At 32.9% G+C, this 70764-nt stretch overlaps 9 protein-coding genes across 11 annotated transcripts in view; 5 read left to right on the top strand and 4 right to left on the bottom strand.

Annotated features, from left to right (window-relative positions):
• LOC130804009 (receptor-like protein kinase 5) overlaps window positions 1-648 on the top strand; it is a 5759-nt gene extending 5111 nt beyond the window's left edge. Inside the window, exon 3 of one of the 3 annotated variants that reach the window (XR_009039980.1) lies at window positions 305-648. The gene's annotated coding sequence lies outside the window, so the exon portion shown is untranslated. Of the gene's footprint in view, window positions 241-304 lie in introns of those variants that run through there. The other 2 variants (XR_009039979.1, XM_057668292.1) reach the window with 2 other exon arrangements.
• Window positions 649-6863: 6215 nt separating this feature from the next.
• On the top strand, window positions 6864-11136 carry LOC130803475 (receptor-like protein kinase HSL1). The gene is made up of 2 exons (XM_057667584.1): window positions 6864-9725; window positions 10161-11136. The coding sequence occupies exons 1-2, from the start codon at window positions 7103-7105 to the stop codon at window positions 10598-10600; spliced, it is 3063 nt and encodes a 1020-aa protein (XP_057523567.1). The 5' UTR covers window positions 6864-7102; the 3' UTR covers window positions 10601-11136.
• A 7739-nt stretch (window positions 11137-18875) lies between these two features.
• LOC130803784 (leucine-rich repeat receptor-like serine/threonine-protein kinase BAM2) lies at window positions 18876-21406 on the top strand. The gene is made up of 4 exons (XM_057667986.1): window positions 18876-19073; window positions 19481-19629; window positions 19680-20236; window positions 20483-21406. The coding sequence occupies exons 1-4, from the start codon at window positions 18876-18878 to the stop codon at window positions 20599-20601; spliced, it is 1023 nt and encodes a 340-aa protein (XP_057523969.1). The 3' UTR covers window positions 20602-21406.
• Window positions 21407-30308: 8902 nt separating this feature from the next.
• LOC130803783 (uncharacterized) lies at window positions 30309-31822 on the bottom strand. The gene is made up of 3 exons (XM_057667985.1): window positions 31417-31822; window positions 30585-31300; window positions 30309-30515 (listed from the first exon to the last, which is right to left on the bottom strand). The coding sequence occupies exons 1-3, from the start codon at window positions 31820-31822 to the stop codon at window positions 30309-30311; spliced, it is 1329 nt and encodes a 442-aa protein (XP_057523968.1).
• A 2264-nt stretch (window positions 31823-34086) lies between these two features.
• Window positions 34087-44132, top strand: LOC130803933 (endoribonuclease YBEY, chloroplastic). Its single transcript, XM_057668165.1, has 12 exons — window positions 34087-34551; window positions 37060-37311; window positions 37396-37491; window positions 38082-38259; window positions 38388-38456; window positions 38537-38637; window positions 39490-39582; window positions 40850-40921; window positions 41145-41264; window positions 41437-41487; window positions 42650-42838; window positions 43618-44132. Exons 1-12 carry the CDS (start codon window positions 34198-34200, stop codon window positions 43783-43785), a joined length of 1743 nt encoding a protein of 580 aa, XP_057524148.1. The 5' UTR covers window positions 34087-34197; the 3' UTR covers window positions 43786-44132.
• A 3158-nt stretch (window positions 44133-47290) lies between these two features.
• On the bottom strand, window positions 47291-50991 carry LOC130804365 (early nodulin-93-like). The gene is made up of 4 exons (XM_057668779.1): window positions 50680-50991; window positions 50487-50548; window positions 48362-48437; window positions 47291-47697 (listed from the first exon to the last, which is right to left on the bottom strand). The coding sequence occupies exons 1-4, from the start codon at window positions 50789-50791 to the stop codon at window positions 47615-47617; spliced, it is 333 nt and encodes a 110-aa protein (XP_057524762.1). The 5' UTR covers window positions 50792-50991; the 3' UTR covers window positions 47291-47614.
• Window positions 50992-52968: 1977 nt separating this feature from the next.
• LOC130804139 (profilin-3) lies at window positions 52969-56003 on the bottom strand. Its single transcript, XM_057668475.1, has 4 exons — window positions 55694-56003; window positions 54889-55026; window positions 53988-54130; window positions 52969-53272 (listed from the first exon to the last, which is right to left on the bottom strand). The coding sequence occupies exons 1-3, from the start codon at window positions 55814-55816 to the stop codon at window positions 53996-53998; spliced, it is 396 nt and encodes a 131-aa protein (XP_057524458.1). The 5' UTR covers window positions 55817-56003; the 3' UTR covers window positions 52969-53272; window positions 53988-53995.
• A 720-nt stretch (window positions 56004-56723) lies between these two features.
• LOC130804138 (profilin Sal k 4.0101) lies at window positions 56724-59769 on the bottom strand. Its single transcript, XM_057668473.1, has 4 exons — window positions 59301-59769; window positions 58791-58928; window positions 57167-57309; window positions 56724-57023 (listed from the first exon to the last, which is right to left on the bottom strand). The coding sequence occupies exons 1-3, from the start codon at window positions 59427-59429 to the stop codon at window positions 57175-57177; spliced, it is 402 nt and encodes a 133-aa protein (XP_057524456.1). The 5' UTR covers window positions 59430-59769; the 3' UTR covers window positions 56724-57023; window positions 57167-57174.
• A 1953-nt stretch (window positions 59770-61722) lies between these two features.
• Window positions 61723-68253, top strand: LOC130803979 (ATP-dependent 6-phosphofructokinase 6). Its single transcript, XM_057668238.1, has 13 exons — window positions 61723-61936; window positions 63521-63567; window positions 63665-63704; window positions 64164-64226; window positions 64319-64456; window positions 65263-65421; window positions 65532-65585; window positions 66067-66135; window positions 66238-66367; window positions 66575-66831; window positions 67147-67192; window positions 67278-67432; window positions 67558-68253. Exons 1-13 carry the CDS (start codon window positions 61835-61837, stop codon window positions 67729-67731), a joined length of 1434 nt encoding a protein of 477 aa, XP_057524221.1. The 5' UTR covers window positions 61723-61834; the 3' UTR covers window positions 67732-68253.
• Window positions 68254-70764: the final 2511 nt, after the last annotated feature.

The raw sequence follows: 70764 nt of genomic DNA, 5'->3' as shown, positions 1-70764 counted from the left end.
AATGTGAATTGCTAACCACTTTCCTTTTGTCTTTTTATATTATGGATTCACACTTATTCCTTGATCAATCGAAAATAATATATATTTTTTTTAAAGTTATTTTTATTTATAATTTTAGATTGTTCTATTTGTTGTCCTCATTATTTATATCACAAATTTTGGACAAAATTAGCATTGTTCATCTTTATTTAATATTTTAATAATGCTTATTATCCTCACATATCTTTCACTAACTTTATTTTAACATTTTTATATTGCATATGATTCCGAATGTTTCCCATTAACTTTATAAAAATACTTTTAGGGACCGTTTGCTTCGCACAAGGAAATCGAAATGGAATGAGGAAAGGGAATGAAGGAGAAAGGAATGAATTCCCCTAATTTAGCCTAGTCGTTTGGCTGTGTTCAGGAAACGAAATGAACTGTTTGTTGATTCCCTTTGTGACTGTTTGATTCAAGTTAAGGAATCAATTATGAGTTTTAAAATTCTTTTATATTTTTTCCAAAAATAACTAGTTATTATATGATAAACTTGAAAAACTTATTTTTAAAAAAAATATTATTAACCTGTATCATCTTTTCCTGTAATATGAAGAAAAAAAAAATATAACTCTAAAGAATATCTTTCTAGCTCCATTGATTACAAATAATAATAATAATAATAATAATAATAACAACAACAACAACAACAATAACAATAATAATAAAAATATAATAGCAATAATAATATAAATAAAATTAATAACAATTTTTTAAAAAAAAATTTACCAGTCACACAAAAAGTGCGACTGTATCTAGGTCGAGTCGCACGACTTAGGTATTGTAGCACTTTTTGTGCGATTGGTATTTTTTAAAATTTTTTTTTAAATTTCGTATTATGAAATTTTTTTGTTTAATTAATTTATTTTTTAAGTTATTGTTATTTAAATAAATGTTGTAATAAATTATTTAATTTTAATATAATATTATATTATGATAATATTATTATAATAATTAGTTTTGAATTTAAATAATTTATTTGAATGTTTAATTATTTGTTTAATATAATAATAATATATTAATTAAAATTTAGTTGTTAATTAATTTTAAATTTTTTATTAATTTAGTTGATAATAGTGTTATTAAGTCCAATGGCAAATTTGTAATTTTTTAAAGTCCAGGGGCAACTTCGTAATTTAATTAGGGGATGGCAATAAAATGAAAAAGAGTGGCGAATTATAACAATATCCATAAATCAAAGTTCAAATTTTAAGTGATGGGTAATGAAGTGGGGAATCGGAATGAAAAAGTCTTGGGGAGGGTGGGGAATGAGTGTGGAATACTTTTGGGTAAACACAAAAATAAAAAAGGGAAAAGAGAATAATAGAAAGTGGCAAACAAAAAACAACAAAGAGAATTGAGTCTGTCTATTCCCTTTCCTTTTGATTATTACACTCAACCAAACAACCTCTTAATATAGGTGTTGCCGCTTTTTTCCCACTAAATTTTTTAATTTTTATAGTCCTTACTTTTTCTCCATCAAATTTATCATTATTTTTAATTTTTAATTTTTTTTTTTTCTATGTTCTTAATTCTCATTAACAATATTCGTGTGAATTTCTTTCAGAAACGAATAGAGTATTTATTAGTTTTATACTTTTATGACATGAAAGTCATTTAATAGCACTTTGGGCGGAATGATGAAAGGTTGTTATTTTTCTATACCAAGTCTTATGTGTTTATCCAAATACAAGAGTTTTGTGCATGTGACAACAAGAATGATGCAAGATTTCTTCTAGAATGACATAAAGAGGAGGTGTTCCAAGTTCCAATGCCTAAATTAACATGTTACTCATGCTCATCCTCTAAAGTCTAAAGTCAAAGAAGTATACAACTGTCTTGCCATAATTAACACTTTCTTGAAAACCTTGGGCGTTGTTTGGTGAAGTCCTTCAAAGGTTTTATTTATTTTTGCGGAATTTTCTATTAATTAAAATTGACCATAATTCAATTTGCATTGAAACACTCTAAATATAAAAATCAAATTAAATTATCAACATACTTACGTATAAATAAAATTTAAATTGATCTAATTGGAAATATCATATAATGCTACAAGTAAACATATCATTACATTTTAATGTCTCTAAAAATCAAATTAAAATGTCAACATAATTACGTATAGAATTTTAGTATATTTAATGATAATTTTGTAAATATATTTTTCTATTGGAATTTTTATGTATCTAGAACAGTAATTTTTTGTGATATCATTGATAATTTTTTTATTCTAATTTTAAATTCGTATAACAATTAAATATATTTTGTAACAAAAAGATGGAGTTTGAACCTTTACCTTTTTCAACACAATTTTTGCTAACTAATTTTACCAATTTAAAACCACTAATCAATAATGGAGAGGTCTAATTTTAACCAATTGTTTAAAATTAATCGATCATGGGTAGATAGGAGAGCATGAAGAAAAGTGAAAATTGGATATGTAGAATTAGGAAAAGTATTCAAAAGTTTAAAGAACATAAATTGGGTTATAATTAGATTCTGGAGTGGTAGAAAACCATGGCACTCTTGAAAAATACTCCAAATTAACTCTTAACAAACATGAAAATATGGTGATTGGTCACCAATCACGATTAGGCAAAAGATAACGTAGCGTGCGTGCACACATGAAAATTAGGGATTCTAGATTATCTATCTACAACTAACTTGGTATTTCAAGCAATTATTATTTTATAATTGACAAATTCTTAACTAAAATCGTCTCCTTATGAGACGACTTATTATGAGCTGACTCACTTTTAATATATTAAAAAAAATGTAAAAAAATAATTATTTTTTCTATTAAAATAATGGCAGTTATTTGTCAAATCAAACTAAATTTGATTAAAAAAAATTTAGAGAAGTTAATTAAATTTTTTAAATATAAATAATTTGAAGTGCTTATATGAGTTTGTCTCATTATGAGATGGTTTCATACAAGACTTGATGGATATCATAATGGGTGAAGTTCTTAATAACGTTTATGTAAGAATATGAATTTTAAAATAGGTGAAGTCCTTGAGCAAATTTGACATTTATATAAGTGTAATAGGTGAAGTTCTTAATAACATTTACTCTATATAAGAATATGTTTTTAAATAATTGAGCAACATTATAGATTATCGTTATTAAGTATAAATTTGTCCATTTAGATGTAAATAATCGATATAATAATATTTAACAATCTGAAATAGACAATTGAATGTGAAAAATGATGCAAATATATATATATATATATATATATATATATATATATATATATATATATATATATATATATATATATATATATATATATATATATATATATATATATATATATATATATATATATATATATATGTAATAAAGTACTTATAAAAAAACTAATAATAAAACAAAAATAACATTAAATATGATAAGTTACTGAAAAAAATGTAATATGATAACTTCACAAAACAATATATTTGTTATATTTCATCGGAAATATGATATCTTTACAAAACAATAATTTTGTACACAAAATAACAATAATGAATTAAATTTGGATATTCAAATTATTTAAAGGGATTGCATAATAAATTGGTTGTCATAGTATATTTACATGAAATTTAACCATATTAGAAGAATACTTATTTAGAAGTCCGTGCAATGCTGGGAGTTTAGTATAGAGATATATATAAATAAAATTTTCAATAAATAATATAACGCAAGAAAAAAACTCTTTTAAGAAAAGTATGTAAATACTATATATTTAATAAAATAATTACTTTTGATAACATTATAACTTACTTACTAAAATATTAATTTTAATTTAGCTCGTAAATTTGACTAAAAGATATTTTTGATGCTCTTCTAAAATTCAATTTAATAAAATAAACTAAGTATTTATGAATGAATTTTGCTTATTTTAAGTTGATTTAAACTAATTTATTTGGTTTAAATTTTAAACTAAAAATACTTATCTAATGTAGCTTTAAATTTATTTAGAAAAACTCTAAAACATTACTACATATTCTTTTTCAATTATTTTATTAGTATTTATTTATAATTTTTCTATAATTTAATTTAAATAAAAAGAAATATACAAGAGCATGTACGATCGAACACTGTAATCACTACAAAACCACCAATATGAAAAAAGTAGAAGTATCTCTAGAATCAGGAAAGTATGCAAGTGTATATATTGCACTTTAATTGGCAATAATGAGATTCAAAAATGGCATAAAAGCAGGACACAGTTTTGAAAAATATACCAATTCCTAACACAAGTTGAGACATTGAGCACAATTACTCCAATTTCTAAAAAATATATATCGAATTTATAAATCAATACAAATTTAATAGTCCCTCCTATTCACCTTAGGTGTCCATTTACTTTTGAGATACTATTTATTTATCACTCTTAAATTGCATTTTATTATTAATCTATAAGTTAAAACATAGTCATGTGGAATCTTATTTGATTCGTTTTGATGTAAAGATTATTAATATTAACTTTTTATAATTTTTAATTATACATAACTCGATATATTAAGGATTGAAAAAGTGCATTGGATAGAGTGTATAAAGTAAATGGGACACTTAAAATGAATAGGAGGAAGTAATATCTTATATGAATATACTATTTCTTGTATAAAATATTTCAAACATAACCTTCAAAATAATATAGAAAGAGCAGAATACTACACTCTTTATTGAGTAATGTTGATTACATTTGGCTTTTTGTACAAATTTTAAACATAAATCTTCGAACTTTATTAATCTATGAATACATACACTATTAAAAAATTATGACAAGTATATATTAAAATATAAAATTTTATACATCAAAGATCGAAACTAATTTAATAATATTCAACATAAATGTATTTTAATTATTATGTATTCATGGAAAATTATATATCTAAATTTACTTCTCCCTATATAAAGGATTTCAAATATAACCAAAATAAACGTAGAGACTAAAGAGTACCACAGCCCCTAATTCTAGGTTATTATAAATTTATAATACAAAAATCGAATTATATCTTGAGTAGAGTATGTATTTCCTCTGTTTTTTTTACTAACACTTTTTTACGCAGTCTAATGCTTTGGTCGGGTTGCTTATATCAAGAAATATACTCAACTAGAAATTACTTCCACTAAAATTTGATATTGTGATAATATCCAACAAGAAGAATAAAATAAAATCTCATATGACTATATTTTTTTTTGTGTAATAGCCACAATATATAAAACTAGTATAAAAACTCGTGAATTTATTAGAATAAATTATATAAAAATAAAATTTCAAATAATGATGTAATTATATATCATCATGATTAAATTTAACAATATATGATTTTTTTAAAGTAAAAATTTAATATTAATTTTTTTGAAAATTATGTATAAAATACACAACTTTTTCATTCTATTAAAGGTACGTATTAAATTTTAGGTAATGTATAGAGAATTACTACTCCTACAACAAAATTAAACTTCCTTTATCTAATTTAGCTCCAAAATAAAAAAAAAAATTCTAAATTAGGCAAACATTGTCATGTAATTAACTCATCTATCAAAATAATTCAATTTTTCAAGATTTTCTAATTAAGACTTTTTAAGAATGGTCAAGACTTTATAAGGATGACATTTGTCATTTTTCAACATTTTTATTGTAATGTATTTGTCAAGACTTTCTAAAGATGACATTTGTCATTTTTCAATATTTTTATTAGAATGTATGATGATATGATATGATATGATATGATGTCAAGATCCTAACGATGACATTTGTTATTTTTTAACATTTTTATTAGAACACATGATAGGAGTATTATCAAATAATGAATAGTGTAAAAGAATAATTTGGGTGCAACTAAAAAACTGAAGAAGTATATTTTTTCAAGAGAAACCTGAATTTGATCGTAGCTGACTAGCTGCTCTCTTCCCTCGACACATCCTAAAAAAAATCAAAATTTTTTATATGAAATGGTCTCACCATGAAGCACGCCTCATACTTGAATTAGCCAATAACAAAAACTTTTAATTTATGTACTTCTAACACGTCTCACCCTGAGACAATCTAGTACAAAAAGTGTTAAAAAAGTTTTCACACCTAACAAAGAAGTTGCCGTGGGCCTCGAAGGATTTAAAGCAAGGTACAAAAGCGGCCTTTTTCTTTGACCACCAAACGTGGAAAATAGATAAGAAATGTAAACGTTGATAACTACTCCATATAACTAGTCTGTTCTTTTATATTTCCGGTTAATACTGACATTTTCCAATATAATAACATATTATAATCAGTTTAATTTCTTTTGATTTTTAATATAAAAAAATCCTAAAAAGTTAATACTTTAAAAACATACATTTAGATAAATTAAATAATATCTTATTTAACCATACTTTATATCAAACATATAGAATTTTATGCTAAATAAGATTATTTAATAAACAGTAGACTAGAGGCAGTATATCGCTTTTTAACTATAGTCTTGTTGTCCCAATATATTTGTTCATAAGCATTTAATGAAAAAACTAAAATAAAAGAGATAAAAATAAATATCATGAATTAAATAAAAATATAAACTAATTAAAAATAAAAATTAAAGAAAGAATGTAAGTTATGTTAAAATAAAAATATGCTAAATCTAATACAACAGACTAATAATAAACAAGGTAAATTTTTGATTCGAATACATGTCTTTTAGGGTTTGGTTGTAGCTTTGTTAAAAAAAATGGCAACATATTAGCCCACTTAATAGCTACATGGGATACGGAGTTAGCTAATAAAAAGATTTGTACGAATCTTTTTCCTCAAAATCTTTAAACCTTAGTTGAGCTTGATTTATGCTAACTTTCAAGTTCATTTATAAAAGAGAGTCGATATATTGCAAACTTAAAAGGATCGAGTAATGGTTTGCTACAAACTCAACACGTGAGTACACAAAATCTGACTATTCAACAAAGAAAGTTCAAACGTCCAAGTTGACCAAATTTCTTGTCTTATTCTGTTTCTCCCTTCAACTTCTTTTCCCGCCTCTATCTCCTCTATTTCCAACCCTCCAAACAGATACAGACCAAAAAACAAACTACACCAAAAATGACGAAAAATCCTTCCTTTTCCCACCAAATCATCCTCATTTCCTTCTTCCTTCTAACCTCCTTACCCATTACTGTAATTTCACAGTCTGAACAACAAATCTTGCTCAAAATCAAGCAACAATGGAGCAATCAACCACCCATGAATTCATGGACTTCCACCACTTCTTATTGTTCATGGTCTGGAATCATTTGTAATGATTCCGGAACCGTCACTGGACTCGAACTGAATAGCCAAAACATCGCCGGTGAAATCCCACCCTCCATTTGTGATCTAAAAAATCTCACCTTACTTGATCTTGGAAACAATAGTATCCCAGGAAATTTTCCCACATTTTTATACAATTGTACCAGTCTTCAAAGTTTAGACCTTTCTTCAAATTACTTTGTTGGGAAATTGCCAAATGACATAAATAAGCTTTCCCCTGATCTGAAACATCTTGTTCTTAGTGAAAATAACTTCACAGGTGATATCCCAATTTCATTAGCTAATCTTAAAGGGTTGATCACTTTGTATTTGGATTTCAATTTGTTTAATGGAACATTCCCATCTGAGTTGGGTGGGTTGGAAAAGCTTGAGGAATTGGTGTTGTCTAACAACCCTTTTTCCCCCATGAAGATACCAAAAGAATTTGGGATGCTTAAGAGGTTGAAGCTCCTTAGGATGAGACAATGCAATTTGATGGGTGAAATCCCAAATGAGTTTGGTGATTTAATGAGCCTTGAGAATCTGGATTTGGTGCAGAATAACTTGGTGGGTGGAATTCCAGATGGGTTATTCTTGCTTAAGGACTTGACATATTTATACTTGTATAAAAACAAGCTATCTGGGGGGATTCCGAAATCGATTAAGACATTGAATTTGACAGAAATTGATGTCTCACAGAACAATTTGACAGGAATAATTCCTGAAGGTTTTGGAAATCTGTCAAAATTGGAGCTGTTATATCTGTTTGAGAACGAATTTTATGGTTTAGTACCGCCAAGTATTGGCAGGCTTCCTTCGTTGACGTGGGTGAAGCTGTTTAGAAACCGGTTTTCAGGCCCACTTCCTCCCGAAATGGGCCAAAACTCGAAGCTTGAAGGTTTTGAGGTGTCAGGTAATGCATTTACAGGCCAATTACCGGAGAATCTTTGCTCCGGTGGGAAGTTGAAGGGTGTCGTGGCATTCGATAACTTTTTGAATGGCACAATCCCGAGTTCTTTAGGCCACTGCAACACTTTACTGGTAGTTTTGCTCCAGAACAACAGCTTCTCAGGTGATGTTCCTGATGGAATGTGGACTTTACAGCATCTTGAGACCTTAAGACTTACAAGCAACCAATTTTCTGGACAATTTCCGGAGAAATTGGGATCGAATTTGAGTCGTTTGGAGATGAGCAACAACAAATTTTCGGGGAAAATTCCACGAAGTGTAAGCACTTGGAGTAATTTACAGGTACTTGAAGCTAGCAACAACTTGATTACAGGTACTATTCCATTGGAATTAACTAGCCTTTCTGTTCTTAACACACTTTTGCTTGATGAGAATCAACTGACTGGTGAACTTCCCTCGGAAATCATCTCATGGGTAAGCTTAAACAACCTGAATCTCTCTCGTAATCTCCTTTCTGGCTCGATTCCTTCTGTTCTTGGCTCATTGCCTGTCCTCACTTACCTTGATTTGTCTGACAATCAATTTTCCGGCCAAATCCCACCTGAATTAGGCCAATTAAAACCCACTTCACTCAACTTATCTTCTAACACACTCACTGGTAGCATCCCATATGGGCTTGATAACAGTGCAAACAAGGCTAGTTTCTTAAACACATACTTATGCTCCAACACCGGATTTTTAGATCTTCCGAAGTGCTTTGTTCATCGAGGAAATCGAAAAATGTCGTCCAAATATCTTGCTTTGATCATTGTCCTTGCTCTGGTTGCCTTCCTAGCAATTCTATACTTCATAGTGTTTGTGATCAATGAGATTCGGAAAAGAAAGAATAAGCAAGAACTAGCAACATGGAAACTAACTTCTTTCCACAGACATGATTTCACAGAAGAAAAAATTCTTTCCAACTTAACAGACAATAATTTGATCGGGTCTGGAGGATCCGGTAAGGTTTACCGGATCCCCATGAACCAATCAGGGGACTATGTTGCAGTTAAGAAGATATGGAACAACAGTAAAACGAGTACTAATTTAGAGAAAGAGTTCATTGCTGAGGTCCAAACACTGGGTACAATAAGGCATATTAATATAGTGAAGTTACTTTGCTGTATTTCGAGTGAAGACTCGAAACTGCTTGTGTATGAATATATGGAGAATCGAAGCCTAGATAAATGGATCCATTCGAGTAAAAAGCAATCCATTTCCTCTATGAGTGGTTCGGTTCATCGCACAGTTATGGACTGGCCTGCTAGATTGAAGATTGCAATTGATGCTGCTCAAGGATTAAGTTACATGCACAATGATTGTTCACCTCCTATAATTCATAGGGATGTGAAATCGAGCAATATTTTGCTAGATTTCGAGTTAAATGCAAAGATTGCTGATTTTGGGTTAGCTAAGATATTGGCTAAGCCTGGAAGAGAGCCTTACTCAGTATCTTCTGTTGCTGGATCTTTTGGTTACATGGCCCCAGGTAAAACATACACTTAATTTCATTGTATCCTTGTACTTCCGTTACATAGCCCCTGTTAAGGAGCAAATTATTGTTGGTTGGAGTTGTTAGCTAGTTTTGGCTAAATAGTCGGCTTTTCAGTTGGCTGAAAAGTCATTTACCAAACATTTTTTTATTGTTTGACCAACCAAAACACCTAAAGCCAAAAGATAAGTCATTTCCCAAACACTCTCTGAGCCTTTGTTTAATTGTGTTCTATATAAACACTGATTTTCGGAATATCAGTGAGAATATATCATTCTCCTTTATGGGTAAGAGTTGCCGCCTTCTTTCCCTCCTCAGACCCAGATCATAGTTTTCTATGAGTTGGATACACTGGGTATAAAGATAATGATATATCACTCTCATGGAGCATCAACAGATTCTAAAAGTTTATAATTTGATTTTAAAATGCAGAATATTGCTACACACCCAAAGTGAATGAGAAGATTGATATCTACAGCTTCGGAGTTGTTCTACTCGAGCTAGTGACAGGGAAAGAACCCGTCATTGGAGATGAAAACACTAGCCTTGCAGAGTGGGCATGGAAGCATTGCAGCCAAGGGAAACCAATTGAGGATATTCTTGACAAAGAAGTGGAGGAGCCATTCTATTTAGAAGAGATGACTAATGTGTTCAAGACAGGGTTGATGTGCACCAGTACATTACCGTCTTCTAGGCCTTCAATGAAGGTTGTATTGCAATTGCTTCAAAAATATAGCAGTCGAGAAGGTTCTGGAAAAACGAAGGCAAGAAATGAACGCGACATTTCCCCTCTTCTTGGGGGTGAAAATTATGTTGCTGTTTGTAAGAACAGCAAGAGAATTGTAGCTGAAGATTACTATGATATGGTTTGAATTTGTAGGCATTAACATAGTGTTCTACATTTTAGTAAAACATAGGAGCTAAATATGTAAATATGTGTGTCACATATTTTTATCCCACATTAAAAGTGTAAGAATTTTACTGTCATAGCATCACACAAGATGACTATACAACTTGCTATGATAATGAAGAATGACAACAATTTTGAATTAACCAAAAGTGCTTGTGGCTCAATGGATAGAATATCTGCATGTTGAGCAGAAGGTTTGGGGTTTGACCCCTACTGGCGCAGGTATCAGCTGGGAGGTTTCTTAACTACGCGCATCCTCTTTACTCTCTCCTTGAGAAGAATCGGTATGATTTGTCCACATCTTTCAGGAAAAAAAAACCTACTCGGATCCTACCTTGTGCGATATTGGAAGTGTCCTTTATCTTTTTTACGACAACTTTGAATTAAGATTAAAACTTTTCTCAAAAAAAAGTTGCTTCAACAAGAATTTGAAGATTACTGTTAGAGTGAATAGATGAAAAATAGTGAGGAAAAATTCACGATCACCCAAGAACAATAGTGAATTACACAAGATTTATCGAGGTTCATATAATATGGGCTTCGTTCTTCCTAGGTCCTAGATTGTTTTGATGATGAAACAACAATGGAGTTGAGAACTTAATTTGAGAATTTGAGAACTTAATTTGAGAATTACAATGGAAAAAAAAAATACAATACAGGAGGAGATCCTTTTAACGGCTTTGGGTCATACATATTAATTGATAATTACATGATTTGGGTGTATTTGGAATATATCTATAGCAATTAACAAACTTGTCATAACAACTTCCTGCAAAATACGCAAAGCATGTATTGGGAACGTGCTCGTTCGAGCATATCCCTTGCTCGCTCGAACATATCCCATGCTCGTGCAAACCTCAAACTTAGCCTCCGTAAATTTCCTTAGAGCCGACATCATTTTACGTGCTAAAACACGACTAAAGGCATTTGTACAACAATCGTCTCGAAAATGTTGATATTCCAACAAACTTACATTATGTTTTCCAATATACTTGATTAATTAATACTCCGATTAAGAGTTTTATTTTCTTTTGTAGCTCTTGATGTTCCTTCTTTGCCACGGTAGATAAAAATAAATCTTAAAAAAAGACACATTTTCTTACCAAGCAACTAATTACTAACTAAAGAAGCAGAAGCTTCCTTTATTCTAGAAAACTTGAAGGGAATTTTCAAATCATCAACTAGAAGTAGAAAGTATTCGCTTTCAGGTAGTTAATGGGAGTGGAAAAAAGTTATGCAGAAGCTGAACCACAACATATTCTAATATTCAACTAATTGCATAAAGATTATTAAACAGTTAGCGAGGTAGAGAAGATCAAACTACAAACCTTTCCAAAGAAAGTTCAAATTTGGTAGGTTGTGTCATAGTAGTTAGAGTTGTTTAAATTTAATCCGATTTACTGAAACTGAGTATGACTTGATTCGGCCTGAAAGAACCTACACATAAAGATAAATCAGATATTGGTCAATATATTTACGTAAACAAGAAATAACATTAACTCGACTCAAAAATATCACACCCAAAACCCGCGTGAACACCTAATGTACACTTCCAATAATAGTCAACAAACGGATTGTTGAATGTTACCTCTTACCCCACATATCAAAATAAAGAACATAATCTTAGTTCAGCTTCATCTTCTTGTTGGTATGAATGAGGAAGGCTCCAAAGTCCAGTCCATAACAGGCCATAAGTAGAAAACTTGAAATACTTAAGCAAAAAAAAAAATTTAATTAAATAAATTAAGTTTTAAACTTATTTCAAAAGTAAGCGTGAAATTCTCAAACCTGAGGTTTGGGGCTGTTTGCAGTTAGTAACTGCGAACATGTCAAAAAAGACAAAAATAGCTGTTCCCATTTAGTAACTGGGAACAGCTATTTTGTCCTGTTTTTGTGCAGCATGCTGTTCGCAGTTAGTAAGTGTTAACAGCTGTTTTGTCTTTTTTGACTTGTTCGCCTATTTAGTAACTGAGAACAGCCCCAAACTTCAGATTTGAGTATTTCACGCTTACTTTTGGAATAAGTTTAAAACTTAATTTATTTAATTATTTTTTTTTGCTTAAGTATTTCAAATTTTTCCAGAAGTAGGCTACAGTCCAAACAACCAGTTGGGCTTGGTTTAGTTTTTCAGCCTAGATTGATCTGATCCAATAGACGAATCATTGAAGCCTAAAAACATCCCTCTAGTGGCAAAAGTTGGATCATAAACTGAAAAATACAAATGGGTCGTACTTAACTTGCTAGCACAAATAGGTCGTACTTTTATGTTGTACCAAAGCTACATTCTATATACTCTGTCTTACTTTTCGCTAGATATATGTTTTTATCTCGTCCAGGATCGCGGCTAACAACAAAGGGTTAGATAAAATAAGAAATTCCAGAAATTTCCTACTTGGCAAGCAGAAATAATCCTTTATATTGAAAATTAAGAAGGAAATTCTCAAAGTATTCTTTATAAGCATACAATGCATCTTGAAATAATTAAAACTACACTTCTGAAAAATCATTCAATAGAGGCCAAATTAGTTTTACTAATAAACAATAATCCAATTTGAAAAAATCACATCATATTAGATCGATGAATAGAGACTTTAAAGAGATACTTCCTCATATTCATAGAAAATGGTACATTTGGGTTTCGCACCAAAATCAAAGAGGAATATGAGATCACTTAAAAGTAGGTGGAAAACTCTCTTTTTCCATAAAGGGCATTGATATTTATGTGTTATTGTGTCGTTGTAGTAAGGGTAAAAGGATAAAAAAGAATAACAAAAATAAAAATGAGACATTTTTAGTGAATCGACCAAATAAAAAAAATGTCTCATTCTCTATAAATAGGAGGTAGTATAAGATAAGAAAACAACTGAAAATGGAACTCAAGAAACTTCAAAGTTGGTTCGCAATTTGACCATTCTTAGTCAGCATTTAATAACCGATACTTACTTCCCAAAGTTTATAAAACATTTTAAAAAGAAAAAAATTTGTCATCACTTTTGATATTTTTTCAAGTTTGCTTAACACTGTATGACAAAATTACACATTTTTATGTGTAATAAAGTCATAAGAAATTAGTCTTTTGTTTGCAAGGGAATTTGAGAGTTTTTTCTGTATCAAATTTTTTATGAAACATTCTTTTTTCTTATTTATAATAATCAAATAATTAAATTTTTAAAGTTTTTTTTATAATAAATAAATATAATTAAAACAAAATATTATATGTCAAAAATATAATTTATACATCAATCAAACATAAAATAAAAAAAATAACATATAATTAATTTTAATTTTACAAGTAAAAAAGTTTTAAAGAATTTGAGTAGGAAACCCATATTTAACAAAAAGAAAATAATTAATAATTAAGTTTTTGGCTAAAAAATATATTTTCACCAAAGTTTAAAGTTATAAGACACTTCTTTATAATTATGAAAACTTTAAGCTACCTATGTGAAATTAAACTAAAGCTTAGGCCACTTATATGAACTTTACTCAAATTTGTTTTTTGAACTTGTTAAAATTAGCAGAATTTCTATTTCTTTTACTTTAAACTTACATTTAATGGGATATTTTGTACGATATCAAAGTGTTTTTTAAGAAACGCGAATGGTAGCTTATTCAAATATTTTTCAACAGCGTAACATCACACTTGTTTACTTATGTTTTCAGTAACATAAATAACAAAAAGACATTAAAGTAACCGTTAAGTACCTATATTTATATCAAATTTCAGGAATGAATCGAACTTCAGTAACTTGTCTTCCTCACTTCTTGAACTTCTTTTCCATGAACTCTTTTTCCCCTTCCTTGTAACTTAAAAGTTCAATATAATTCCGTGTTGTTGATGGGATTCACAAACTATTTTGCAATTTTAGGTAATATTTCATAAATTGTAATTTATTCAAGTTTATTTATATAAAATTAGGATTTGTTGTTTCTATTATTATGTTAATGGTTGTTATTTGAATATTTGAATTTGTTTCATTTACTAGTTTATTGTTGAAATTAAAGCTTAATTGTAGTATTTATAATGTTTGCATGTTATTTGCTTTTGATTGAGTCTTTAATTCATTTACTAGTTCATAACAAAAACTAGGGCTTTATTTTGCTTCTATTTGATTTTGATTTACAAAATGAGTAATATGTGGTGTTAAGGTTTGCATGCTTAAGATGAAGACCAACAATGGTGAGTAAGGGCACTAACAATAGTAGGTATTAATTTGGGAAGATGAACCCACCTAAGGGTAAAAGGTAACTCTTTGAAGACGTAACGGAATTCTGAAAAAACTAGAGCTATAATAGTACATCAATTGATAATGCATAAACATGTTGCTGCTATGTGGAAATTTGTTTAAGAAATGCTATCACTCGCGTTTCTGAAAAACACGTTGCTACCGTATCGAACTTCCCACAAAATTTATCACATTCATCTATTTCTCTCTTTGAAGACCTTTCTCGAGCCGATGGACTCTTTAACCGTACTCTTCTCTATGGGTATGAGTTGTCGTCGTTCTTCCCTTTTGATACCCTAATCATAGTTTTCTATAAGCGGGATACACTGGGTATGATGATGATGGTCCTATATTATTGCTTGACCAAAACAAGTCTTCAGGGGAAGTCCCCTCTCGCCTGTTCATGGCACCAAGGATAATATACTTGGCGCTAAATGATGACAATTTTACAGGCTCGCTTCCATTTAAGTTGTCAGAAAACATGGCATGGTTAGAATTAAGCAATAACAAAGTTTCAGGAATTATTCCATCCAGTGTTTCCCAGTGGAGAAATCTCAGTATATTTCGGGCAAGCAACAATAATTTATGTGGTAATATTCCAGAATGATAACAAAGTTATACTTCAACTAAAAAAGATGGATGAGAATGTGGAAATTCTTAATCAATCGCCGTAATTTGTAAATCATCATAAAAAGACAAAATAAAATTAATAAAGTAAATAAAACAAAAAAGATAAATTAAATCCTAAAAGCCCCATCCTATTCAACTCTTCCACATAAGAGTGATTTGCCGATATTAAATTACCGTTATTTACTTAGATTACTTCCACGGGAATGAAGTTTACTTTATTAAGTTAAATTTGACGTCACTATGAATGAATTGAATTTCCATGAACATTCATTATGAGAACTTCATTAAAGAACTAAAGAAGTAAATTTTAAGCACAATTTATGTTACTTTATTTATCCTCATTTTAATATTTTAATAATTCTTATATACGCTATATATTTTTCACAAATATTTTAATAATGACATGTGGAGTATATATATTCTAGTCATTGTGCAAGTCTTCGGGTGCGTCAACGATTAATAATAAATTTCCACAAATATGCAGGATGATTGGTGAAATTATCTTTGAATTTTATTCAAAGACAAAGATCAAGTCAATATTTGTCATTACAAGATAGTGGAAAAAAGCAATTTAGTGAAGAAAAGCAATGCAAAAAAACCAAACATACAATAATCTAAAAGGAGTAAAACAAAAAAATGTGGGGCAGCCTCCTCAACTTCTTCAATCTTTTAACTTTCGGTTTCACATTGAAAGCTTGTTGATCTTTTACTCATTTTTTACTACTTATTTTTATTTTATTTATATATAACTAATACTCCCTTCTATTTATAAATAAAGAAATATTTGAATTTTGCACTAAAACCAAAGAGGGATAAAAGGCCACTTAAAAATGAGTGGAAAACTCTTTTTTTCCATAGAGTATTGATATTTACATGTTGTTGTAGTAAGAGTAAAAGGATAAAAAAGAATGACAAAAATAAAAATAGGACATAATCAATGAATTGACCCAATAATAAAATTTCCCTAAATCAATGAATAGGAGAGAGTATATTTGTCTATACAAAGAATGGTTACATTAATCTTTTGATTTATTAAATTCAATTAAAAAGTTGCAAGTTGTACTAATCTTTTAATATATCACATTGTAGATAACGTAAAAAAAATAAAATTTACTGTTGTTTACGAACAGGTTATAATATCAAACCAACATATTTAAGCAATAAAGTAATGTCTAAATGCTTTGTTTTTAAATGCTTATATTAGAAGCTTTAACAATATAAGTCTATATTTAATTCATGCACGATTTTAGTTTTCAAAATTTTAACTATATTTATTTCCTTAATTATTATTATATGTTTCAATTTATTCTAATGCCAATTACCATTTTAGTCATATTATTATTAAATAAAAATTAATCAATAGGCCATGTAATTATTCCGCATCGAATACTAATTTTTCATTTGTTATGCCTCCTTAGAGAATGACACTTAAAATTTTCCAACATTTTTATAGTATTGTATGATATGATTTATTTATTATTAAATTTATGATAATGGGCAAACTTGTATAGTAAGATGTAAGTTGGCAGATTCAGTTTCACTCATTCATTTTCGTTGCAGGAACATATCATTCTGAGGATATTTTTCGAGCCGGAAGACTCTTTTGCCGCATTTTTTTTATGGGTATGTGTTACCGCTTTCCTTCCCTTTCTAAACCCTAATCATAGTTTCATATAGACAAAATACATAGAGTACAATGATGAAGATGAAAAATACAATTAACAATTAGTTTTATTATTTTGTTGAATGGTTGTGTCCCTTATTTAGCCGGAGCAACAAATTTATAGGTTTTGGTTTAAAAACATCTAAATGTCTATTTATCTACTCCCTTCGTTCCTTAAAAACTTTTATTTGTCATTTTAAGATGTTTTATTTGTTGTTTTAATAAAAAATCTTTTTTCTTATATCATAAATTTTAGATAAAAATAACCTTGTTTATCTACATTCTAAAATTTTAACACAAATTCTTATGAGAGACGTTCTATTTGAGAGACCATCTCTAATTAGGCGGTCAATTATATATTTTTAAAATAATGTAAGTAGGCATCAAGAATGGTGTAGGTAGACATTTAAGATATTAAAAGTAGGCATTAAGCATACGGTAAGTAAGCATTAAGAATACGGTGCATAAGCATTATGGATAATGTAAGTAGACATTATAAATACGATAAGTAGGTATTAATCTTTAATGGATTGTGTTTGAAATACGGTCCCTCAGAAGACTAGCTGAAATTTTTATACAATTGCACCAAGCTCCAACACTTAAACCTATCTTTTAACTTATTTGTTGGGAGATTACCAAATGACATAAATAACCTTTCTTCTAAACTACAACACCTTATCCTTAGTGACAACAACACCTTATCCTTAGTGACAACAACCACTGGTAATATACCAACCTCATCATCCCAACTCAAAGTTCTGAACACCTTGTATTTGGATAATAATTTATTCACCAAGACAATCCCTTCTCAGTTAGGCAACTTAGAAAAACTTGAGAAATTAGCTTTGACATACAATCCCTTTACTGGAAATTTGCCCAAAGAATTTGGGATGCTCAGAAGTTTGAGGTTCCTTTTAGTGAGGGCATGCAATTTGATGGGTGAGATTCCTAATAATTTGGCTAATTTAGTTAGCATGGAGTATTTGGACTTGCGAATGAATAATTTGGTGAGTGAAATTCCAAGTGGGCTTTTCTTGCTTAAGAACTTGACAATTTTAATCTTATATGTAAATAGCCTATCAGGGGGTATTTCGACCTCTATCAAGGCCTTGAATCTGATGGGAATCATTCTGTCGGATAACAAATTGACAGGAACAATCCCTGAGGAATTTGGAAAACTGTCAAAGTTACAAATTCCATGGAACACTGCCACCAAGTATAGGCAGGCTTCCTTCCTTGACAGAACTAGTGCTGTTCAATAACTTTTTTTCAGGCCCATTTCTGACTCTAAGCTCTTGGACTTTGAGGTCTCGGACAATGCATTCACAGGCCAACTTCCAGAGCATCTTTGCTCTGGCGGGAAATTGATTGTTGTCGAGACATTCAGCAACTATTTGAATGGGACAATCCCAGGTTCACTAGGCAATTGCAGCACTTTGTTGAAGATTGAACTCAGCAACAATAGCTAGTCCAGAGTTTTGCCCCCAGAATTAGCCTTCCTTCCAAATTTACTCGAATAATTAGTTTCAGGAAACAAGTTGTCTGGAGTGGTTCCAGAATCTCTAGCTAATATCAGCACCTTGGAATCATTATCTCTGGACCATAACAAGTTTTCAGGAGGAGTCCCCTCTCGCCTGTTCATGGCACCAAGTATAATATACTCGGCGCTAAATGATAACAATTGTACAGGCTCGCTTCCATCTAAGTTTTCAGAAAACATGGCATTGTTAGACTTAAGCAATAACAAATTTTCAGGAGTTAATCCTTCCAGCGTTTCCCAGTGGAGAAATCTCAGTATATTTCGGGCAAGCAACAATAATTTATGTGGTAATATTCCAGTGGAGTTAACTGCTCTTTCATATCTTAATACTCTTGCACTCGATGGAAATCAACTATCGGGCAAGCAACAATATGTGGTAATATTTTAGTGGAGTTAAGTGCTCTTTCATATCTTAATACTCTTGCACTCGATGGAAATGAACTATCGGGGAAACTACCTACGAGCATAATTTCATGGAAGTCACTCATTGTCCTAAACCTTGCAAGGAATAAACTTTCAGGACAACTCCCCGAACCTTTAGGCTTTCTACCTAACCTTTATGATTTGGATCTATCCCATAACAATTTATCGGGTGAAATACCTCCCAAGTTAGCAATACTGACAAAAGGCCTAAGGCAGTTTGCACTCAACCTCTTCTAATTGCCTCACAGGGGAAATTCCCCATGCACTGGACAATGAGGAATTCCAAAACTGTTTCTTTGACAATGCCAATTTGTGCACCCACAATCATATCTCAAATCTTCCTCAATATTCTACCTCAAGACACAAATATATTATCCTGATTTTACTTACCGAGCAACCATTTTCATGATGTTTCTGTATTTCACGTTCTTCAAAGACCCTATTGGGAAAAAAGAACGTAACAGTAGTGAACAGCAGGAGTGGAAACTTAAACCATTTCATAGGGTAGAGTTCACTGAAAAGATGATTTTGTCTGGCCTGGATGACAATAATATAATAGGACTGGAGGATCAGAAAAGGTTTATAGTGTTATTATGAATGACGCGGGTGGTATAGTGGCGGTCAAGAGAATCTGGAATGGGAGAAAACTAGAAGGTGCACTTGAAAAGCAATTTTCAACAGAGGTTGAGATTCTGGGCACAATTAGGCATGCTAATATAGTAAAGTTGTTGTGCTATGTCTCAAGTGCACAAGATAAGCTTCTTGTATATGAGTATGTGGAGAACCAAAGCCTTGATAAATGGCTTAACAGGAAAATGGAAGGAAATGAATCATCAACAATATACTCAGAGACATCAATGAACAGTCATGCTCCAGGTATTCTGGATTGGGTAACACGATTAAAAATTGCTATTGGAGCTGCCAAGGGTCTATGTTATTTGCATTATGATTGTTCTCCTTCCATCGTTCACAGAGACGTAAAATCAAGCAATATCTTACTAGACTCGGAATTCAATGCAAAAATTGCAGATTTTGGATTAGCAATGGTAGCAGTTAAAAATGGAGAACCACAAACTGCATCTGGAGTAAAAGGCTCTTTTGGTTACATAGCTCCAGGTAAGGATTTCTTAAAATATTCCAAAGCCATGATTTTATTACTATATAAAACTTATCTACTATACAGTAATAATAACTATGATCCCACCACATTATTTTATGCATTATCAAGTAAACCGATACTAGCTTAGCCAGGAGCTGTCGTCCTTGGTTATCATCTACTTTTTCATCATTGTGTAGAAAACCCACATCTGCTTTCTTTTTTCTAAATTCTGATTTTCATCCTTCTGTCGAATGGTCTTGTAGAATATTGGCGCACAAAAAAGCTGAATGTGAAGATTGATGTGTACAGCTTCAGAGTTGTGCACTTGTGCTTCTACAAATGGTTACAGGAAAAGAACCTTGCAAGGGAAATGATCATTTGAACCTAGCAGACTGGTCATGGCAATGGTATTGTGAGCAACGTCCTATAGTGGATGCCTTAGATGAAGTTATCAAGGAACCAAGCGTCATGGAACAGATGGTTAGTGTGTTTAAACTAGGTCTCATGTGCACAAGCAAGAATCCAGTTTTAAGACCAAATATGAAGCAGGTTCTACAAGTGCTCACTATGAACAGCCACCGTGAAAACGACAGCCTTCCTCAATCAGTGAACAAAGAATGATTTTTTCTGAATTCCTTGATGGAAAATTTTTTGTTGCTAGCATAAGAGAATGAGAATGCTCTCTATTAGGATTCATTTTAGAATTCTGATGCAAACAGCAGATATTCAATTAAACTCATTCTCCATTTCTGCTGTTTTCCCAGAATTTAGAATTTAGAATTCATTTCTGATGCAACACTCATATACTCTAGAGTAGAAAAAAAAAGAATAAAACAAATAATTCTAAATTCTTAGTTAATACTCTCTATATAACTAATCATGAAAAATATACTTCCCATCATGTAGGGAAAGAAAACATTGTTTATGTCAAGTGTAGAGAATGAGTTTAATTTTTGAGATAAATATTTTGAGTACTTTGTGGTTTACTTTAATTTTTCTAATGAGTCTAGCACCCATTTTTTGTGCTAAAGAATTTATGCTCTCATACATTGTTTGGATAGAAGAAATTGCAGGAAAAAGAAAAGGAAGGGGAATCGAGAGATGAGGCTTCTGTAGATGGAAAGCGGAAAAAAATTAAGGGATGAATTCCTTCAAATTCTATAAGAAGTTATCCCGAAGAATTTCTTGTCATAAGTGGTGAAAGTTAGGGTTGTCCATCTCGATGTGCAAAGTAAGCATAGCATAGGACCCCAAAATTAGGAGGGTCCGAATTTATTTTTGGCCTTTTCTTTACTATCTTAGTATAGGGCCTAAAATAAAAAAATAAAAAAAATAAAAAAAAAATCTTTCAAAACTATTAACTCATGCAATTGTGTACAACAATCCTCCTCTTCCTTCCGCTCTTCATTCTTCACTCATCACTCTTCACTCATCACTCCACTGTTCACTGTTAACTCTTGTCAAGTGGTAAAATCTTTGCTGAATGAATGAGCCAAAAATACTTGCATCAATTAATAGGCTTATACTTATTGTTAGATTATGTATTGCAGTTATATGTATAGCAGTTATTTAGTATAACAGTTACATGTATAGCAGTTATTTAGTATAGCAGTTAATATTTATATGGCAGTTATTTAAGAGCACTTATTCAAAACTCATGTATATATTATCACCACTATAATTAAATGAAAATTAACACAGAAATAATTGAAACTCCAAAACTCAGTGTTAAACCAGAAATCATGGTATCAAAGCAGCAACAATTCTGAATCGTTTTTGCAGCTTCATCATATACCGATTAACCTACCTAAAGTCCAGAAATGGAAGATGAATCAAGAACTGTCATAGCACCAGATCAACCGGTTACAATGGGACAGTTGTTGCAACTGTTCAAACAGTTAAACTCCAACAAACCGCCCTCCAAAACCGTGACCAGCACCCATACCCTCTCAATCTCAGAGAAATTAACAAACCAGAATTACACAAAATGGTCCAAGCTGATGCACTTAGCCATTAGTGGACGAGATCGTCTCAATCACATCATCGACGACCCACCATCCACAAATGACCCGGCGTACAACCAATGGATCAGAAGTGACTCGATTGTTATCTCATGGATTTTGGAGAATATAGATTCTGACCTAGTGAATCAGTATCTTGATTTCCCGACAGTCAAAACTTTGTGGCAAGTGATTGAGAAACTTTACAGTAGTGGGAGAGACGGCCTGCAAATATTCGATTTAACAGTTAAAACCAACAAAATCCAACAAGGAATAGACATAATCGAAACATATTACAGCAAGTTACTCATGCTATGGAAAGAAATTGACAGGAGGCAACCAAACCCTATGAAAGATCCAAGCGACATCATCATTTATAATCAATTAATCCAACAAAATCGATTGTATCAGTTCTTAGCAGGAATCGATGAAATGTTTGACAAAGATAGAAGAGACCTCCTTCTCTTAGACCCACTCCCTACGGTGGAGGAGACCTATGTGAGTATAAGGAGAGAAATAATGAGGCGTGGAATCATGAAGACGGAGCCCTCATCAGATCTGGAATCACCGGGCACCGGTGGAGTTTTTTCGGCCAAAGAAGGACTTACCGGTGGGAAAATGATAAAGCTCACCTAAAATGTACCCACTGTGGAGGTATAAGGCATACAAGAAACGAGTGCTTTAAACTCGTAGGTTATCCGGAATGGTGGCCAGATACAAAGAAAAAGGGAAAAAAAAACCGACAAGATTTTCCGATCAGAACCGGACCGACAGAGCAACAATGGGATGGAGTACAGAAGAAACCCCATCCATGGAGGAAGGGGAGAACCAAGGAGAAGCCATGAACATCACAAGTAACAGAAGTGATGAAGAAGGAAATGAAAACGGCTCACCAAAGTAGAAACAAGGTGTAGGGTTAAGGGGAGTGGGGAGTGAGGATCAGTGGCCTAAATCCCTTATAAAGAGAGGAGGGTCACGTGCCTCACATGATGCCACGTACCCTTCCAATCAATTTTCGTCTCGTTTTAATACTTTATCTTATCTCGAAGGGAATTGGATTTTTGATTGTGGTGCCACAGATACAATGTTATATGACCCGAATGATTTTTTGACTCATGACAAACCTATGAAAGATATCATTAAAACAGCTAATGGGGAAGAGATTAAAGTGAGCGGAGCCGGAACTATTTCCTTCACAAAAAATATCACTTTAAAAAATTGTTTATTTGTCCCTGACCTGTCACATAAATTATTGTCAGTGAGTCAACTTACTAGAGATCTTGATTGTACGGTTCTCATGAAACCCGGATGTTGTATTGTGCAGGATGCTCAGACAGGGCAACTTATTGGGCGTGGTATTGAGAGGTGGACTATACTACTTGGAAGAGGAGACTCAAAAAGGCAAAGAGGTTCTTGTTCGCGAGTCAGAGGAAAGACAACTATGGACTTGGCATCGCCGTTTGGGACATCCATCTATAGGGTATCTAGAAAAACTTTTTCCTAATTTTGTAGGGATAAAAACTGAGTTTAAGTGTGAAACATGTATTCTTGCGAAGAGTCATAAACACTCGTATTCTAATAGTTTGAATAAAGGTGATATGCCTTTTATGCTGGTTCATTCTGATGTGTGGGGTCCTGCTCCCGTCGTAGGATTACACGGTTTTCCATACTTTGTTACATTTATTGATGATTGTACCCGAATGAGTTGGATTTACTTTCTTAGACAGAAATCTGAAGTGTTTCACGTGTTTGTTGAGTTCTATAATATGATCTGTACCCAATTCCAAACCCAACCCTGCATGCTCCGAACTGATAATGGTAGAGAATACATTAATTCTAACATGCAAAAATTCTTCAAACAAAAAGGCCTCATACATCAAACATCTTGTCCTGATACACCTCAACAAAATGGAGTGGCAGAACGAAAAAATCGCACTCCTTGAAATGACCCGTGCTATTATGTTTGACTCTCGTGTTCCCACTCATCTTTGGCCGGAAGCCATCGCTACTGCCAATTACCTTACCAATAGACTTCCCACAAAGAGCCTTCAATACCACACACCCTTAGCCACCCTCCAAACCCACTTTTCTATACTCTCTTCACATACTCTACCTCCTCGTATATTTGGGTGCACAGTATTTGTTCATTGTCCAGCAAGGGTACAAAACAAATTTGAACCAAGAGCAGTCAAATGTGTTCTTATTAGATATGGTAGGAATCAGAAGGGTTATCGGTGTAATGATCCCTTGACTAGAAAAGTCTACACCACCATGGATTGCGAGTTCATCGAGAATGAGTACTACTATCACCATCTTCGCCGTCAGGGGGAAAAGTATAATACCGATCTCAGCTGGCTAGTTAGTCCGTGGTTGTCCAGCCTAGACCCAAAAGATCAAGTAGACAATGCTATAGAGTCACCTCACCAAGACGTTTTGTCCACTCCTCTGCCGCTACCAATCTTGTCTGATCATCAGGTGAGTCATACAAATCTTGATAATATTGTCCCAAAAGACACTAACGATAATGTGATTGTTGATACTTTGAATGAGGAAGTTGTCACATATACAGTTGAAACAGGGAATCATGACAGTCAAAATGTTGATAGTCCATCATATATGTTACCTCCTCGTTCCACTCGAGGAGTTCCTCCAAAAAGATATGATCCTGAGTATGAAGCAAAACGTTCGAGATATCCCATTGAGAAGTCTGGTATAGGAAATTTGTCACAGAGTGCCTTGGCATTTAAGGCAACCCTAGATTCAACCAAAAGCCCAACCACAGTCAAAGAAGCCCTAACTTCCGCTCACTGGAGAAAAGCTATGGCGGAAGAGATTAACGCTCACAAGAAGAATGGCACATGGGAAAAATGCACCTTAATGAATAAAAAGAAAGTCGTCGGATGTAAATAGGTGTTCACAATCAAATACAAATCAAATGGCACGATTGAAAGATACAATGCTCGACTTGTGGCAAAAGGAAACACTCAGACGTATGGAGTTGATTACTCATAAACCTTCTCTCCAGTTGCTAAACTTGATACAATTCGAGTCATGTTCAGCATTGCAGCAAACTTAGATTGGCCCCTTCATCAGTTTGACGTCAAAAATGCCTTTCTTCATGGAGAGTTATAGGAGGAAGTGTACATGGAAGCTCCACCAGGGTTTACATCAGGGTTCTCGGAAAATGAGGGGTGCAGATTAAGGAAGGCTTTGTATAGGTTGAAACAGTCTCCTAGAGCATGGTTCGGAAGATTTACCTCTGCGATGAAGAGATTCGGTTACAGGCAAAGTAATTCGGATCACACCTTGTTTCTCAGACAAAAAGGAAGGAGAATAACATCTTTGATAATTTATGTCGATGACATGATCATTACCGGGGATGATAGAGAGGAAATAGTAAATCTAAAAGAAAAACTATTCCAAGAATTTGAGATGAAAGACCTTGGTAGACTGAAATACTTTCTAGGGATTGAAGTTCTCGGATCAAACAAAAGAATTTTCATATCCCAAAGGAAGTATGTATTAGACCTGTCAACTGAAACAGGGATACTGGACTGCAATCCCATAAAGACACCAATGATGATGAACCATGGACTACAGATGATTGAAGGAAAATTGGCTGATCGGATGCAGTATCAACGTATGGTAGGAAAATTAATCTACTTAGCTCACACAAGGCCTGATATTGCATATGCAGTAGGAGTAGTCAGTCGATTCATGCACAGACCACAGGTTCAGCATATGGACGCAGTTCATAGGATTCTCAGGTACCTCAAAGGATGCCCTGGAAAGGGAGTCTTATATCAGAAAAATGGCCACCTTGATCTTGTGGCATATACAGATGCAGACTGGGCAAGTGATAGAGATGATAGGAAGTCAACGTCAGGCTACTTTACTCTAGTGGGAGGAAATCTAGTCACATGGAGAAGCAAGAAACAAAAGGTGGTTGCTATGTCCAGTGCAGAAGCTGAATTCAGAGGCGTAGCAAAGGGAATCTCAGAAGACCTATGGCTGAGAAAGTTACTAACTGAACTGGGATTAGGGATGGTCATGGGTCCAGGACCCTGTTAGACCCGCCCCGGACCCGCCCCTTTTTTAAGGGTCTGGGTCTTAATTTTTTAGACCCATCGGATCCGGGTCCGGGTCTGGATCCAAAAAAATTTTGACGGGTCCGGGTCGGGGTCCTAAGGTGAAGACCCGAACCCGGACCCGGACCCTAAACTTTTAAATTTTATTTTTATTTTTATTTTTTTTATTTTTATTTTTGTTAAAATTTTGATGATATTTGCACATTTGTTGTACATGTATAATACTTTGATTGCTCGCCGAGATTAAAGTTTAATTACAGTGTTTATTGTTTAATTCTAATGGTTTTGGAAATTATGGAGGCGGCAATATTCTAATTTTGGTTTGTTTTTAGGTACTGAAATAATTTGATTGCGCATTGAGTTAAAGTTTCAATTATGATGTTTATTGTTTAATTCTAATGGTTTTGGAAGTTTACGGAGTGTGATACTAATTATGGACTTGTTTCTGGGTATTGAAATGAATTGTTAAATTGGTGTATCGATTGATAACTTTCTGTGACAAGTGTTTGTAATACGATAATAAGTTGTTTACAAAAATATAAAAAGACTCGAAAAAGGTTCAATTTTGACAAATCAAAGAGGCTTTGTATAAGACCCATTAAGGACCCATTAAGGACCCTAGACCCTGTCAGATCCGTAGGGTCCGGGTCTGGGTCTGAAAATTTTGGACCCTTAGGGTCCGGATCCGGGTCTGGATCCAAAAAAAATAAAAGGGTCCGGGTCCGGGTCTGGCCAGACCCGCCCCATGACCATCCCTAACTGGGATTTACCCCTACAAGGAGTTGTGAGCTATACTGTGATAATCAAGCGACTATCAACATTTTAGAAAATTTGGTTCAACATGATCGCACAAAACATGTAGAAGTCGACAGACATTTCATAAAGGAGAAATTAGAAGCCCAAATAATCCACATGTAAAATCAAAGGATCAGCTAGCAGACATTCTTATAAAGGCAGTTGGAACTCAGTTCTTTAAAGAAGTTTTATGCAAGTTGGGTGTTGGTGATCCTACAATCCAACTTGAGGGGGAGTGTTAGATTATGTACGGCAGTTACATATATAGCAGTTATTTAGTATAACAATTACATGTATAGCAGTTATTTAGTATAGCAGTTAATATTAATATGGCAATTATTTAGTATAGCAGTTAATATTAATATGGCAGTTATTTAGGAGCAATTATTTAGAACTCAGGATGTATATATTATCACCATTATAATTGAATGAAAATTAACACAGAAATAATTGAAACTCCAAAACTCAGTGTTAAACCAGAAATCACATATCGTACATACCTAATTAATCGAACTTTAGCTACAACAAGAATCGAACCCCTCCAATTTCAAAATTATGCCCAATATGGCAATACAGATTGAGCGCTCAAATGTGGGCAGACTTAATTTCAATTGTCACAAAGTTTCTACACAACATGAAAACTGCTTTTGGATACAAACATGAACATCAATTGCAACTTCACCAAAATAAGAACCAAAATTAATTCAACAAGTCATTTTATTAGAATTCATTGTATACTAAAATCAGAAAATTAAAAATAATTGGCTCGATAGAATATAGGTAATGATCAATGGACACCATAATTTATAATTTACCCATAAAATTGAATCAAAATCAGCGTTAAGGCTTTAGGTATTAGAAGATGAAATGAGATATAATTGTACGTTAAGTGGAATAATTAACTAACCATTGTTGAAGAGTTCATAGTTGATAGTTCAGACTCCAGTCTCCAAGCCTTCCGTTATGCTTTTCCCTCCCTTCTTGTGATTGTGAACACTCAAATCTGAATCTCTTCCATGAGTTCCATCTTTCTATTTTCCCAGAATTAATTAACTCCATTTCCACTTTCCGAAGCTCTTGATTTTGCACTTTTAGTATTACATTAACAAACGGCTATCGACGGTGAAATTTGTTTCCGGACCTTTCAAATTTGCCTAATTTCTATTTTCGTACTATATATTTCTCTCTCGTTATTCCTTTTTTTTTAAAAAAAAAAAAACTCTCGTTATCCCATATTTATTAAGAAAAATTATCTAAAATAATCTCATTTATTATCCATTTATTGTAAATAATCTCTACTATTGATTATTTATAAATAATCCAATCTTTGTATATTATTTGTTGATTTCTACATTTTAATCGGCTAATATAAGTCTGTACCACCAAAGAGGAATAGAATAAGACCAATGAAGAAGTATAAATGGGAAGAAAAAGTGAGTGTAACGGCTAATAGGTAACTACAATAGCAAGTTAAAATGTGAAAAGGGATGCTGTCAGCAAATAATATACAAAGATTGAATTATTTAGAAATAATCAATAATAGGAATTGTTCACAGCAGCTGGACAATAGGTAAAATTATTCTGGATAATTTTTTCTATTTGTTATTCTTATTTTTTTTATTTTGGTTTTTCTATTGAACATCTATAATTAAAGTTATGGATAATAAATAATATAATATTAATTTGATCTATTATAAAAAAAACTAATAGTATAATTGAATTAAGATATTTTGTGCGATACATTAGGACGAGGAGTTAAACTAGTGATGTACTACTTTTGTGAGATTCAACAAAACAAACTAAGCAAAAGAACCACGGATATTATAAGCTACTCCCTCTGTTCCTTTTTGTTTTTCCACATTACTAAAACGGGTAGTTCTATAAGTTTTTCCACTTTAGAATACTTTCCATTTTTGGAAAGTTTTTTTCCCATTTATACCCCTCAAATACCCTCTTTTACCCTAAATAATTTTATTTTATTACTTGGATTCTTTTATTATGACGGTTTGTGTGCAGTCTCATTTAACTTCATCATTATATTTTGCTTCCTCTCCCCAAAAGAAGCCGTTGCTTTCTCTCTCTTCCTTGAGTTTCTTCCATGGCTTTCTTAGCTTTTATCCCCTGTTCATTCCTCATTTTTACTCCATTTTTACTGCATTAAAATGTAGATCGGAATTTGGTCTTCATTTTGATGTTCGTTTTGTGAATTTTGGTTGAGTTTGATTTTTTCAAGCCCTTTGTTTTGCTTTCTTCTTCGACTTCCATTGTTACTGTTTGAAGCTTTTGTTTGTCCATGACAACCGTCGAATCTAAGAGTGATTCGACCATACCATCATACCTTTATGACGGTTTGTGTGATCGTGGAGAATTTTGTTCTTGTTCCATTAATGGGAGGTCACACTCTTATTCAAATGAAATTCTTAAATGGACTAAAAAAGATCTTGAGGCATATCAAAAGGCGATGGAGGATGATGCTACATTAAGGTTTCGTGATTCTACCCCTTCTCCTAATGTTGAAGAAGAATTACCACAAAGTGTTCTTGAGTATTATTTGGGGTCTCCATCTCATGTTAATCCTTCAACTCCATCTAAGATTTATGAAGACCAAGTTAATTTGGTTGTCCCTGACACTCCTGAGGAAGTTATTGCTTCAAGGGATAAAAAAAACCCTAAAAAACGCACGTGAATTATGTAATTTTTTCTTGAATTTCCTTTTAATTGTACACTCATGATAAGTGCTGGTGATCTTTGTTGTTGGATTTGTTTGATTTTGTGATGTTTGATGTTGGATTTTTTCTGAACCTTTTTGATTTCGTCTTATTTTTTTTGGAAGTCCGTTCTTGAAATTTTTTTTTAAACCCCTGTGATGTGTTTATGCAATTACTTGACTTAAAATCTGAAAAATTATCTATAATTACTTGGTTGAGTAGCAATTGTGTACAATCGACACATCATATGATATTTTTTTTCATGTACAGTAATTTGCGTCATTTCTTGTTGAAATTTTAAAAAGCTGAGAGGTTCAAAGACCTCAATGATGAATCAGGGGGCAAGAAAACTGAAATGATCATTATATAATGACGTAAATACATATGCATGACCTTAAATTTCCATTTTGATGTTGATTTCATAATTAGTTGCTCCTAAGTTTTATAGAAACAATTTTGATGATGATAAAAAATAAACTGAGGGGCTGTAATTTATAATCATCTTTGAGATTCTTCCACTGCTTCATCATATGCTTCAAGTATTTGTTGATTATGTTGTGCAACATCTTCATTTTCTGTTTGTGTGCCTTGCTGATTTGAGCTTGGGTTAAGGAAACGTACACATTCCCTAACCAATTGTGATGGTACTCGCACTTGTATTCGTAACCTTCCATTGTCTTCTTGAACTTTCTTCCCTAGGTGTGGCTAAACATAGTCATTAGACCCTTTAACCTTTAGGATTTCATTTAAGTTGTGTTGTAATGAAATCCATACATTGGTTAAAGTCTTTGGATGTAACTCTTCGAATGCATCTTCCACTGCTTTTATTAACTCATTCATGTTCTTTGGCATTTTCTTATGCATAAGTGATTGTATGCTCCTAAAAAAACCCAAATCTAGAATATTACAATCGAGACTATTTGGTGGTTGTTGAGTTAGAATGAATGTTAAGCCCCCTTGCCTGTTGTTTTGTTGCCAAATTGGATCATCATTTGTTATGTGAACCCTTGCATTATCTTGTTGGATGAAAATTATCGATGGACCATCACTTGGCCATTTTCTAAGAATTGCTGGAATTAATTGTTCAATGAGCATGCTCCTATAAACTTCTTGAGTAACCGAGTCAGTTGGTTTAATTTCTATAGACCCCCTTGGACGGTTAATTGAATTTCTTTGTGCTGCAACCCTACTTATGAAAGGGAAAATTCCGATTTTCCCATCAAATGTGCATTGGCCATATTGATTCCATCTAGGCCTTGCAACCGCCCCTAAAAACATGGCTTTTGGAATGAATTTTGATGACTTTCCCGCCCTATATGGAATATTTTCTTTGTGTGCTAGATAAACTCTTTGTGTCTTCTTGGTTAAGTAAAACCATTTTTCATCAATATGTATGAAGTCATACATACCTTTATACATTAGATGATGATGAATTGTATCTTCTTGAATGAGACTTAAAATCCACTCAACCCTTCTTGCCTTGTTTGCATCTGTTAAATAAGGGTGTAATGGATTTGAATGTGCTTTAATCTCCCCCTTCGTATCAATCGCCAAACCGTTGTTGGTGCCAAGTCTAAGCATGTTGCAACATCTCTTATGCATGTACGTTCACCCATTGGTTTTGATTCAAGTACGTTTGGTGGCACTTGAAATCTTTTTCTTCCACAATTCTTGTACTTTGAATCGACAACATAAGGCTTGTTTTCTTCTTTGGTTTCAATTGCACGTTTCCATAAGTTTCGAATTGATCTTGGTGTGTAACCGTATTTGTTTGCTATTCGTACGAATGTACCATGTGGGAGTGAGTCACTTACTTTAAGTGACAACATTTCATGTAAAATGAGATGCCTCAACTCGTTCGTAAGCCTTGTTTTACGTTGATCTTGCTGTTCTATTTGTTGTGCATCAATTTCTTGTGGTTCCTCGTCAGAACTGGAGCTTGACTGTGAATGGTATGCATTTGATCCAAAATACCAAGCCCCCTCTACCTCATCTTCATCGTTTGAAGCCATTACAAGGCTAATGATGCAAATGAGGTTGCTGGACAGTTGTTTTTGGTACTGTGAGGCTGCTGTTTGGGTTAATATAGTGGCTGGACAATAATATGGTGGTTGTTTGGGTTGCTGGAAAGTAATCCATGTACTGTGAGGCTGCTGTTTTGATTTTTATGCTTCAATCAGCAGATCAACAGCTTAAATAAGATGATTAGGAATTTGTAAGGTCATTTTTTTTTGGAGATTGTACTTGTAATTATTCATTTTAGTAATCCATGTATTTCTAATTTGTCCAATGCAATTCAGACAGTAATTCATTTGGAGATTGTACAATGATCATTTCAGTTTTGTGATTACATTTCCCTCCTTTTTTTTTTGAAACAAAAATGTAAACTTTCCCAATTTGGAAAGTGGTTACTTTCCCTCCATGTAATTTCTCTCTCTACAATAAAATCAGATTTTTTTTTGATTATTTAATTATATCTAAAATTAATTTCTCTCTCATTATTCCAATACAATCATTACTTCTCACTATTACATATTAAAATAATACCCACTACCACCAAAGATTCTAATTTTCTTAATTCCCGTGAAATATCCAAAGTGGAAAAACAAATAGGAACGGAGGGAGTAATAAAGTCATATTTTTAATTAAAATATGTCAAATTTTTAATTAGTTAATTATATATTGAAAAGATGATGACAAATAATTAAACTTTCAATTTTTTTTTTCTAAGTTTAGATTTGTTCTTACCTTTTTATTTTTTTTTTAATTCTTAGCTAATATTTTTTTGTATGATCCTTATTTTTTATATAATCCTTAGCTAAGATTGTATGCGAACACCTGTGACTCTATTAACGTAACGATCTATATATTTGTGAAGACAGTTTTAAAAAATTTTCTTTATGGATTTAAAATATATTCAAACATACATTTGTTATGAATTGATTGAATTTACATGTCACTCTTAGTAAATAAATAAAAGTATTCTTTTTGTCTCTTTAAATTTATAAATTAGAACTAAAAAATCTCTTATATATTTAAATTTTAAACTACAAAGGGAGAAATATTTTTAAAATTTTTACATAAAAGAACAAATTTTAAGGAGGAAATTACTAAGGGGTGAAAGAGAATTGGAACCACTATCTCTTATTTTTCCATCTTACTAGTTTAACATAACTTGTTATCTTGACCAATTTATTCATATTACATTACTTTTGTTTTTAATACATTTTAATTTTTTGGAAATTTATTTAAATCATTTATTCTATTTTTATTTATTATTAAATATTAAAATAATAATATTTTTATTTAATTTTAATTCAAAAAGTACGGTGTATGTAAAAAATAATTAAGGGATAAATAATTGCTCTCAATAATGTTGATTGGAAACTCATTTTCCATCATATGCCCATGGGAAACTTATCTTCCATAGTACAATTTAAGTAGTATAGGTTGAGATAATTTTTTTTTTACTTTTATGATTTGCTATAGCCAATATTTTTTTAAAAAATTAATAAAAAAGCAAACCTTAGTAAGTATACATATTAATTTGTGTTATTACCAAACCATTATCTCAGATGATGATTTGCTCTTTCACATATATTCATTATAGAAAAAGTAAAGATATTATTAAAATAAAAATTTATTATATCAAACCGTCATCTCAGGAGAATGATTGGATTATTAACAAAAGTAAAAAAAAAAAAAAGAAAATGAGCCAAATTAAATTGCTACATGAGATAGTACCAAAATGTTATCTTAGATAGCATTTGTTCTAGCAAATTTTTTAAAAATAATCTGTCCTATGTGGATGCTACCACAAAAAGTAAGTTTCTCATGGATACAAATTGGAAAATATGCCAAATTGCAATATGGAGAGCGAAGGGGGTTTTTGGCAATTGCTTATTAGCTTTTAGTTGTTGGCTTTTTTAGTTGACTTATTTAACTAGCTGAAAATGTTGATTGTTTTTATTGGCTTTTAAGTTAGCTGAAAAAGCTAACTGTTTAAGGAAATGATTGGTAAATTTGATTATCAACTGTTGGCTATTTATTAGAGATAAAGTGGGCTAACAAACTAAAAGTCAATCAAAAACGCTAACTGAAGTAACTTTTTTATATTAGGTTAAAAGCTAGATTTCAATTACTTTAAAAGTCATTTACCTAATACTTTTTTTGGCTTTTTGACCAACCAACAAACCAAAAAAAAAAAGAAAAAAGTTAACAATCAAACAACCCAACGACTCTCAATATAATCATCATTTTTTTTCTCAATATAGTCATCTAAAGTTCTAAATATCTTCCCTGCTTGTACTACTATACATACCCTCGATTCTCGTCTGCCGCTCAGTACATCCGCCCGAGTTCGACATCCTCCAAATCTATCTCTCCCATGGCGCGCGCCATGACCATGGCCAGCGCCATCTCTCTTTCCTTGAAACCCATATCGCCAAAAGTCCGTTTCCTCTCCTTTTCACCATCCCATTCCATAGTTAACTCTTCTCTCAAGCTTTCATCGATTTATGGTTTCTGGGTCGGAAAGCATTTTGCTAGTGGGGGAGAATGGAGGGTTTTCCGTGGTCCTGAATTGACGGTTTCTTGTGTTAGTGGAGTTGGGTTTGGTGGAGGAGAAAGAGGGTATAGGCAATCAAGGCGAAAAGCTTTCAATAAAAAGAAAGTTAAAGAATTGGAACTCAGTGTTAAGATTCTTATTGAAGAGGGTTTGCCTAATGACCCTGAAATTTCGGTAATCTTTTCACAATTGTCTTGTTTCTGTGGTAATGCAATTTGTTGAACCGTACAAGTTTTTAGAGTTGGGTTATTTATATATGAAGTTTTTCCTTGAAGAAGTTTATATCTTGAATACTAATTTGTATGTTTATGTACAATGTGTAATGCCTAAACTAAATTTACAGTGATTGAATGATGTTGATATTGTTTATTTATGGTGCTCATAGGTATGATGTATGAATATTGTATTTAGGTCATAAGGTGTCAATGGAGATTCATTTCTATTTTTCTTGGCAGATTCTATTATATTACTCAATTGCAAGTCTTCCATACATAATGTCACTGGTTTAACCTTTTGTATCACGAGGCAGTTTGTGTTCTGTGATTCATGAGGATTGGTTCGGAGTAATGCCTTGTTTTTGGATGAAGAATTGTAGTCTATTGGAATGCTTGATTTTAAGAGGTTTGAGGAGCTGGCATTTGTATTTGGAGCTTGATTTGAGTCTTAGATTAGTTTAGAATCACTTACAATATGTTTGGATCTTGAAAAACTATTACGAGGTGACCAACTTAAAATAAAACTAAGTGACTAAAACAAGTTTTGGAGGGTTAGAAAAAATGTTAAGCATAAAAATAATTTGGAGAGGCTAGGCCCCAACCAACCTCTACTAAGATCCGTCATTGTATCTTGCTATACTCTACTAGCACTTTCCAGAGTGGTTCTCACCGATGAATTTCCTTTCTGGAGTTCCTCACCGACAACACCTTTCCTTTGTAATCAAATCTGACTGTGTACCGCCTTCTATTAGGGTGTAGTGGACTCTCTTTGCACCTTTTGTAGGGTGAATTTTCTTGAGTAGGAAGGGAATAGTATCATAATGCTCAGAAATTTACTCCGACTTCTCCAAAGAGTGATGAGTGATGACATCATGGGTTCCACACTTCTACCGGGAAGGATTATCATATGTGACTAAACATATGTTATCTTTTCCTTTGCATATATCTTTTATGTAAGTTGTGTATCTGCGAGTAAATTTTGTATGGACTAAAGCAGCTTCAGTTGGCAATGCCACTCTGTTTTAAATGGAGATAATGAAAGAAAGCTTCTTTTGCTCTTTTGTGCTAGTTTGCATCGAAACCTTATGATTGTAGATCTTCCTAAAAGACTATTTATTTACTGGTCCAGTTATTGAAGTAGAAGAAGGTTAGTTTTAGTTTTAATTATATCCTTTTAAACTCCTTGGATTTTCAATGTGGCAAATGACCTGGGTACATTTGTACTCGGCTCCGCACATGAAGTTCAGGCCACCGATCCCTAATTCAATTTCCCCCCGTGTTAATTGCAATTTATTTCATTCATTTCCAATCACTGTTTGCTAGCAACTCAACACTTTTGAATTAGCAAACTCATGGTCAAGCCTTAAGTTCGTCAATTAGATGGTTATCCTAGTAAAAATAGATTTTATTTGCTGAGACATTATTTTGGAAGACATAAGGCACAAAGGTCGGGTAGCTTTATTATGTGGCTGTTATGTTATCTTCATCCATGGCTGGGAGGAGAGGAAAGGTGCTGTCTAAACTCTTGGCTCTGGAGATTTCTATTCAGATAAATTTACTTGCTAGACGTATGATCAAAAAACTGTCCCCCCCCTTCTCACTCCTTGACTTAAAAATCTATTAACTAGACTACAAGATACAAACCAATTTTTTGTATGGAAGAGAACTTGAATTGGTAACACTGGCTGAAGTTGAGGTAAAATTATTTTCTCATAGTTAGCCTCTTATGTACATACAAACGCTTCAAATGCTTTAGCTCAAGATACTAATTAATAGACCTTTGTTGTTTAATACTTGCAACACTTTTGACTTTTTATTATTTATATGGTAATTTAGATTGTTTTTTCAATCTATAAAACAATTAGGATGAAAGATTCATAGTTCTTTCTTTTCGGGTTATAATGAACTATAATTGAATGGCTCATAAAATTATGTGTCTATTTGAAGTTACTATGATGTTTGCTAATAAGTGTCAATCAGGATCAACCTATTTGTTATTACTAACAAGAGTAAGGTTGTGTAGTTGTGTACATCTGACCTCAAAACCTCAAATGAGAGTCACTTAATGACATTTGTATTGGAATGTTGAAAAAAAAACTAATCTATGAAATATATGTCTTTTTAAAATTTTAGATTTGTCATGACTTTTGTATATGTTAACTTGGAATTATTTTACATATACATTAACATATTCATGGTCAAATTCGTGCATTGGAGAGTGTGAAAGTTAAAGTTTAGTAAGTTAGTGCTTTCAGTGGGAAAGTATGTTGTGTTCTTATAGGTTGTGTTAATCCTTAAATTTATGTTTTTGGTATTTTATGGATCGTTTGAATATTTAGACAGATATATCAGAAATATCTCAACAGATAGAAACATGAAGTGAGGTTGAGTTAGGTCGCTCCTTGCTTATGTTCATGCTTGATGCCCTCCTGTTTGTCAGGTTTTAATGAAGTTCTTTATTTTACAGAGTATTTCTGAAATGCTCCGGTTGAATGCGCCAATGGCAATGAAATTGGCATTTGATGGATTGAAGAATTCAGAGTATAAAACTAGAGATAACACAATATATGATGTTTCTGGGTATGAAACCATTGAGTTGTCATTACTTCTGTGTAATGATGAGTTCATGAGAAGTCTTAATAAAGAATGGAGGAATGAAGACCATGCCACTGATGTTCTCTCGATGTCCCAACATATCCCAGAACTGAAATTACCTATTGTAAGTGATGGGATATTCTAGCTTTTAAAGCGAAATTCTCTAGGAGTATATTATTTGGCTAATATGTATATATGTTTTGTTCAGCTTATGTTAGGTGATATTGTGATCTCTGTCGAGACAGCTGCTAGACAAGCAGAAGAACGTGGCCATACTCTTCTCGATGAGATTCGCATTCTTTTAGTTGGTTCTATCTCTATTTCCTCATCCCCCCTTTTTTGGATTTTGCTAATCTTGCTTTATTGATGATGTGAACATGCTTATGCTTCAAAAAGTTATCTTCTGGACTTCTTTAGATCAATTGGTGCTGTAATGGTATTTCAGTGGAAATGCTACTGCAGCTGACAATGTAAGAGCTTAATACCCCATTCATTTGGTGAAAAAGAGCATTAATCAAATATGGGGTGGGGAAATTTTGGTCATGATTATAGTAACAGTCATGGTGATGCGGTGACATGGGGGATATTGTTGTCACACTATTATATATTTGCCAAAACTGTAAGATATATCTCGAACTGGTCAAATTCACGATTTTATTACACATTTTAGATGCGGATAACATCAGTTCAACAGATTTGAAAACCTTTACGACTCGATTGATATTATATGATGCAACCTTGTTTTCGTACTATGCTGGGAGGAAGTAAAATATAACAAATAGTTCTCCTTTGTGATATGCTGTTTATTTATGTCATACACCAAGTGCTTTGAATCCAATGTTTTAGTATTCCTATATTTACATGTCTCAACAATGAGTTTGGGTTACTTTCCAGATTCATGGCCTATTGCATCTATTGGGTTTTGATCATGAGCTAAGTGAAGAAGCCGAGGAAGAAATGGAGAGAGAGGAAGAACTACTTTTGCAGAATCTTGGTTGGAAAGAAAAAGGGTTGATAAAGAGTGCATGTGATGCCGAAAACAATGGTCATCTTCGTATTAAAGATCTTGATGGTAAATCTAATCTATTGCCTTTTTCTCTTAACAAATGCAAGGATGTTACATGCAAGAATGCATGTCGTGTTTTGTTTTTAATGTTTGTGTATGCAATGATGAACTTCTTACATGCTGATTGCTAAAAGACAGGAAGAAAGAAGGTAGTCTTCGCTTCTATAGACCGAAGTTCAAATATATCTTTTGTGACATGGATGGTGAGGCTTTAAAAAATTTTAGAATGCTCTCTCTCTTTTAGCTGTTTGTGGCTTGTAAGTCAATTACTTTCCGATGCAAGGTACTTTGCTGAATAGCAAGAGTCAAATTTCTTCTGCAAATGCAAATGCTATTAAAGAGGCCCTGTCAAGAGGTGTCCAAGTGGTCATCGCCACGGGAAAAGTGAGAATACTTACGTCCCTCTCTCTCTATATATGTGTGTTTGGCTCTCTATCATCTCATATTTCTAGTTTATTACAGTTATCGGAACCTTTCATTGCATGTCAACTACACGATTAGTGAGTTTTTTTGATAATTATTACGAATGTGAAGTATTGATATAGACAGTAAAGTTAACACCTGTAATCTGGAGATGCTTCTGCCTTTCGATCCTCATCTGTTAAAATCTAATAAGTCACCTGATGAGTGATGACCCTTTTGCTCTAGTCATGTGAGTCGTATGTCACATCAGTGTAGCATGACCACAATGTAAAGCTTTTTGAGCTTATTGCAACCATGATATTAGACTACTACTGCAAAATAAATTTCATTTCTCATGAAAGTGTTTCTGCCATTGCATTTGTGATCACGACCACGCCCAAGATTTGTATGTTGATGCTTGAGTATTTGTGTGTAAGGGCTCTACTTAAGCCTTGTAAGTTGTAACTGGAGTTGGACATTTGGGTCATCGAGTTAGGTCAATTTCAGGCTTCGTGTATACCTTTTGTCAACATGTTAATTCAATTTCATTTTTATATGCTCGTCATTTTTGGGTCAGGTCATGGTCGGGTTTGGGTTCATTTTTGCCCATTTTCCCATCTCTATTGTAACCAATGGAGCAGTAAACAACATTTTTTAAAGATGAATGAGCACCAAAGAGTGAGTTAGGCCATGTCATTCTAAACCATACAAGTATGCTTTTGAATTTCTCTACTTTACATCATATTTCAGAGGAGATTTTTCGTGTATTTATCTGAAATCCTATCTTGCTTCTTTTGTATACAATATGCTAATATGTGTTTTTTTTCCTTGTAGACTCGTACTGGTGCCATTGATGTATTGAAGACTGTTGATTTAGTTGGAAGGAACGGGATTGTCTCCGAATCATCCCCAGGTGTTTTCATACAGGTATACTTCAAGTCTCGGGACTTATTCAATTTTATGTTTGGCTCCCCAATTACTTATAGTTAATTTTTTCATATAAACGTTCTTGTTAAATTTTTAAGTGAGAATCCCAAGTGTCAAGCATCAACTTGAATTTCAGGCTATATTCCTGCCTTTACTCTTTTCTGGTGCAAGCTTCTGTATATTTGCAGTATACAAGAGTACTGAGAATACATACAATATGGAGAAAAAAATGAGCTTTCACCTTTTCTGATTTTGTGTGTTCATACAATTCATATATTTTATGAAGTATGTCCACTGACAGAATTTCATGATAAAACTAGAGGAACCTGTATGCTCTTGATTGGAGTACTGCTTCTTATGGATCTTCTTCAGTGATAAATAAACAACTAACCCTTTAAGTAAATCCCCACCAAGAAGGTTAAACGAATACAAAAAGATTGTATATTAGTTTGCTTGTCGGTCATGGATTTTTGCAATTAAATTTAAAATTTAATTGTATCTGAAGTCCTGAATCAATAAGTGGAATGAAAGCAAGTGAATTTCCCTTGAAGCTGATCCATGTAAAATTAGTTTTTCTCAGGGTAGCTCTACCCCGGTATTTTCATATCCTATGTCAAGGGTGCCCAATGTCCGGCTATCCTTGGCTCTTCTTTTGCTGCATTTTTCATTCCCTTTTTTCTTCAAAGTAATGGGGAGTTACTTGGGAGCCTGGGAGGTGGTTGAGTTTTTTCTTTTACTCAAGTCAAGCAAAGAATGAGACTGGGTATTTGGTCTGGATTTGATTTTCATTGTCATTTTTTTCTATATGTAATGACAATTGATTACTAGTCCTATTGAATCTTCATTGTATATTAGCTCTAACTTATTTCTTTGATTTTTTTTCCATTTACATTTATCCTCATGTGTCCATTCTCATTCAAACCAAACATCTATTGTTCTTCGGTTTTTGATTATAATGGACAGTAAAATGACTCATTAAATCATACGCACTTATTATTTAAAGTTGTAGATAATGTTTGCTAATAACAGTCGATCAGTCTTTGTCATAAGATTATAAGAAATGGTCATTTGGAAACTACCTCTTTGTTTTTACAAGGCTAGGGTTGTGTACATCCATAAAGCCTAAAACCCTAACTAGTACCGAGAGCCACTTTAAGGCATTATGTGAAAAGTCTTTTTGCATATATAATCCTAGTGGCTTTTGTATTGACCTAAACCCTCATGTCTTTTACAAGTATTTTAATCAGCTACTCCTATTTCCATGTAGGGATTGCTTGTTTATGGGATACAAGGCCGGGAAATTTTCAAAAGGAATTTGGACCCGAACTTTTGCAGGCAGGTATTGGCTATTGGTTAAATTTCCTATCACTGCATGCAAATTCTGCATTTTTGTGTATTTGATACGGGAAGGAGTTTAAAAATTCTGAACAAAGGTTTTTTTTATTTTTTATTTTTATAATTATTTGGTACAGGAAGGGATTTGAAAATTCTGGACATATTTTTTAATTATTATAGCTGTTGTTATTATTATGATCGTTTTTATTTTTATTTTAAATTTTCAGGTCTTCTCTTACTCTTTGGAGCACGAAATCCCTCTTGTTGCATTCTGTGGTGACCGTTGCTTAACATTGTTTGATCATCCTCTTGTAAACTCACTCCATGATGTGTATTGTGAACCTAAGGTATCTGGCTGTGCTATAAATTTCTGTGTTGATCAAACCACTCCCCACCCTGCCACCCCCACCGCACTCCCTCAAAACAAAAAAAGAGCAGAAATATTTTGTTATATTAAGAAACTGTGTGTTGGTGAAGCTTTTGTTGTCAATTGATAATTTGTATGTGGATTTTCTGCAGGCAGATGTTATGCATTCAATTGAGGACTTATTGGCCGCTGCTGAAGTTCAGGTAGGAATAAGATACTTGAGCTTGCAAGTAAAAGATGTGTAATACATTAAGTATGCATCTTGCCAACCTAAATCATTGTAGGATTCATTTACAAACAATGCCGAAGCCTTACTATGCTTGGATATTTTTGGAAGCAAAGTACGGGAAGGGAGGGAAGATTAGTGTGTTATTCTTCCAAATAAAGTTTTTTCTTCGAATTTCCTTCCCTCCATATCCCTCCCATTCCTTATTGGTATCCAACCATCCCCCTTTCCCTCTGTTTCCTCTTATCCAAACATAGTGTGAATCCTTACATACAGTATCAACTACATGAATTGAATCAAATTAATATGAATACCATCTATAACAAAGTAACAAACATTGAACCTTGTTTGATTCTATTATATAATCATGATCTTTGTTTTCGAAATTCTGTGTGATCATGATCTGAAACTAAGAAAATCAATTGCATTGATCGTCATAATATTCTTTTCTTCCATTCAAGCCAAGTTATTATCATATAGTCCTGCAAACTCCAATTCTTCATGTCGTTCTTATTTTTTTTATCGATGTGATGTGTCTTACCTAATATTCAGATATTACAATTCCAACTCTATTTGAGCCACATGTTCTAAATCGTTACATCTATTTTTTATGTAACCAAAACCTTACATTTTGATGAATTTTCATACTTGCAAAAATTGATTGAAAGCCGTTTTTGTATATGCATGTCATGTGACCATAACATCAGTGTACGTCTTACTCGCACTGCTTGTTTGGTTTTAAAACGCATGCCTAGCGAGTTCGAGAGGACAATGGATTGGGTGCCTTGATAGGCTAGACGAGGTGCCTTGAAGAAGTTAGCATTTGAAAGAGATGCAAATGGGTTATGTACTCCAGTCAAACATAACAGAGATTCAGACTAGTCTCTTCGATTTTATTTATGAAGTGCTCTTGCAATGTATAGAGTATAGACTATAGACTTGTTGATGTGGTCTTTTTGACTCGAACATGTAGTGAGAAGCCCTTTATGTACAAGGCCGACTTAATCACATCACAAAATTTTAATTATCGATAGAAAGATGATGCAGTGTAGTTGTCCGTTGCCAATCTTCTGTTGCTTTGTATTTGATATCTTTTTCTTTATATTCCTCGCACTTGAGCTCACCCTTTTGTTATGCAGAAATTAATCTTTTTAGATACTGCTGAAAGAGTGGCAAAAACCATCAGGCCTTATTGGTCAGAAGCAACAGGAGATCATGCTAGTGTTGTTCAAGCTGTTCCAGACATACTCGAAATTGTCCCCCGTGGGACTTCTAAAGGAAATGGTGTAAAATTGCTGCTTGATCATTTGGGAGTTACTCCAAATGAGGTTTGTCATTTTTACTCTTCTATTGTATGCAAGTCCATCTTTTAAGTATTAACGGTCTTCAAGGAAACTACAACGGGAATATGTTCTTGTTCAAGGCATTTCCCGGAACCAGAGCCGGCCCAATGAGGGGGCAAGAGAGACTTGCACCCCGGGCCCATCCCAATAAACTAGAACAAGCCTAACCCAAATTCATATATATCTAATCTTGATACTCCTACTCTTTCACTTCCATATAATAATTCACAAGAGCTCACAATTGTTATTTTGCCCTGGGCCTCTCAAAACTCAGGGCCGGCCTGGCCTGAACTTCCCTTGGTCATTGTAATTGTGGGCTTTATTCTTGAGTGAAATAGAAATACATCAATCTATGCTTGCCTTATAGTTTTATACCTTTATTCTTACATCTTAAAAAATATGTTTCATAAACCTAAAGTACGAAGAAGGGATACCCAAATTTGATAAATTAAGTTTTTTTCAAGGGAAGGCTGGAGAATCCCCTATAAGCAAGGGGAGTGGAATTAATCCTTCTTGTAGGTGGTGAGAAGAATGATAACCGAACCCCTATCACGAGGGTGAAAGGGAAAACGTTTAACCACTAGACCAACCTATAATTTTGCTAACAAACAAGTTAATAAGCATTTTTAGGGTAAAAACAAAACCATAGTAGTTGTAATTAGACCTTAGGTTAATTGCTTCTAGTTCCTATTACATATTTAGTCTTTTGGATTTATAAATATGTATGTGATTTGAAATGCCTGATCATTTCAATTCTATTTCAGATAATGGCAATCGGTGACGGAGAAAATGACATTGAAATGCTGAAGTTAGTGAATCTTGGAGTTGCTCTCAGTAATGGATCAGAGAAGACGAAAGCGATTGCTGACATGATTGGTCTTAGCAACGATGAAGATGGAGTGGCTGATGCTATTTACCGTTATGCATTTTGAGCTTCTTGATGAAAAACGAAGAACGTAGAAGCGATGCAGCTGGCTTTTATCCGTTTCAAGTTCCAACTATTTGTGCTTTCTTCTCTCAATCATTGCTATTGCATTCATTCGGTTCGTGATTCAATCAGTATATTGCCACAATTTTGCAATCTCTGATTATTTTTGGGCATCTATGTATTATGACAATAAATAAGAACTTTGTAATGGGGTTTGTTTTTTTCTAATGAAAGTTGCCCAAAGTCTTTGTATTGTAAATGGTGATATCTGTTGTAATATGTTGAGATTTTGTGACTCGAACCGAGTCTAAGATCGGGTTTTAATGATGAATCAAGAGTGTTAGACTGAAATGCACGAGTTTGACTTTTTCCAAAAAGTTAAGAAGGCAAAATTCGCAGGTCGCGAACTTGGTAGTGTCTCGTGAGACAAAGTTTCTGTTTTGGAGTACAAGTCGCGGCTCGCAACAAAGTGTACGGCCCGCGAGCATTCAGTGCGAAGTTTCTGATCAGGGAAAAAAGTCAGGTCGCGGCCCGTGACCAATCGTACTACTCGGGACTTGTGCAGTTTTTTGCGAGTTTTCAGTTTTCACACGTTTTTTGACGTTTTCTCTTGTTTTTGGACGGTTACTTTGTTAAATTAACTCTAATTTCTTTTTATTTTAGTGGCATACTATATAAACCCCTCATGTAATTAGAATTAGTGGGATGCATGCAACACAAAGTGAGGAAAACTAAGAAAAAGCTTGGAGAGCTATTGTTGTGGCTTCTCGTTCATCTTGTAATCTCCTGGTTTATAGTGAAAAGTTTATTCTTGGTGCCGGTAGAAGTAGCTATCACGTTGATAGTGAACCACGTTAATTTCTCGGTGTGATTTTCATTATTGTTTGTTTGAATCTTTATTACTTTTCGTTATTGTTTTCGATATTTGCTTCCGCTGTCACATAACACTATATTAGTCCAGTTAACTGGAAATTCAACATACTCCTTTTGACCATCTTATTTCAGTTAGTCTCTTGAGAGACGTTTCTCAGGCCCAACCTATTAAAATTTAATGCTTATTTACATCATTCTTAATGTCTACTTACTATCTTAATACCTTCTCATTAGAGCTGTTCATCAGCGGGCTTGGGCGGGTAGCAGACCGGATAATACCTAAAAATTCTAACCGCAGGCTCAAGTATTCAAAAGCCCATCCGCATTTGCGGGCATATTTTTTTGTCACTACCCGCCCATTTTTAAAGCGGGCGGGACTCGGGTAGGCGCTAGACGGTATAATTAGAAACTTTAAAGTCTAAAAGAAGCAAATTCTAATGCTAGTAGAAGAGTAATAAACTAAAGTTGGGAATGATTACTAATTACTAAAGTTGGGTATAGGTCATGTAGTAGTATATAGGGATGCAGGCGGGGCGGGTCTAATAGGAGACCCGCCCCATCCCCGCCCCGATGGGGCGGGGATGGGTCCCGGTTTGATGGGTCATGGGGCGGGTACGGGTATAAAATTCATACCCACCGCGCGGATGGGGATGGGGATGGGTTTTAGGTGATACCCGCCCCATCCCCGCCCCGCCTCACAAAATGTACAAATTTTGAGAATTGGAATACCCTAAATTATTTTTCAAATTTCTGAAAACCTTGAATTATTTTCAAATTTTTGTAAAAACTTTAAAAACCCCGGTTTATATTTCTTTTAAAAAAAAAGTTTCAAAACCCTAAATACTTTGGGCCTTTGAAACCATCAATAGGAATGTCCAATGCTGGCCGTCAACTCAACCCATCATTTGCTTCTTCTGAATCTTCAGTCTTCACTTCACTGCTGCACTCCCATCTTCTTCTTCTTCTTGAAACACTCCCATCTTCTTCAATCTTGCTGTCGTCATCTTGAAAAACTCCAGAGCACTCCCGTCATTGGGTAAGTTTCTTTCAATTTTTGATTGTCATCGACTCATCGTCTCTGTCTTTTCTCCATTTTTTGATTTTCTTGTTTATTTTATCAAGCCAACTTCATTGAGATGGATTATTTAGATCTTTTCAGTTTTTATGTTTGATGTGATCTAATATTTGATGGATTATTGAGAAGGATTATCAAGCCAACTTCTGAATGTTTTAAACATTTTCTTGGTGAGATTGAGATATTTCTTAAGTGTGAAGGTAGACGGAGGGAGGTGATGTGGTGGTGGTGGGAACTGGGAAGGTTGGAAACTTGGAAGGAAGGGTGCATTCTGATTGTCTATGCCTTTTCTTTCTTTTTTTAATTTTTTAATTGTCTTTTTCAGTTTTTTTTCTTAAATTAAAAGTTAAAAAGCAATAATTCAAAGAATCGGTTACATGTCATTTAGATTTTAGAGCTTTAAAAGAAAACTTAGATTAATGTTCAAATTATTTAAAAGTAATTGTTTCTACAAAGATGGGTATTAAGCGGGGATTTGACGGGTTGTGGGGCGGGTAAAATAGGTGTTAGACGGGAATGGATACCCACCAGATGGGGATGGGGATGGGGATGGTATTAGGTACAAACCCATCGGGGCGGGGACGGGGAAAAAAATTATACCCGCCGCGGGGATGGGGATGGGGATTAATTTATCAGATGGGGATGGGGATGGTAACGCCAATACCCGCCCCGCCCCGCCCCGCCCCGTTTGCATCCCTAGAACTAGTATAGTTTAATAATTAATAGAATTAATTATCTAATAAATAATATATTAAACTAAGGGGGCGGACGGGTATACCCGCGGGTATTTTTTTCTTGTCGCTACCTGCCCGTTTATCTTGGCGGACGGGTAGTTCATGCCCATGAACAGCTCTACTACTCATAATATCTTAAATGCCTACTTACATCATTTTTAATGCCTACTTGCAATATTTCAAAAAATATATATTGGACCGACCCAATTAAAGATAGTCTCTCGAAGAGACCGTCTCTCACAAGAATTTGTGAACTTATTTTGCTACATTTTAACTCAGAAGACTCTGACACTGAAAAAGAAAATGTCGAAAAATAAAAATGATAAAGGAAAAATTATCTAGAATAATTTCAACGTTTTGTTGATTTTTCTATGATAATCCCAACTTTTGATTAATTATGAATGATCCCAATTTTATGGTCACTTACCCAATAACATTGTTATCCAAATTTGAACCCATTTTTACATGTTAAATGCTTAAAAAAAAGAAAAATAAAATCAAAAATCAAAAATACAAACTTACTTTTCTCTTTTATATATATATATATATATATATATATATATATATATATATATATATATATATATATATATATATATATATATATATATATATTTAATTTTTTATATTTTAATTTTTTATTTATCTTTTTTGTTTTTTTTTATGCAAATGACTTGTTGTATAGGTAAGAAGTTACTTTGGTACATCTTAGTAAACACCCCTAATAGTTGAAATTATTCATGTTTAATAAAAAGTTGAGAATATTGAATGAAAAATTAGTAAAAAGTTGGATAATTCTAGGTAATTTTTCAATGACAATAAGTATCTTATAGAAATACCCCTAAATAATTTTGAATTCTGAAGTCAGACACATAAATAAATGATCATAATTTGTATACAGGCTTTTGATTGTCAAAATAAATTACAAATGGAAACCATCTCAGCAAACCTATAAGCAAAATTATAAAGCCTAAAGAAGAATATCAAAAACTGGTTTTTTTTTTTTTTTTTTTTTTTTTTTTTTATCTTAAATTTTACAACAATAACAGGATGTAGGTGGTCAATTTGTCCTTCAAAAAAGACTTGGCTTGGCAGTGGAGCCCTGATAAGCCTGCTGATAACATAACCTCAAATATTGCCTTCTGCAACTCCTAAGGTTTTTTATATTCTGCATTTCTTCGTGCACACTCGAGTATAGTTTTGTCAGCGGTTATGAAATACGCAGCAATGGATGCTGCACATAAAGAATCAGATTCGTTAGATGTCGTGCAATTGGTGTATGACCGTATGAGCAAACTCCACTAATTGTAGGGAACTCGTACAGAGGGCTTGTTTGGCAACTGGCTATGAAAATATTTGGTTGAAATTATTTGTTGTTTATTAGACGAAAAGTGGGTCAAAAAACCAATAAAAAGCAACCCAAAATAGCTCTTTGATTTTGGCTTAAAAACTATCTTTTTAAGTCATTTGCTAGACACGTTTATGGCTGTTTGACTAAAAACAAATTCAAAAGCCAACCAAAATGTCATTTGCCAAAACACACCCATAAAGGTCTGTTTTGGGCAACAACAATTTAGTGATATCATTATCTCCACAGCAGAGGTAAACACAATTTTCTTAAATTAAGATCCTTTCCTTTACTTTTTATCCAATTACTTTTTCTCCGTTACTTGTACACAATTATAACCAATAGCAGAATCCTAATCAAAAGTCGATCTCATTACTCATACATGGCATGAGAAGCAAAACATAGTTATATGTTTGATTCTAAAATGAGTAAAACAATTGACTAAATGGAACATAAATCATATTACAAGTATATAGTATCCAAAGATTCCAAACTATCAACACAAATGCAAGAAAACTAGTGCAATTAACTAATGTGATTCAAGTATTACCTGCAGATATGATGAGTGCTTGAGCCGTATAATTAAGGTTAGCCTTCGCCCATGGATTCACACGGCAAGCCAGTAGCTGCAACGGCAAAGAGAAACAATGTTATAGCATGTCGTGCTCAAATTTGCTAAAGGGAATCCTGTGTCAATTATTGACCGCATGCCAATTTATGCAATGTGGGTGAGAGAAGAATTTGGGGAGGTGTTAACTGGGAGGATCTGTACATTAATTTACATGCATTTCTAATAGTCAAGAGCATTCATCCATAACATATAGTAACGGCTAGCGAACCACGGTGCAATATACTCCCTTTATTCTATTTTGAAATTTCTGAGAGAAACTTGACCGTTATCATAGAATAAAAACAAGACCGCATCGCATCGCGTTGGCCGCGTTGTAAAGGTTTTCGAAATAAACGAACCGATTTTTACCACGTTGTAAAGGCGTAAAAAAAACCGCTTTTTGGGCCACATCAAGGGATATCTTATGGTTTCAACCAATATTTAGGCGATATGATAATCATATCACTCTAGTTACCGCATCAACATTCCATTACCGCATTTTTACACTGACCATTATAAATCATGCAGAAGAAGTACTATAATTCCATAAAGTATGTTCAACAAAGTCTATATTTGGGATGTTTATATGCTATCGAAACAAAGATATGCCACAAGATTGAGCAAAAGCAAAGAATTTGGCAAGGTTGAAAACTTTGCATTTGTAGTAGCTAGTCGATTTGAGGAGGAAGCAATTAAAAGATTGATTTTCAGAGTTGTATCATCAACTTGCACATGAGGAGGGTAGGTGAGGGTTGAATTAATTTCGATGCAATTTGTGAGTTGTACTTATCATGGACCTTTTTTAGTGATCAATAAAACTATAAAATCCAAAATAGAACATGACGAAATTTCCCATATTTTTCTCTATAGGAGGTATTCAAAGGTGAAACCTTAGTAATTTGTGATACGAAAAAACTAGAGTACATGCAAGTTGGAACAATAGATGGCTTTATTTTATTGGTATACCATACCCTAACACCTATTCATTACCCCAAGAAAACAATTTCTCCATTGATTCTATAATGTCATTTCATACCATCCTCCATCAACACATGATCTTCCAAATCAATGTTACATAATCCGCGTTTCAAATTTGCAATTCGGTCAAAATGAGCAAAAGGTAGCCTAAAACCGACCATAATTCGCTTTTTTCAATTTCCGAGAAACTTAACGAATCATGTAACACTGTTCCAAATTGCAACTCTACAATCTAGCCCATGCCCTTTATTTTGAATTTTCGTAACTCACCACGGTGGCCCAAGGGAGAATGTGATATGGGTAAAGACAAATTAAATGATTCAGGCCTTAATAGTATGCAAAAGTAAGATGGTTCTTAAGATTCAATGTTATTATACTCGAACATATAACATTTAAATGCACCAAATTTATATAAAAGTACCAAGAAATTTCACCAAATATCTTGATATTTGCACAAAACAATTTCTATGAGCATATCTAGATCCAAAACCCCTAACAATAATGCATACATAAATGAAGTAACTTAATGTTCTCCCCATACAAAATGCACATCCTAATTTCTAAGTAGAGACTTGGCCACTTAGGTAACGCCCCTCTCGCTCGACCACAAATACAAGGCTTGGTACACAAATTCAATATACAATACTCCAAAATCAAAAGCAAGCCACATCCCCCAATGCCAAATTCCAAAACATACTCAAACCCAAACACTCATAATCCATTTTGAACCATGATCATGGATAAACTAACCAAAGATAACATAATATAATTATTTTTACTCATCAAAAAACCCTCAACTTTTTATTGCCAATGATGGATAGTATTGGGGTTTAGCTTCTCAAATCTCTATCAAGTTCTTAAGACCTCATTTTACCTCTTCTATATCAAAAACTGTATCAATACTTCTAAATTTTCAACTATACTAACCAATAACAAAGATCAACTAAAATCTCCTAATTTTACTTCCTTCCAAAAACCCAACTAAATAATATAATTTACAACACAATTCTTCATCATCATACCAATTTACAACACAATTAAATTAATTAAAAGAACAAATACCCAAAATAATAATTAAAAAACATACCGTGGGAATAGCAGTAACAACACCAGTAACTGCAGCAGCTTTAGTTCCAGCTATAACTCCCTCTATCAAAATTACCCAAATTGGTAAGCATAATTACTCATCAATAAATAATTAAAACAATTAATCAAACCCAATTATAAATAAAATAAAATCTAGTACTACAAAAAAAGAAAAGGAAGAAGATATTGAGTACCTTGGGTGCATTGATCTCGAGATTTCTTGGCTTCAAGAGGAGAAGGAATTATAAAAGATGACAACTTTTTGGTGTTTATTCTCTGATCCATGATTTCATTTATGATTCCCATGATCTAATTTCTGGGTTTTTCTTTACTTTTTGTATAAATAGATCGATAGAAGATGGGAAGGTTGAGATGGATATTTCGGTTTATATATATACAAGTATCGTCCTTCCCTTGGAAAGAGGAGGTAGACAACAACGTTGAATTGTATTGTTAGTCTTACTCTTTCCCATCGGCGGCCAATTTCGGTGGGCTATGCTAATAATTTTTTTTCTTTCTTTATTTATTACTCCCAATAATATATTTTTTTATTGGGCCAATTCACTAAAAATATCTCATTTTTATTTTTGTTATTCTTTTTTACTTTTTTACCCTTATTACAACAACACAATAACACATAAATATCAATGCCTTTTATGAAAAAAGAAAGTTTTCCACCCACTTTTTAGTGGTCCCCACCCCTCCTTGATTTTTGTCAAAACCTAAATATCTCATTCTCTATGAATAGGAGGGAGTATTAAAGGTAGAGTGAGCAATGAGAAAGTGGTATTTGTTCTCCAATTCATACTAAATTGGATTCTTATAACGCTATTATTGAAAGATGATAACTTTTCAAATAAGTTTTTCTTTTTGGAAAAATTACCTAGAATAATCCAACTTATTCGTGATTTTTCTACATTAATCTCACATATTAATTAATCATGAATAATCCCAACTTTAAAGGGTCTTTGTCTAAAATAAACTTGGATAATTCGATGACCTATTATAGTAGGTAATTCACTAAAAAAGTAAACTACAAAATAAATTTAAAGCTATAGAAAAATTTTGAAATTTTACATAAAAATTCTAGATAATAAATAAATCATAAATTTTTTTTAACATTTTATTTTAATTTATATTTTAAAAAAAAATTAAAACTTATTATAGCAAGTCATACGGTCACCAGGTTTACTCTAGGAAAATATCTTTTAAAGTTGAAATTATTCATGGTTAATTAATAGGTGAGATTATTATAGAAAAATAACGTATAGATTGAATTATTAGGTAATTTTTCCTTTTTTTTCGCTTACAAAATAATTCAGCATTTTACAATAATTCAAAATTTTCAATATAATACCATACATTTTTTTTTTATGTCCATATAGTATCAGTATTGATTTGTAATTTTTGTAGCATCGTAGTTAAACATTAATCTGATACTTAGTTGTTCGATTTTACGAAGTAATAAAAAGCTCAACATTTTTCAATTGAATTCAAAACTACTAAGCATACATATGTTCATTAACCAAATCATTACAATCTCAAGAGTCTTGCATTCCCATCTTAGTCTTTATTTCGGTAGAATTCATCTTATTTTATCTTATCTTATAATAAAAAAAACGGTGAACATCTTTTCAATTTCCCACCCTAAAATTGTTGGTCATCCCACAACTTGGTAGTATTATTATTGCTTTACTTCTTCAATTCACTCCTTGAATTTCTAGAGTTTCAAAATCTAAGTTTGAGAGAATACATCTTGTTAACATTCTTATTATGTTTCTTACTCTTTGTTATTACTCTTCTTGTTTCCCTCCTTTTTATGTTTTTACATTACTCCTCTGTCAGATAATAGCAAAAGATAATTAATGTTTTTTTTAAGAAAAAGATGAATATTTATTTATAAATAAATGAGAATAAATTATGTCGATGAAATAAAAAATAGTTAAAATATATGACTGTGACTAAAAAAAAGTGGTGAACTATTGTCTAAAAATAAAAACGATGTAAAATAAAAGTGACAACCCAAAACGAAATGTAAGGAACAAATTAAAGGGAGTAGTTAATAGCTTCTGACTTTTCTTGCTAGGAGGGGTTTTGATTAAGAATTGCCAAATTCATTTGCACTAAAGATGTGCTTTGGTACCAAAGATAACTTATTTTGAGCTTTAGAAGAGAAGAAAGGAGAACAATGAATGCAACTATAGATGATGAGTCGCATTCCTTGATCGGTGATTTTCCATACAACAATGGCTATCGTCGTTGTTGATCATAAGAATAGTGGTTGACGAGTGGTGTGACAGAATTGTAGCCTAGTAGGTCATGGTCATCGGAAAGTAAGGAAGAGATCATACTTTACGGGAGCAATGTAATATGGAAAAATCGCCCAAAACTAGGACGACAATGTGACAGAACTCGAAAACAATGCACATTACATATGTAGTATAATTATTCATACGAATTTTTCTCCTGTAAGCGTTTCGAAATTTTCTTCAACCGACTGCATTACAAAGAACGCGATTGACATTAAAAGCCATTTGCACAAATATTATTCCATATTCCAAGACATAAGCCGCTGTATGGATCGACTATCTCAAAGATCAAAGCAAACAATTCATACAAAAGATATCAAGAGCTTCTGATCTTACGCCAGAAAATTTAACATAGACCCTTTAAGGGAAAAAGAAGAAAGGATAAATAGTTCACACTAGAAAGCCAATCTCGAGTTTACAGAGAAGAAAATCCACACCAATCTCGTTTGTGTACGCCAAGCAAATATGTAAATATAACCTACACACAAAAAATCAAGTAAACATAAGGATGAAGCATCGTACGATAAAGGGCATTGAATCATGTTAGAATGTCAGCATTTCAAGGGTGTAAATTGATCCCAAATCTTAAAAGAGTTTTTTTTGACAGATTCGGGAAGGATGCCTGAGTTTGGCCCCGACCACTGCAGTGGCGGATCCAGGAAAAAAAAGAAGTGATATCAAAAAATATATATTTAAAAATGCAAGTCATGAGTTTCAAACCCTGGTCACTTATGTAGAAAGCGATACACTAAACCAACTTATCTAGGGTATATTTACATATACTATTTAATTTTATTTTGTATTTAAATAATGTCAACTAACCCCAATGACAAAACACTAGATCCGCCCATGCCGACCAGGGCTTTCTAATTGCTTGTTATTGCCATGGGCTTAGATCAACAAATTTATTATTCCTGCAAACTTACCTTTCACTTCAAGAATGATATTGTTTATGACTTGCATAAGGCTCATCACTACTAAGAAGGTAATTTAAATTAATTATTTTTATTGTTTCTGTAGTTTTGTAGAGTGTTGATGACATAAAAAGAAGCTCGTTACTCGGGATATGCTATTGTTAGGAGATAGATATTTCGTTCAATCTTGTAGGTTGCCAAAACAGAAATAGCTACAATAAAAAGTCGATCTCAATGCCATTAAATTTAAGAACATTTTGAGCCAACGCCTGCACTTACCAAACTAATTAGAGACCCTGCTCAATGAGGTAATCACCCAGCCTCTCAATAATCATGTTGCACTGACCGGGAGTAACAGGCTCATCATATATACCAATAACCAAAGCTTGACCAGTCTTCTTAACACAAATGCCACCGGGACCCTATATAATACATTACAAGAGCACATAAGTACCATGTCACTAGCATAGTAGCATATCAATGACAGTTTGTAACTGAAGCTCACAGATAAATTTACGCGCAATAAAAAAAATGGGATTCTCTTTTTGATAATTGAGCACGATGTCACATGATTCGCTAATTTCCTCACGAATCGCGAACCGAAATAAGCAAATTATGGTCGGATTAGGGTTGTTCTTGGGCAAATTTGAGTGAATCGCGAATTCGAAAAGCGAATTAGCTAGCGAATCATGTTACGCTAATTGAGCACAACAGGCAAGATCAAATTGGAATGGGGCTCATTTTATTGAGATGCAGCCGATTAGGGCACTGGCATAGTCACAAACAAGGGTGTTCAATGAAGAACTCGGTAAAAAGGATCTGAATCTACATGCATTTGCTACTATATCATCCACATTCCACAAACAAGCATATGTGCTATAGTTCTATCCCTTCTAGTTAAACCACCTACACACGCACGCACGCAAAAAACATTCATCAAAAGCTTCAAAACACGTTGAGATTTGAAACATTTTGAAAAGATGCTGCCGCTTACATTAGGATCAGATACGGGGAATGTAAACAAGAGAAAACACCCACCAAAAAGCGTTCGATGAAGATATACATTATACGTATATGACAAACAATTATACCATTTTCCTTTCATTGTTTAAAATACGAAGCCACTTATACAGATAATCATATACAGCTATCCAGAAAAGAGCGTCAATGGACATTTTACCTTCTTCCCACGAATAACAGCCCCAGGTTCACCTTGAATAACCATGTACTTGGTTCCACCAAGGTGCAGCCCGGTGGGTGCAAGGGTTCCAGGCTCATCAAAATCTTTCACAATAGCTTCGATTTCTTCTGGCCTAAACTGCATGAGTACAAAACAAATAAACCCATCATTAAATTAGAAGATTCAATTACTCTCTCATCTCGGCAAGGTCAGATATCAGACAATCATCTACAACTCCGCGTGCACAAGATTTAACGAGTCATTTATCAATCAATGGCACCACTGAGAATCAACAAAAATGAGAAAGAGTACATAAAAAATAAACCCATCTCCATAGAAAATACTACAATTTCGTTTATATAATAGTAGTATATAAAATCTACATCACAAAAATTTAAATCCTACTCTTTTTCCTAATTATCCACAGAGGAAATTTCCAAGATCTCATATTTTTTGTTGACTCTCAAAAATCCAATTTTGACTCCAACCCATTTGTCAAATTCTACAATCATCAACACTGATTGTGTGAACAATAATAATACACCTCTAATTTCACCAGCTCAATCAAAAAACATGAACCCAGAATCCAGATTTTAACTAACTAAAAAACAAGAGATTAACTATTTGATGAGTAGATTTAGTAGAAATTGAAACACAAACTCATCAAATGATTCGATAAAACAATACCAACCCAGTTGAGAAATACATCAGATCAGGTAAAATCAATCACACACATATAAAATTAACACTTATCAGATCTGCAAAGTAATCAAAATCGACAATAAGGATCCCAAAAAGAAAAGACCTGAGGAAAAGAAGCACTTTGAGCCCAGACACTGCCATCAGTGCCGAGAATAGCAGCCGCAGAAAGGCGATTGCCATCGATATCGCACATCAAATGGTCATCGACGTAAGTTTGCCACGACATTTTTTATTATTTGAAGAAAAGATTGAAGAAATTGGGATTATGGACTAGAGAGATACAGTGAGAGAGATTGCAATTGTGAAAAAGAAAGAAATGGAGTGATGGAGAATAAAAAACGAGTGGTGAGATTCGAGGAGGGTATTTTTGTCATTTTCATTCTTTTGTTCTAATTAGATCTTGTGATTTTGAGTTACGTTCTAAAACTAAAATTGACTTTTGAATCAGTTTATAAGTATTTTTTTTATGTCTCTCAGCAGCTTAGTTAATCTTTTAATCGAAAAAGTAATTCTGATTAAAACGAGATAATAACAACTTAGCAATGAAAATACCTTTGTCATTTCAAATATTAATTTGTTATTTCCTCGTTTTTTTATGTCATGTATTTTAAATTAATTTTAAATTATATTTTGAGTTCACATTAATTTTTAAGGATTATATATGAAATTAGAGAGATCTAAAAAAACAACGACCATTTCTTCCTCACTATTTGGTACAAATGTATTTACAAACTATTATGCAATAAGCTAACACTTGAACTTAGAAGTATTATTTATGAAATTCAGAAAATAAACCAAAAGTATTCTTTCACATTTTGTTTTGTCAAAATCTTGTGAAACGCTATGAAAACATGAACCATTCCCTTGTCAGCTTTATAAGATAAGTTATTGGTTAAACACTCAATTCTACATGTATGTTAAATCGATTCGACTACTATTTTCTGTGTTATATGTTACACAAGTCAATATTAATAGATTTTTAATCAAATGAACCAAGTCAAAATCCAAATATCCCCATAATATCATTTTTTTTTCAGAATCATCTTTATTAGTTGTTTCATTACTATACCTAGCAATAATTCAACTAATTATTCTTATGATCATAATAATACTCAATAATTAGAGACATGCCATTTGCACAAAAGCTCCTTTATTCAACTCAATATGTACTTTCAAAATTATATTAAGAGATTAAAAGTGTATGACCTTGTGTGCAGAATTATAAATAATGATCATAATAAACATTACATAAAAAAAACACCAAAATCTTTCCTGTCATAGATCTTATATGCCAGAAGAAACTAACATAAACCCTTTCTAAAGGATAAAAGAATGTAAAACGAAAATAGTTGTAATAGAATGCCAATCTCCGGTTTATAGATCAGCAAATCCACGCGAAACTCCTCATATATGTCGAATATGTAGTTATTAACCTTCAAAACAAATATAATCTTGTTAGAAATAGGCATCGAAATAAAGAGTGTGATGCGAATACAGATGAACACCATGAATCGACGTTTGTTTTTTCTCTTCTTTGGGGGATGGGTGGGGAATAGCGATAGAAAAGAGATCATACCATAATATTTAGAGGCCCTGCTCGATGAGATAATCACCCAACCTTTCCACAATCATGTTGCACTGACCAGGAGTGACAGGCTCGTCGTAGATACCCATAACCAAAGCTTGACCGGTTTTCTTAACACAGATTCCACCAGCGCCCTGAAAGATACACGAACGGATACAATAAGTAACCTCAATGTTCTTGACAAAAAATTCTTTCTTGGTGGAAAATAAAGGATGTACGAAAAAGTATTGCTCTTTCAACACTTAGCTGATGCTTTAAAAATTTGTATGCTAGAAAACTTTAGATCAGTACAAAATTCTCGTTTTTAAGTGTAATAGAGCACAATCGAATTTGCTACAACTCAAAAATCGATGGGAGAGCTTTTTGAGAGTCTTATAGCTAATTCAGAGGGAAAACGGAAGTACAAATTCAAGTTTCGAAAGGTTCAAGTTGAGTTCAAATTCATAGAGAAAAACTGCATAGCACTTAAGAAATCCATAATAGCCTTAACTTCATTATAAAGCACTTATACAGATTGTCATGACAAGATAAACGAAGAAAAGTAATGAGAATAAGAATAAGACAATACACATGAAGGCCAACACACTTCTCGTCAATATAAGCTTGACATATTAGTTTCAAATTTCAATAGAAGGACAGGAAATTAGATATGAAGGAATCCTATAACAAAATCTTGCTTGAGAAAGAAAAAGAATAATTATTCTTACTATTTTAACAAGGGCCTTAAGAAGCGGAAAATAGGAAGTTGCATTAGTTGAAAACACTGTCACATGATTCACAAATCTCCTCGCGAATCAAGAATCAAGAATCAAAAAACGAATTACGGTCGGTTTTGAGCTATTTTAGGGTCATTTTCAGCGAATTATGAATTCAAAAAGCGAATTAACTGGCGAATTCTGTTACATAGTTGAGAAACCTCAAGATGAGCTCAAGTGCTAGAAAACCAATGGTTTAGGCATAAGGGTTGCATGTTTTTTACTTTTATTTTCAATACACCTTTTGTTCTCTTCAAAGCGTAACTTTAGCGTAGGAGGCAACATGAGCACAAGTGCTAGAAAACCAATACGACAAATTCTCTCCAAAGTATGTACAACCATAAGTTGATCAAAGCATAAATTAGCAATATAGAATCAAGAAAAGATCTAATATCAAAGAGCAAGATGATAAATGCATAAAATGAGTTTTTTTAGCGGCATAGGCAAAGAACATAAGATCATAATGATTCATGCACATTCAATCCACCTATTTATGTATTAAGGATGATTGCAAACAAATCTTGCAGCCTTTTCGCAATCATTTGGTCTTGCAAACACTATGTGATCTCCTCACATGCATTGGATACTTTAATCAATAATGCTTCTAGATAAAGGCATAAACCACATGCAAACTATATGCAGGATAAAGCAAACTCGCACATAACCTATCTTAGTCAGACTCTTCATTTTGCTTCACGTACCCGTGTCCGATCCTTGATCCTCAGACATTGGTATGGCACTTACACTTCTTTTTAGGCGTAAAATTAAACATTTAGACGTACCCGAGTTCAAGTAACAAAGCACATAACCAAATGCAAGTCATATCAAACAGTTTGGAAAGATTAATATGCATCATTTACCTTCTTTCCACGAATAACAGCCCCAGGTTCACCTTGGATAACCATGTACTTGGTTCCACCAAGGTGCAAGCCAGTGGGTGCAAGGGTACCGGGTTCATCGAAATCCTTCACGATTGCAGCTATTTCATCTGGCTTGAACTGTAGTACAAGGAAACAAATTAAAAGTAATCAATGCTAATCATTAATACATTACAAGCCCAATTCACAATCACAAGCTTGACGAAATTGATAATATCTTACGATCCTAAAGAAAAATAACAGAGAATTCCTGTAAAAATTTCGCAATATATAGTCAAAATTGAAACCCTAATAATTCTTGAAAAACCATTGATGTAAAATCGACAATAACAAATTCACTCAATTGATTTAGAATCAATATTAAATCTAATGCGATCAATTATGGAAGCCATTGAAACAAAAATGACCCGTAAAATTCAAACATCCGATCAAACATATTCAATCATACCCAAATGAAATCAAAATATGAAAATCGCAAAAAATTAACTAAACCTGAGGGAAATCAGCACTCTGTGCCCAAACACTACCATCAAGGCCAAGAATTGCAGCACCAGTGAGATGATTAGTAGTGCCCTCAATCTCACACATCAAATGATCATCAACGTAAGTTTGCCACGACATTTTTTTTGATTCAAAGCAAAAAACAAATCTTTTTTTTTTTTTTTGATTAATGAAGGAAGAATTGAAGAAGGAATATAATAACAATGAAGAAGGTGAGATATGAAAAATAAATTACAAAAAAGTTGGCGTAAAATTAAGCGGGAGTCGGGGAAATTGATGAATGATTAGGATCACGAACTCGAATTTTCCCCAAAATCATTGCCGTGAATAATGTTGTATTGTATGGCCCTCAAATGGTGCATATTCAATTTCCTATTTTTGGCTCCTTTTCTTTTGGGTGGACGTTGATTTTGCACTAATCAAGAACAAAAGGTTGTAATTATTTTGGGAAGATGGAGATTATTATCAATATTCAATACTACTATTTTTATGATTATTATTATTTTATATTTTGTTTTAATTGTTTTTTTTTTTTTTTGGTTTCTCGTATTGTAAATTTTTTTCTATTATCATAACCGCATATAAATTAATATATTAAAAAAAATGGTATAATATTTCAATTTTGCTTTTGTATAGTGACACAAGGGTTATCCATTTGGTTAATTATTGCGTTTGGATCAATTTAAAGTCATTTCGAATCTAAGTCATTTATAATAGACATTGTGGATTGTGGTCGGTAACAAAGTAGTTATTAAGAAGGTAGATTTGTCCCGATTGAAGATTAAGTTGAGTAAGATTTAATTTGTGTTTTATGTCTATTGTTTAACTCATATTGAATACGAGATTCAATCGAATTTTAGTTAAAAATGAGCTCGATTGATAGTCAATTGTATGAACTAATTATTTTTTGTGGCACCACTAAAATTCTTAAAAATCAACTTCGGTTACATATAAATTGATCATAATTGATCAATAGGGATTTAAAGCGGTGTGCTTAATTACCTCTCATTACTCTCAATCTAATTCAAAAATGGGTGAGTTTACACTTTTTGCTTTAAGTCTTAAAGACAAATTATTTAATCATAATTAGTTTAGTAATATGTTTTGTAATTAACAACCTATTTATAATCAACAAATAAGAGAAAGTTGGGTTTTTAAACAAAAATTATAGTCTATCCTTTCTTAATATTCTTCTCGTTTAGAATATTCTACTTTGCAAAGAGAAATGTGATAAAGAATATTAAAATATATCAATGTCAGATTTCGTTCGATTCATTTTAATGTATACTTTTTTATTATATATTTTTTATAATTTTTTATAATACGTATTTAGAAATATTAAAATTCAAAATTAACTTTGAAAATTATGCTAAAAATAAATAAGAAAAAAAACGAAAACAGTAATAACTACCACTACCAAACTAACTTTTACATTAATGAAAAATACTTTAAAACAATGATGATACAAAGTGTAAAACTTTTCCCATGAACGAAAACTAAAAACAATTTAAATCGCAGCTTGGACTAAAACAACACAAATTTTTAACTTAAACTATCTCAACTACGTAACATAAAACTTACTAAATAATCTTATAATTTGAGGTGGAAATCCTCTTATTCAGAATTTCTAAAAGTATAGCCATGATAAAAAACAGTAAAAGTTCTTCAAACATTAATGAAGATTCTCAATGATAGACCATGAATGCACCAAGAATGGTTAGTGATGAACATTCCATCATAGGAACATCACTAAAACAATGGTTAGTGATAAATTTATTATTAGATTTGAATAAGACACGATACGCATAGGAAAATAGTTAATTGCACACAAATCTAATGAGGCTTCATGTTAAAACTAATTGGTCAAAAAGTAGCCTATAAATATATGTGTTAGTCAACCTCTTTCTAATTATTCGATATAGTATCAGAAACAATACAAGTAAATGTCTACCGACTACCATTCATAATATTAGCTTTAAGAGCGTACATTTCAACAACAAAGATACAAGCATAGCCAACCATGCACGCAATAAAAAGTTAACAATCAATATTTAATTTTATAATATATCTCCTTAAAAATGACTTCTCCGAATATTTTAAAAATCAACAAAAACAGCTAACACTATCAGCTAGTCAAACAAGTCAATTTTAAAAAATTAATTCATTTGTCAAACAATATTTTTCCAAAATAAATTCTTAAGTTAATTAGAATATCATATGCTAATCTTAAGCTTTGTCTTTGTTGTTTATGAGTTACGATAAAAATTTAATTTTCACCGTATTTCTTCCTCTTATCTATAGCGATTTTACTAGATAAAAAAAATTTCAAATAGGGTGCCTAAAAGAGTCAAAGGTAGACATTTTATAACGAACAAAGTATATATTTCATTCTTGACTAATATTTTATACATTCGTCGTTTTCATCGGAGATACGATTTTCTCTTATTTGCATAACCCAATATATCATTGATATAGAGAGAGAATGAAAAAATCACAAAGAGAAAAAAAAAAAGAAAAAATAAATTATGGAGAAGAAGAATGAGCAGCATATGAAAATAATTAAAGGCGAATATGGATATGTTCTTGAAGATGTCCCTCATTTATCCGATTACATTCCTAATCTTCCTGTATGTTTTTCATTTCCTTTATTTTGCTTGTTTTTAAGATTATGATTGTGAATTTGATGTTGTTATAGCTGTGGATGAAGGTTAATTGTTTGCTTAATTTTGATTGATTGATTATGTTTTCTTTATACATTTCTTTCGTTAACTAGGTTTAGTTGTTGGTATTGTGTTTAATAATGGAAATTTGATTAAATTTTGAACTCAGGAGAGATAATTTGGATTGATGATGAAAATGTACTAGGTTTTCTCACACAAGGGGAAATCATTTAACAAAATTTAGTTCTGAATTTGTTATTATCCCCATTCATTCCGGCAAAGTTTGATTGATATATGATGCATATTGATAAAATAATTGATCATATTCGATGGAGCGAATCACTAGCAGGAAAAACTGTATAAAACCAAGTTAAAACTTTTTTTAATGAGAAAATTATGGAATCTATCATTTGGAAAGTTGGAAGGATGAAAAAAATGTAAAAAGAATTCCATGACATTGACGGTCTTAGAAGACAAGAAATTTAAAATGAAAAATTACTTGAATAATTTAATTTTGTTTATGATTTTGTTACGATAATTTTACCTATTGAATAATCCTAACTAAAATATTTTCTTCGGGTTATAATCGGATGACTTGCTAAAGTAAGTTATTTAAGTTTACACTAAGAAAATACTCCTAAAGTTAGGATTATACATAGTTAAATAATAAGTGAAATTCTTGTAGAATTATTCTAGCTAATTTTTCTAATTTAAAATTTTTAGTTTTAAAAAACATTACTCCACTAAATATAAATTATTTTAGCTTGCATGAAAATTGAAAAAGTCCAATTACTCCTACTAGAAGTTTCACTTCTATTATCTTGATTGCTGAATTTGTTTATACAAAATACATAATCAACTCATATTTTTAATATCCCTGGCCCTGGACCTGGCCCATGCAGACCTGAGATTGAATCGCCCCTAGATGTAATGAAATTGTTTTTTTTCAGATAAATAGTGTGTTTTACTATTGATATAAAAGGTATATGAAATAATAGACCTAAAAGCCGGCATAAAATACCGCCAAAGGAAAAAAGCCATCATAAGGGAAAATTGTTGTGTTCTTGTAGCACCAAAAAATTCTTATGGGACCAAAAATCTCACATCATACTTCTATATTTAAATTACTCGTCCTAATAAGTTGTAACAACGGCATTTTGCATAAAGATTAAAAAATGACAAAATCATTCGAATTGTATGGATGTCATTAGAGAAGAGTTGAAATGGGAATGGGAATTAAAAAAAGTGGTAGACACTTTATCATGATAGGAAATTGTGGCAAAGCAAAAGGCACGGACTAGAAAAAAATGTAGCAATTTGCATGAAGAGATTAGAGTCTCTCCATTGAGTTTGAGACTGCTTATGTGTGTATTCTCCTTGATATTGGATTTTGAAGGAGCAATTAGGCATTGGATTTTATGGTCTTGAAATTTGTGTACTCTCCTAGTTCTTGGTAAATTGTTTTGAACTTTGTACTATACCAAATCATTTATTTGTTTACTGATGATCTAAAAATAATCTCATATGCTACACATTTCTCTTCTTCTGCAGACCTACCCTAATCCTTTACAAGATAATCCTGCCTATTCAGCTGTCAAGTAATCCACTTTTCTGCTGACTATTGAATTACAAATGTATTTTTCTTTTTAAGATTGAGTTAATAAGATACTGATCATACTACTTTCTGTTGTTCAGGCAATATTTTGTCCATGAGGATGATACTGTAGTGCAGAAGGTGTGTCCTTTATCCCAGTCTCTTAGCAGAAATACTCCTAGTGTTTTAGAATATGTTTGAGTGATATATACTCCACAAGATTTTGTTAGAAGGGTTAACTTCTTTTTTATATTCCCTTATATCCTAATTAAATGTTCCATTTGATGATGCACCAATAGAAGACTAGGAAAGGGACCACATGAGAAGAGTGAGTAAGGGAACAAAAGTGAAAAATTGATGGAAATTCTGTAAATAATTGGATCCCACAAGGATATAAGTAAGGGAAAAGGTCACCAAATAAGAAAATAGAATGTTTGATGTGAATATGGTAAAAGAGAAAATGTTCCATTCGAGTGCGATAAGCATGGTTATAAACTTTATGAAATGATTTTCCTAGCTAATATACATCAAACTTTTCATTACTATTGCCACATTTATTAGCAAAACAACTAAACAGGCTGTAATATTTTTTCTCTCTAGGTTGTAGCTCACAAGGATTCACAAAGAGGCATTCATTTTCGGCGTGCAGGGCCAAGACAGAAGGTACTTTCTTTCACACCTTAAAGTAAAAAACAAAGGCTGTTGAAGGTTTTTCTATTGTTATCATTAAATCAAACACTTATTTCATAGCTCAGGTGTACTTTCAACCTGGTGAAGTGGATGCTTGCGTGGTGACTTGTGGAGGTCTTTGTCCAGGACTCAACACCGTGATCAGAGAAATTGTCTGCAGCCTTTACCACATGTATGGTGTCACCAAGGTTATTGGAATTGATGTAAGTGACATTGCCTGTTAATTTTAAAAATAGTACATCAAAGAATTTCTTGAGTTAGCCTATTGGTTTTCAGATTTCTTGTGGGATGAAGGGTCTAGTATTGTGGTTGTCACAAAACTTCATGTCTATCATATTCCATTACTCTAATTTCATTTTTAGGCTCCTACTAGTCAAAGTTTGGAAGGTTGAACATACATAACTTTACCCTTGTAGCAAACATTGTTGCTACTTTATGTTAGAGTGTATAGCATAACATATCCTGAAGCTTCAATCATGAGCTTAAGCTTTTGGTTGAGTTTGTTCCTTGACATGGTATCAGAAGCCAGCGTGACAAGAGGTCACGGGTTCGAATCTCAACCATCCATTGTTAAAGTGGAATATTCAGCGCCAGATATGAGGAGAGCCTGTGTTGCATCCACACTTCTAGCAAAGGGTTCTCATGAAAGGGGGCGTGTTGAATATATAACATATCATGGGGCTTCAACCATAAGCTTAGGCTTTTGGTTAAGTTGGTTCCTTGACAGTTGACACTTTATATAAGGAAGAGTGTAAACAAGAGTGAGCGTAGAAATGATTTAAGAATTTCTAGGGTGATGAAATATCCTTTGTTAATCCTTTGTCCTGACCATGATGTACAGTTGCAGGCTTGCAGCCTATCAACGTGTGCACTAATCTTTGGCTTTCTATATGAGTACTTTCTTTTATCCTAACCATGATACAAACTTTTACGTTGAAGCTTGTTATTTCATTGATGCTACACTTTATGACCACTTTTATCACGTGACAATGTGGTCTATGTATTTCAGGGAGGATACAAGGGTTTTTATGCCAAAAATACCATTCCGTTGGACCCTAAGTTTGTCAATGTCATTCACAAGCGTGGTGGAACGGTGATTGGAACTTCTCGAGGCGGTCATGATACTAAGAAAATTGTTGATAGAATTCAAGACCGTAAAATAAATCAGGTAATAAGCTATGTAACTTCACCATTCACATACCTTTTGTGTTGGGTCTATTTCTTATTTTAGTTTCTTCGTGCTTAACTCTATGGTGCTAAGTATTTTGAACAATTTAGGTTTATATTATTGGAGGTGATGGGACACAGAAAGGAGCAGCTGCAATCTATGAGGTATTGCTAAGAACTTAATATGTGAAGTATGTCAAACATCAAATGGTGGAATCTTTAGATAGGAAGTTGGGAGTTTTTTCTCATTTTTTTCGCTGATAAAAAATGAACACGCACTGATTGTGAGCAGGCCGAATCCAGGATAGTAGAAGGGTGGGCAGAAAACTCATCTCTGCATGTGTGAATCATCTCGGCTATCATTTATTGCTTTATGTTACACGTTTCAGTATTAATAAGTTTTTTTTAATCAAATGACCTGGACCATAGCCTAGGCAGGCTGGGCCTAGTTCCCCACTGATTGTGAGCATTTCATAATGGGATGATCTTTAGTGCTTCAGTCATCAGCAATACATGATTTTTAAAATCTAGAATGAAATTAATAATAGCATAAAAGATTTTCCAATATGGTCAACATTCTGACTTCTGTTCATATATAGCTTGCCTTCAGTTGACATGTTTCTTATACATAATTGTAATTATGCAGGAGATCAGACGAAGAGGCCTTAAAATTGTTGTATCAGGCATCCCCAAAACGATTGATAATGACATTTCGGTAATTAACTGTGAAACTATTCTGTTTCTACTGCTGCATTGTCCTTAAGACTAACAAATAAATATGATTTCTTTGGTTTATTTCTATGTTTGTCCTTTCCAGGTTATCGATAGGTCATTTGGCTTTGATACTGCTGTGGAGGAAGCTCAACGTGCAATAAATGCTGCTCATGTAGAAGCTGATAGCATGGAGAATGGTATTGGTCTCGTGAAATTGATGGGCCGATACAGTGGTTAGTCGAAGCTCTTCAGGCACTCGTACTTTTTAATGGATGCATTAGAATCGTCTAAGTTGATCCTCATACTCTTATTAGATTATTCCTGTCCATATGTCATATTCTCACTTTTAACAATACTCCTAGAATTTTGAGCATGCTGAAAGCCAATTAGCAGTTGCAAACATTTCGAGCAATATCTTTATGGGGTTGAATTTATTGCAGGCTTTATAGCAATGTATGCAACTCTTGCTAGCCGAGATGTTGATTGTTGCTTGATTCCAGAATCACCCTTTTATCTTGAAGGAAAGGGAGGACTCTTTGAATACATTGAGGACCGACTCAAGGAAAATGGGCATATGGTTATTGTGATTGCTGAAGGAGCTGGACAAGAGCTTTTATCAGAAAACCAAGATGAGAAAGATGCGTCTGGCAACAAATTGCTTAAAGACGTTGGTCTGTGGATGTCACACAAAATTAAGGTTTGTATCTATCCAAACTTCAAAGAGTATTGGTCTGCCTTCAATCACGACCTCTTCGTTCTAAACGATGATGATGATGGTGGTGATGATGATGATGATGATAATCTATCCAAACTTCCTTATGTCAATTATCGTATGCTTTTGGATATTCCAGTCTCATTGTTATATGACCAAATTTTCAAAATGATTTATACGGAAAAAGTGCAAATAAAATCAGTTAAGCCTCAAATTTATCTATCTGTGGAGGAATATAGCATAATCTGTGTTATAGTACATTCTTAGTGTTTTCTTTTTATGCTTGTACTAATATTGTAGGAACACTTTGCGCAAATAAAGACAATTGTAAATCTCAAATACATAGGTCAATCATCCGATCCTTTTCCTACCTGAAATTAATCAAGAAAGAAATACAGAAAGGTGAATGACTGGAGCTAGTTGTTTTGCAGATCCTACTTACATGATCCGTGCTATCCCTAGTAATGCATCTGATAATGTGTATTGCACACTTCTTGCTCAAAGTGCCGTTCATGGAGCAATGGCTGGATTTACGGGTGTCACTGTTGGGCTTGTTAATGGACGGCATACTTATATTCCTTTTGAAGTGAGTTCTAAAACTATTAGTTCTTATTACCTGTATTTTTCCAATGGCAAAATTTTGAATTTGGATGAAAACAAATAATGGTAATTGGCTCTTATCTTTGTTTTGTTGCCTTTTATTATATGCAGCGCATCACTGAGCAGCAGAACAAGGTTTGTATAACTGATCGGATGTGGGCAAGGCTCTTGGCATCGACCAATCAGCCAAGCTTCCTGGGGATGAACGATGTTGCCAGAGCCAAGGAAGAGCGAATTACAGCAGAGTCTTCAGAAAGAGAGAATAACAAAAACAATTCTGCATAAAAACTTCAGCTCCCAATTCCATGAGCCACTTAGATTGAATATCTATTTTATTCGCATTTGCTTCTTTTCAGTTTGGCTTGAAAGGAGTTGCTAGAAATGAGATCCGGCGACGATTTTGTTTTGTCTTCCTACTCGGTGGCATGGCTTGCAATGGGAACCCGCTGAAGGTTGCATTCAGCCTCTCCTGCCCGTACCACTACTGTTACCACAGTAGCTTATGTTCGATGTTCCAAATATAGTTATGTATGTAAGCTGTAGGTAGGATGTTTGAAGAAGGTTTTGGAAGTGTAAATTGTTAGGATTTCGGATTGGAATACTGATGGTATTTTGTAGATAGTTAACGCTGACTTTGTCAAATAAAACTGGGAATTTGTACGAATTCTCGAAGTGCAAATAAAATGGATGGGATTGGTATCATGTGGTTCTCCATGTATTGTAAGAAGATTGTTCATGTTTTGCGTAAAGAATTTGCGTTATATGCAGATATATGGCATTTAAGAGAAAATGAGTAAGTTGTTCCCTTTATTCATTATTGGTTCTTTTAGTGCATTTTGCTCATAAATTCTTGTAAATTTCTGGAATCAATTGTTTTGCCAAGTGTAGACTCAATTAGGAACGGGAACAGCAACAAGAGGGGGGTGAATTGTTGTTGTTACTAGTTTAAGCGTTTTTGCCCTATTTTTGCGGAATTGAATAAAATAAATAAAGCTTAAACTTAGAGCGAAATAATTAAAAGAGACAAACAATTTTTACGTGGAAACCTTCTAGGCCTAAATAGAAGGAAAAACCACGACCCCACGGGATTTCTAAATTCTCCACTATGTTTAAGGCAACTCGTTACAATTACATTAAACATCTTACTTCACTCGAAGCGCATCAACTAGGCCAACTCTTCTCTCTTAAATTGCTTCACTCAAAGCAACAAATTTAGCTTCACTAAAAGCTAATTCTCACCACTAGCTTCACTAGAAGCTTTCTCCTTAGCTTTACTCAAAGCTAATCTCTTCTCTAGCTTCATTAAAAGCTATCTAATTTCCCCCTAAGACTCACCCGAGTCTAATTACAAATTCTCTCAAAAACCCTTACAAAGGATAAAAATTCTCTAAAAATAAAATCAATAAGTTGCACAAGAAAATATTATAAATTAATTGGCATTTTTAAAACAAAATTTTCTTGTAAAAATTCTCCCAAAATTACGTATGGTTTAATGGCTCATACTAAGGCGAGTTTTGAAGAATAACCGAGTCCACTATTTATAGAGCTAAAGTCCCTAATAAAAAGGAATATTCCAATCCATTATCCCATTATCAAAAGATCATGGGAGTAATGTGGATAAAGCAACCATACGGTTATTTGATTAAGTCAAACCAGACAGAAATAACCGCTGTTCCCATTTGCCTTAAAATAACTTCTGTTCCCTTTAAGCAGCAGTTTCTTCAATAACTGTTTCTGTTCCAGTATTAATTGCTGGAACGTGTTTGCTATAAATAGAAACGGTTATGCTTATTACGAATGGTTACTTGCTAACTTGTAGGTATAAAGACGATTAAGAATGATAGCTAAGACCCATTCAACAACAACTAATTCTATTTTTAGTAAATCCAATATTTACTAAAAATAGATCCTAAAATAAAGGATCTTAGAAAATAAGGACGTTAATTCATTTTATTTAAGAAAAACGATTTGCCAATTAATTTTAATAAATTACTACTGCAACAAATTAATTTTATTAAATACATTAACTAAAAATAATAATTAAAATATAATAACCAGAATTTTCAGTTAACGTAGGCTGACTGCAGTTCAGGAACAGTGCGCTGTTTCCAGAATCCAGTTTTGCTAGAACATCCAACTTAGGAACAGTAGACCTGCTGTCTCCATTTTACATCCCAAGCGATATACTTCTTCTAACATCCCTTGAATCCTTTTGACACGTGCATTCCCATGAACTATGAACTAAGCCATAGGTACTATCAACGATCACAATTAATCGGATATCGACCTGCACACAATCTCTAAACACATATTTGCTTAAGTGTAGTCATCATCAAAACTCAAGAGGTCCAACACCAAGTATTGTTGTTGAAGCAAGAATCCAATTTATAAGTGCTCGAGCGAGCACATAGACAACCAGAACAAAAAACATTAGGAATTGCTTGTATAGACGAACAAATATTGTTTGAGCTTTAAATTTGAGTTTTTTTTTTTCAAGCATAAAGTATTAGTTTGAATCTCGTATTAAACTGCTTGTATGTGAATAAAAAATGTGAAAAGTATAAAATTAGGTTTGAATTGAGTTTGGAGATAAAGTATTAAACTAATGTGAGTTTCGTATTAGTTTGAATCTCTGAATATTATAACAAAATGGATTGAAATTAGTGAAAATTTGACATAAAAACGCTTGAAGATTAAAAATTAAGTTTGAAAATTAATATTCACATCCTAAGCAATTTTTACATATCTCTAATTTGACGACTCATATAATTATGAGATTTGGGATATCATATGTATGACGTTTGAAACTTTTATTTTTTTTTTACTAATTTTTGCCAAAATAGTTACTTAAAGGAATTCGCACAAATATTAAGAAATAGTTTAGTTCTTTAGAGAGCCAAAATAATCAAAATAAAGAGAAAAGTAAAGAAAATGGAGAGACTATTTTTTGGTATAAAACTAAGAAATAATATATACAAGTTATATATAAGCATTAAATTCATTTCTTACAATAAAATTATTTTATAATTTTAAAATATTATTATTTTAATGCAAATCACACAAGTAGTTCGTCACCAAATGTATGTACTTTTTAATTCTTATATACGAGCCTAATAGTTGTTATATTATGTTCAATAAAAAAAATCTAGCAAATTAAATGGGATGAGCAAATATAAAAGTTATAGCAAAGTCAAAAGAATGGATAGAATAATTGTAAAAAAAGATTAAATAAGACACATTATTTTATGTCGAAGTTTAGCCAAAAATAGTTTATCATGTCAAACTTCTAGTATTGACTAATGTGTTTGCTAGGGCCAA

This window comes from Amaranthus tricolor, chromosome 17, assembly GCF_026212465.1.
Source record: "Amaranthus tricolor cultivar Red isolate AtriRed21 chromosome 17, ASM2621246v1, whole genome shotgun sequence".
NCBI lineage: Eukaryota > Viridiplantae > Streptophyta > Magnoliopsida > Caryophyllales > Amaranthaceae > Amaranthus > Amaranthus tricolor.
Note: the sequence above shows the minus strand (reverse complement) of the source record. Positions and strands in the feature narration are given on the sequence as shown.

Bases quoted from the DNA above. Each gene is read 5' to 3' on its own strand.
- LOC130803783 (XM_057667985.1), bottom strand. From the start codon at position 31,822: ATGGCTTCAAACGATGAAGATGAGGTAGAGGGGGCTTGGTATTTTGGA. The intron at 31,301-31,416 runs GTACATGCATAA...CTTATTTAACAG, and splicing joins ATCAAAACCAATGGGTGAAC to ATGCAAACAAGGCAAGAAGG. The intron at 30,516-30,584 runs GTATGGATTTCA...GACTATGTTTAG, and splicing joins ATCCAAAGACTTTAACCAAT to CCACACCTAGGGAAGAAAGT.
- LOC130804138 (XM_057668473.1), bottom strand. From the start codon at position 59,429: ATGTCGTGGCAAACTTACGTTGATGATCATTTGATGTGTGAGATTGAG. The intron at 58,929-59,300 runs GTTTAGTTAATT...CTTGTACTACAG, and splicing joins AGAGTGCTGATTTCCCTCAG to TTCAAGCCAGATGAAATAGC. The intron at 57,310-58,790 runs GTAAATGATGCA...TGTATCTTTCAG, and splicing joins CTGTTATTCGTGGAAAGAAG to GGCGCTGGTGGAATCTGTGT.
- LOC130803933 (XM_057668165.1), top strand. From the start codon at position 34,198: ATGGCGCGCGCCATGACCATGGCCAGCGCCATCTCTCTTTCCTTGAAA. The intron at 37,312-37,395 runs GTAAGTGATGGG...TGTTTTGTTCAG, and splicing joins CAGAACTGAAATTACCTATT to CTTATGTTAGGTGATATTGT. The intron at 38,260-38,387 runs GTAAATCTAATC...GATTGCTAAAAG, and splicing joins TCGTATTAAAGATCTTGATG to ACAGGAAGAAAGAAGGTAGT.
- LOC130803979 (XM_057668238.1), top strand. From the start codon at position 61,835: ATGGAGAAGAAGAATGAGCAGCATATGAAAATAATTAAAGGCGAATAT. The intron at 65,422-65,531 runs GTAATAAGCTAT...TGAACAATTTAG, and splicing joins AAGACCGTAAAATAAATCAG to GTTTATATTATTGGAGGTGA. The intron at 67,433-67,557 runs GTGAGTTCTAAA...TATTATATGCAG, and splicing joins ATACTTATATTCCTTTTGAA to CGCATCACTGAGCAGCAGAA.
- LOC130803475 (XM_057667584.1), top strand. From the start codon at position 7,103: ATGACGAAAAATCCTTCCTTTTCCCACCAAATCATCCTCATTTCCTTC. The intron at 9,726-10,160 runs GTAAAACATACA...TTTAAAATGCAG, and splicing joins TTTTGGTTACATGGCCCCAG to AATATTGCTACACACCCAAA.
- LOC130803784 (XM_057667986.1), top strand. From the start codon at position 18,876: ATGGCATTGTTAGACTTAAGCAATAACAAATTTTCAGGAGTTAATCCT. The intron at 19,630-19,679 runs GTTCACTGAAAA...ATAATATAATAG, and splicing joins AAACCATTTCATAGGGTAGA to GACTGGAGGATCAGAAAAGG. The intron at 20,237-20,482 runs GTAAGGATTTCT...ATGGTCTTGTAG, and splicing joins TTTTGGTTACATAGCTCCAG to AATATTGGCGCACAAAAAAG.
- LOC130804139 (XM_057668475.1), bottom strand. From the start codon at position 55,816: ATGTCGTGGCAAACTTACGTCGATGACCATTTGATGTGCGATATCGAT. The intron at 55,027-55,693 runs GTCTTTTCTTTT...GTACTCATGCAG, and splicing joins AAAGTGCTTCTTTTCCTCAG to TTTAGGCCAGAAGAAATCGA. The intron at 54,131-54,888 runs GTAAAATGTCCA...TGTATTATATAG, and splicing joins CTGTTATTCGTGGGAAGAAG to GGTCCCGGTGGCATTTGTGT.
- LOC130804365 (XM_057668779.1), bottom strand. From the start codon at position 50,791: ATGGGAATCATAAATGAAATCATGGATCAGAGAATAAACACCAAAAAG. The intron at 48,438-50,486 runs GTATGTTTTTTA...TTGCCGTTGCAG, and splicing joins TTGTTACTGCTATTCCCACG to CTACTGGCTTGCCGTGTGAA. The intron at 47,698-48,361 runs GTAATACTTGAA...CTTTATGTGCAG, and splicing joins AGCACTCATCATATCTGCAG to CATCCATTGCTGCGTATTTC.